The 70,939-nt window shown below is 48.9% G+C and overlaps 1 long non-coding RNA gene across 1 annotated transcript; it reads left to right on the top strand.

The window, feature by feature from the left end:
• Nucleotides 1-37,988: 37,988 nt before the first annotated feature.
• LOC141277734 (uncharacterized) lies at nucleotides 37,989-55,969 on the top strand. Its single transcript, XR_012329507.1, has 3 exons — nucleotides 37,989-38,072; nucleotides 49,460-49,570; nucleotides 55,888-55,969. It is a non-coding gene; the product is annotated as an uncharacterized lncRNA (long non-coding RNA).
• The last annotated feature ends 14,970 nt before the right edge of the window (nucleotides 55,970-70,939 follow it).

Raw genomic sequence — 70,939 nt, 5'->3', positions numbered from 1 at the left:
GGGCGCGGGTTAGTGTTAGCGTACGGGTTAGGATTAGGGGACGGGTGAGGGTCAGGCTTCGGGGAAGTGTTAGGGTTAGGGTTCGGGCTAGGGTTAGGGTTAGGGGACGGGGACGGTTTAGGGTCCAGGTGAGGGTACGACAACGCTTTAGGGGGAGCGTACGTGTGAGGGCGCGGGTTAGTGTTAGCGTACGGGTTAGGATTAGGGGACGGGTGAGGGTCAGGCTTCGGGGAAGGGTTAGGGTTAGGGTTCGGGCTAGGGTTAGGGTTAGGGGACGGGGACGGTTTAGGGTCCAGGTGAGGGTACGACAACGCTTTAGGGGGAGCGTACGTGTGAGGGCGCGGGTTAGTGTTAGCGTACGGGTTAGGATTAGGGGACGGGTGAGGGTCAGGCTTCGGGGAAGGGTTAGGGTTAGGGTTCGGGCTAGGGTTAGGGTTAGGGGACGGGGACGGTTTAGGGTCCAGGGGAGGGTACGACAACGCTTTAGGGGGAGCGTACGTGTGAGGGCGCGGGTTAGTGTTAGCGTACGGGTTAGGATTAGGGGACGGGTGAGGGTCAGGCTTCGGGGAAGGGTTAGGGTTAGGGTTCGGGCTAGGGTTAGGGTTAGGGGACGGGGACGGTTTAGGGTCCAGGTGAGGGTACGACAACGCTTTAGGGGGAGCGTACGTGTGAGGGCGCGGGTTAGTGTTAGCGTACGGGTTAGGATTAGGGGACGGGTGAGGGTCAGGCTTCGGGGAAGGGTTAGGGTTAGGGTTCGGGCTAGGGTTAGGGTTAGGGGACGGGGACGGTTTAGGGTCCAGGTGAGGGTACGACAACGCTTTAGGGGGAGCGTACGTGTGAGGGCGCGGGTTAGTGTTAGCGTACGGGTTAGGATTAGGGGACGGGTGAGGGTCAGGCTTCGGGGAAGGGTTAGGGTTAGGGTTCGGGCTAGGGTTAGGGTTAGGGGACGGGGACGGTTTAGGGTCCAGGTGAGGGTACGACAACGCTTTAGGGGGAGCGTACGTGTGAGGGCGCGGGTTAGTGTTAGCGTACGGGTTAGGATTAGGGGACGGGTGAGGGTCAGGCTTCGGGGAAGGGTTAGGGTTAGGGTTCGGGCTAGGGTTAGGGTTAGGGGACGGGGACGGTTTAGGGTCCAGGTGAGGGTACGACAACGCTTTAGGGGGAGCGTACGTGTGAGGGCGCGGGTTAGTGTTAGCGTACGGGTTAGGATTAGGGGACGGGTGAGGGTCAGGCTTCGGGGAAGGGTTAGGGTTAGGGTTCGGGCTAGGGTTAGGGTTAGGGGACGGGGACGGTTTAGGGTCCAGGTGAGGGTACGACAACGCTTTAGGGGGAGCGTACGTGTGAGGGCGCGGGTTAGTGTTAGCGTACGGGTTAGGATTAGGGGACGGGTGAGGGTCAGGCTTCGGGGAAGGGTTAGGGTTAGGGTTCGGGCTAGGGTTAGGGTTAGGGGACGGGGACGGTTTAGGGTCCAGGTGAGGGTACGACAACGCTTTAGGGGGAGCGTACGTGTGAGGGCGCGGGTTAGTGTTAGCGTACGGGTTAGGATTAGGGGACGGGTGAGGGTCAGGCTTCGGGGAAGGGTTAGGGTTAGGGTTCGGGCTAGGGTTAGGGTTAGGGGACGGGGACGGTTTAGGGTCCAGGTGAGGGTACGACAACGCTTTAGGGGGAGCGTACGTGTGAGGGCGCGGGTTAGTGTTAGCGTACGGGTTAGGATTAGGGGACGGGTGAGGGTCAGGCTTCGGGGAAGGGTTAGGGTTAGGGTTCGGGCTAGGGTTAGGGTTAGGGGACGGGGACGGTTTAGGGTCCAGGTGAGGGTACGACAACGCTTTAGGGGGAGCGTACGTGTGAGGGCGCGGGTTAGTGTTCGCGTACGGGTTAGGATTAGGGGACGGGTGAGGGTCAGGCTTCGGGGAAGGGTTAGGGTTAGGGTTCGGGCTAGGGTTAGGGTTAGGGGACGGGGACGGTTTAGGGTCCAGGTGAGGGTACGACAACGCTTTAGGGGGAGCGTAGGTGTGAGGGCGCGGGTTAGTGTTAGCGTACGGGTTAGGATTAGGGGACGGGTGAGGGTCAGGCTTCGGGGAAGGGTTAGGGTTAGGGTTCGGGCTAGGGTTAGGGTTAGGGGACGGGGACGGTTTAGGGTCCAGGTGAGGGTACGACAACGCTTTAGGGGGAGCGTACGTGTGAGGGCGCGGGTTAGTGTTAGCGTACGGGTTAGGATTAGGGGACGGGTGAGGGTCAGGCTTCGGGGAAGGGTTAGGGTTAGGGTTCGGGCTAGGGTTAGGGTTAGGGGACGGGGACGGTTTAGGGTCCAGGTGAGGGTACGACAACGCTTTAGGGGGAGCGTACGTGTGAGGGCGCGGGTTAGTGTTAGCGTACGGGTTAGGATTAGGGGACGGGTGAGGGTCAGGCTTCGGGGAAGGGTTAGGGTTAGGGTTCGGGCTAGGGTTAGGGTTAGGGGACGGGGACGGTTTAGGGTCCAGGTGAGGGTACGACAACGCTTTAGGGGGAGCGTACGTGTGAGGGCGCGGGTTAGTGTTAGCGTACGGGTTAGGATTAGGGGACGGGTGAGGGTCAGGCTTCGGGGAAGTGTTAGGGTTAGGGTTCGGGCTAGGGTTAGGGTTAGGGGACGGGGACGGTTTAGGGTCCAGGTGAGGGTACGACAACGCTTTAGGGGGAGCGTACGTGTGAGGGCGCGGGTTAGTGTTAGCGTACGGGTTAGGATTAGGGGACGGGTGAGGGTCAGGCTTCGGGGAAGGGTTAGGGTTAGGGTTCGGGCTAGGGTTAGGGTTAGGGGACGGGGACGGTTTAGGGTCCAGGTGAGGGTACGACAACGCTTTAGGGGGAGCGTACGTGTGAGGGCGCGGGTTAGTGTTAGCGTACGGGTTAGGATTAGGGGACGGGTGAGGGTCAGGCTTCGGGGAAGGGTTAGGGTTAGGGTTCGGGCTAGGGTTAGGGTTAGGGGACGGGGACGGTTTAGGGTCCAGGTGAGGGTACGACAACGCTTTAGGGGGAGCGTACGTGTGAGGGCGCGGGTTAGTGTTAGCGTACGGGTTAGGATTAGGGGACGGGTGAGGGTCAGGCTTCGGGGAAGGGTTAGGGTTAGGGTTCGGGCTAGGGTTAGGGTTAGGGGACGGGGACGGTTTAGGGTCCAGGTGAGGGTACGACAACGCTTTAGGGGGAGCGTACGTGTGAGGGCGCGGGTTAGTGTTAGCGTACGGGTTAGGATTAGGGGACGGGTGAGGGTCAGGCTTCGGGGAAGGGTTAGGGTTAGGGTTCGGGCTAGGGTTAGGGTTAGGGGACGGGGACGGTTTAGGGTCCAGGTGAGGGTACGACAACGCTTTAGGGGGAGCGTACGTGTGAGGGCGCGGGTTAGTGTTAGCGTACGGGTTAAGATTAGGGGACGGGTGAGGGTCAGGCTTCGGGGAAGGGTTAGGGTTAGGGTTCGGGCTAGGGTTAGGGTTAGGGGACGGGGACGGTTTAGGGTCCAGGTGAGGGTACGACAACGCTTTAGGGGGAGCGTACGTGTGAGGGCGCGGGTTAGTGTTAGCGTACGGGTTAGGATTAGGGGACGGGTGAGGGTCAGGCTTCGGGGAAGGGTTAGGGTTAGGGTTCGGGCTAGGGTTAGGGTTAGGGGACGGGGACGGTTTAGGGTCCAGGTGAGGGTACGACAACGCTTTAGGGGGAGCGTACGTGTGAGGGCGCGGGTTAGTGTTAGCGTACGGGTTAGGATTAGGGGACGGGTGAGGGTCAGGCTTCGGGGAAGGGTTAGGGTTAGGGTTCGGGCTAGGGTTAGGGTTAGGGGACGGGGACGGTTTAGGGTCCAGGTGAGGGTACGACAACGCTTTAGGGGGAGCGTACGTGTGAGGGCGCGGGTTAGTGTTAGCGTACGGGTTAGGATTAGGGGACGGGTGAGGGTCAGGCTTCGGGGAAGGGTTAGGGTTAGGGTTCGGGCTAGGGTTAGGGTTAGGGGACGGGGACGGTTTAGGGTCCAGGTGAGGGTACGACAACGCTTTAGGGGGAGCGTACGTGTGAGGGCGCGGGTTAGTGTTAGCGTACGGGTTAGGATTAGGGGACGGGTGAGGGTCAGGCTTCGGGGAAGGGTTAGGGTTAGGGTTCGGGCTAGGGTTAGGGTTAGGGGACGGGGACGGTTTAGGGTCCAGGTGAGGGTACGACAACGCTTTAGGGGGAGCGTACGTGTGAGGGCGCGGGTTAGTGTTAGCGTACGGGTTAGGATTAGGGGACGGGTGAGGGTCAGGCTTCGGGGAAGGGTTAGGGTTAGGGTTCGGGCTAGGGTTAGGGTTAGGGGACGGGGACGGTTTAGGGTCCAGGTGAGGGTACGACAACGCTTTAGGGGGAGCGTACGTGTGAGGGCGCGGGTTAGTGTTAGCGTACGGGTTAGGATTAGGGGACGGGTGAGGGTCAGGCTTCGGGGAAGGGTTAGGGTTAGGGTTCGGGCTAGGGTTAGGGTTAGGGGACGGGGACGGTTTAGGGTCCAGGTGAGGGTACGACAACGCTTTAGGGGGAGCGTACGTGTGAGGGCGCGGGTTAGTGTTAGCGTACGGGTTAGGATTAGGGGACGGGTGAGGGTCAGGCTTCGGGGAAGGGTTAGGGTTAGGGTTCGGGCTAGGGTTAGGGTTAGGGGACGGGGACGGTTTAGGGTCCAGGTGAGGGTACGACAACGCTTTAGGGGGAGCGTAGGTGTGAGGGCGCGGGTTAGTGTTAGCGTACGGGTTAGGATTAGGGGACGGGTGAGGGTCAGGCTTCGGGGAAGGGTTAGGGTTAGGGTTCGGGCTAGGGTTAGGGTTAGGGGACGGGGACGGTTTAGGGTCCAGGTGAGGGTACGACAACGCTTTAGGGGGAGCGTACGTGTGAGGGCGCGGGTTAGTGTTAGCGTACGGGTTAGGATTAGGGGACGGGTGAGGGTCAGGCTTCGGGGAAGGGTTAGGGTTAGGGTTCGGGCTAGGGTTAGGGTTAGGGGACGGGGACGGTTTAGGGTCCAGGTGAGGGTACGACAACGCTTTAGGGGGAGCGTACGTGTGAGGGCGCGGGTTAGTGTTAGCGTACGGGTTAGGATTAGGGGACGGGTGAGGGTCAGGCTTCGGGGAAGGGTTAGGGTTAGGGTTCGGGCTAGGGTTAGGGTTAGGGGACGGGGACGGTTTAGGGTCCAGGTGAGGGTACGACAACGCTTTAGGGGGAGCGTACGTGTGAGGGCGCGGGTTAGTGTTAGCGTACGGGTTAGGATTAGGGGACGGGTGAGGGTCAGGCTTCGGGGAAGGGTTAGGGTTAGGGTTCGGGCTAGGGTTAGGGTTAGGGGACGGGGACGGTTTAGGGTCCAGGTGAGGGTACGACAACGCTTTAGGGGGAGCGTACGTGTGAGGGCGCGGGTTAGTGTTAGCGTACGGGTTAGGATTAGGGGACGGGTGAGGGTCAGGCTTCGGGGAAGGGTTAGGGTTAGGGTTCGGGCTAGGGTTAGGGTTAGGGGACGGGGACGGTTTAGGGTCCAGGTGAGGGTACGACAACGCTTTAGGGGGAGCGTAGGTGTGAGGGCGCGGGTTAGTGTTAGCGTACGGGTTAGGATTAGGGGACGGGTGAGGGTCAGGCTTCGGGGAAGGGTTAGGGTTAGGGTTCGGGCTAGGGTTAGGGTTAGGGGACGGGGACGGTTTAGGGTCCAGGTGAGGGTACGACAACGCTTTAGGGGGAGCGTACGTGTGAGGGCGCGGGTTAGTGTTAGCGTACGGGTTAGGATTAGGGGACGGGTGAGGGTCAGGCTTCGGGGAAGGGTTAGGGTTAGGGTTCGGGCTAGGGTTAGGGTTAGGGGACGGGGACGGTTTAGGGTCCAGGGGAGGGTACGACAACGCTTTAGGGGGAGCGTACGTGTGAGGGCGCGGGTTAGTGTTAGCGTACGGGTTAGGATTAGGGGACGGGTGAGGGTCAGGCTTCGGGGAAGGGTTAGGGTTAGGGTTCGGGCTAGGGTTAGGGTTAGGGGACGGGGACGGTTTAGGGTCCAGGTGAGGGTACGACAACGCTTTAGGGGGAGCGTACGTGTGAGGGCGCGGGTTAGTGTTAGCGTACGGGTTAGGATTAGGGGACGGGTGAGGGTCAGGCTTCGGGGAAGGGTTAGGGTTAGGGTTCGGGCTAGGGTTAGGGTTAGGGGACGGGGACGGTTTAGGGTCCAGGTGAGGGTACGACAACGCTTTAGGGGGAGCGTACGTGTGAGGGCGCGGGTTAGTGTTAGCGTACGGGTTAGGATTAGGGGACGGGTGAGGGTCAGGCTTCGGGGAAGGGTTAGGGTTAGGGTTCGGGCTAGGGTTAGGGTTAGGGGACGGGGACGGTTTAGGGTCCAGGTGAGGGTACGACAACGCTTTAGGGGGAGCGTACGTGTGAGGGCGCGGGTTAGTGTTAGCGTACGGGTTAGGATTAGGGGACGGGTGAGGGTCAGGCTTCGGGGAAGGGTTAGGGTTAGGGTTCGGGCTAGGGTTAGGGTTAGGGGACGGGGACGGTTTAGGGTCCAGGTGAGGGTACGACAACGCTTTAGGGGGAGCGTACGTGTGAGGGCGCGGGTTAGTGTTAGCGTACGGGTTAGGATTAGGGGACGGGTGAGGGTCAGGCTTCGGGGAAGGGTTAGGGTTAGGGTTCGGGCTAGGGTTAGGGTTAGGGGACGGGGACGGTTTAGGGTCCAGGTGAGGGTACGACAACGCTTTAGGGGGAGCGTACGTGTGAGGGCGCGGGTTAGTGTTAGCGTACGGGTTAGGATTAGGGGACGGGTGAGGGTCAGGCTTCGGGGAAGGGTTAGGGTTAGGGTTCGGGCTAGGGTTAGGGTTAGGGGACGGGGACGGTTTAGGGTCCAGGTGAGGGTACGACAACGCTTTAGGGGGAGCGTACGTGTGAGGGCGCGGGTTAGTGTTAGCGTACGGGTTAGGATTAGGGGACGGGTGAGGGTCAGGCTTCGGGGACGTGTTAGGGTTAGGGTTCGGGCTAGGGTTAGGGTTAGGGGACGGGGACGGTTTAGGGTCCAGGTGAGGGTACGACAACGCTTTAGGGGGAGCGTACGTGTGAGGGCGCGGGTTAGTGTTAGCGTACGGGTTAGGATTAGGGGACGGGTGAGGGTCAGGCTTCGGGGAAGGGTTAGGGTTAGGGTTCGGGCTAGGGTTAGGGTTAGGGGACGGGGACGGTTTAGGGTCCAGGTGAGGGTACGACAACGCTTTAGGGGGAGCGTACGTGTGAGGGCGCGGGTTAGTGTTAGCGTACGGGTTAGGATTAGGGGACGGGTGAGGGTCAGGCTTCGGGGAAGGGTTAGGGTTAGGGTTCGGGCTAGGGTTAGGGTTAGGGGACGGGGACGGTTTAGGGTCCAGGTGAGGGTACGACAACGCTTTAGGGGGAGCGTACGTGTGAGGGCGCGGGTTAGTGTTAGCGTACGGGTTAGGATTAGGGGACGGGTGAGGGTCAGGCTTCGGGGAAGGGTTAGGGTTAGGGTTCGGGCTAGGGTTAGGGTTAGGGGACGGGGACGGTTTAGGGTCCAGGTGAGGGTACGACAACGCTTTAGGGGGAGCGTACGTGTGAGGGCGCGGGTTAGTGTTAGCGTACGGGTTAGGATTAGGGGACGGGTGAGGGTCAGGCTTCGGGGAAGGGTTAGGGTTAGGGTTCGGGCTAGGGTTAGGGTTAGGGGACGGGGACGGTTTAGGGTCCAGGTGAGGGTACGACAACGCTTTAGGGGGAGCGTACGTGTGAGGGCGCGGGTTAGTGTTAGCGTACGGGTTAGGATTAGGGGACGGGTGAGGGTCAGGCTTCGGGGAAGGGTTAGGGTTAGGGTTCGGGCTAGGGTTAGGGTTAGGGGACGGGGACGGTTTAGGGTCCAGGTGAGGGTACGACAACGCTTTAGGGGGAGCGTACGTGTGAGGGCGCGGGTTAGTGTTAGCGTACGGGTTAGGATTAGGGGACGGGTGAGGGTCAGGCTTCGGGGAAGGGTTAGGGTTAGGGTTCGGGCTAGGGTTAGGGTTAGGGGACGGGGACGGTTTAGGGTCCAGGTGAGGGTACGACAACGCTTTAGGGGGAGCGTACGTGTGAGGGCGCGGGTTAGTGTTAGCGTACGGGTTAGGATTAGGGGACGGGTGAGGGTCAGGCTTCGGGGAAGGGTTAGGGTTAGGGTTCGGGCTAGGGTTAGGGTTAGGGGACGGGGACGGTTTAGGGTCCAGGTGAGGGTACGAAGACGCTTTAGGGGGAGCGTACGTGTGAGGGCTTGGGTTAGTGTTAGAGTACGGGTTAGGATTAGGGGACGGGTGAGGGTCAGGCTTCGGGGAAGGGTTAGGGTTAGGGTTCGGGCTAGGGTTAGGGTTAGGGGACGGGGACGGTTTAGGGTCCAGGTGAGGGTACGACAACGCTTTAGGGGGAGCGTACGTGTGAGGGCGCGGGTTAGTGTTAGCGTACGGGTTAGGATTAGGGGACGGGTGAGGGTCAGGCTTCGGGGAAGGGTTAGGGTTAGGGTTCGGGCTAGGGTTAGGGTTAGGGGACGGGGACGGTTTAGGGTCCAGGTGAGGGTACGACAACGCTTTAGGGGGAGCGTACGTGTGAGGGCGCGGGTTAGTGTTAGCGTACGGGTTAGGATTAGGGGACGGGTGAGGGTCAGGCTTCGGGGAAGGGTTAGGGTTAGGGTTCGGGCTAGGGTTAGGGTTAGGGGACGGGGACGGTTTAGGGTCCAGGTGAGGGTACGACAACGCTTTAGGGGGAGCGTACGTGTGAGGGCGCGGGTTAGTGTTAGCGTACGGGTTAGGATTAGGGGACGGGTGAGGGTCAGGCTTCGGGGAAGGGTTAGGGTTAGGGTTCGGGCTAGGGTTAGGGTTAGGGACGGGGACGGTTTAGGGTCCAGGTGAGGGTACGACAACGCTTTAGGGGGAGCGTACGTGTGAGGGCGCGGGTTAGTGTTAGCGTACGGGTTAGGATTAGGGGACGGGTGAGGGTCAGGCTTCGGGGAAGGGTTAGGGTTAGGGTTCGGGCTAGGGTTAGGGTTAGGGGACGGGGACGGTTTAGGGTCCAGGTGAGGGTACGACAACGCTTTAGGGGGAGCGTACGTGTGAGGGCGCGGGTTAGTGTTAGCGTACGGGTTAGGATTAGGGGACGGGTGAGGGTCAGGCTTCGGGGAAGGGTTAGGGTTAGGGTTCGGGCTAGGGTTAGGGTTAGGGGACGGGGACGGTTTAGGGTCCAGGTGAGGGTACGACAACGCTTTAGGGGGAGCGTACGTGTGAGGGCGCGGGTTAGTGTTAGCGTACGGGTTAGGATTAGGGGACGGGTGAGGGTCAGGCTTCGGGGAAGGGTTAGGGTTAGGGTTCGGGCTAGGGTTAGGGTTAGGGGACGGGGACGGTTTAGGGTCCAGGTGAGGGTACGACAACGCTTTAGGGGGAGCGTACGTGTGAGGGCGCGGGTTAGTGTTAGCGTACGGGTTAGGATTAGGGGACGGGTGAGGGTCAGGCTTCGGGGAAGGGTTAGGGTTAGGGTTCGGGCTAGGGTTAGGGTTAGGGGACGGGGACGGTTTAGGGTCCAGGTGAGGGTACGACAACGCTTTAGGGGGAGCGTACGTGTGAGGGCGCGGGTTAGTGTTAGCGTACGGGTTAGGATTAGGGGACGGGTGAGGGTCAGGCTTCGGGGAAGGGTTAGGGTTAGGGTTCGGGCTAGGGTTAGGGTTAGGGGACGGGGACGGTTTAGGGTCCAGGTGAGGGTACGACAACGCTTTAGGGGGAGCGTACGTGTGAGGGCGCGGGTTAGTGTTAGCGTACGGGTTAGGATTAGGGGACGGGTGAGGGTCAGGCTTCGGGGAAGGGTTAGGGTTAGGGTTCGGGCTAGGGTTAGGGTTAGGGGACGGGGACGGTTTAGGGTCCAGGTGAGGGTACGACAACGCTTTAGGGGGAGCGTACGTGTGAGGGCGCGGGTTAGTGTTAGCGTACGGGTTAGGATTAGGGGACGGGTGAGGGTCAGGCTTCGGGGAAGGGTTAGGGTTAGGGTTCGGGCTAGGGTTAGGGTTAGGGGACGGGGACGGTTTAGGGTCCAGGTGAGGGTACGACAACGCTTTAGGGGGAGCGTACGTGTGAGGGCGCGGGTTAGTGTTAGCGTACGGGTTAGGATTAGGGGACGGGTGAGGGTCAGGCTTCGGGGAAGGGTTAGGGTTAGGGTTCGGGCTAGGGTTAGGGTTAGGGGACGGGGACGGTTTAGGGTCCAGGTGAGGGTACGACAACGCTTTAGGGGGAGCGTACGTGTGAGGGCGCGGGTTAGTGTTAGCGTACGGGTTAGGATTAGGGGACGGGTGAGGGTCAGGCTTCGGGGAAGGGTTAGGGTTAGGGTTCGGGCTAGGGTTAGGGTTAGGGGACGGGGACGGTTTAGGGTCCAGGTGAGGGTACGACAACGCTTTAGGGGGAGCGTAGGTGTGAGGGCGCGGGTTAGTGTTAGCGTACGGGTTAGGATTAGGGGACGGGTGAGGGTCAGGCTTCGGGGAAGGGTTAGGGTTAGGGTTCGGGCTAGGGTTAGGGTTAGGGGACGGGGACGGTTTAGGGTCCAGGTGAGGGTACGACAACGCTTTAGGGGGAGCGTACGTGTGAGGGCGCGGGTTAGTGTTAGCGTACGGGTTAGGATTAGGGGACGGGTGAGGGTCAGGCTTCGGGGAAGGGTTAGGGTTAGGGTTCGGGCTAGGGTTAGGGTTAGGGGACGGGGACGGTTTAGGGTCCAGGTGAGGGTACGACAACGCTTTAGGGGGAGCGTACGTGTGAGGGCGCGGGTTAGTGTTAGCGTACGGGTTAGGATTAGGGGACGGGTGAGGGTCAGGCTTCGGGGAAGGGTTAGGGTTAGGGTTCGGGCTAGGGTTAGGGTTAGGGGACGGGGACGGTTTAGGGTCCAGGTGAGGGTACGACAACGCTTTAGGGGGAGCGTACGTGTGAGGGCGCGGGTTAGTGTTAGCGTACGGGTTAGGATTAGGGGACGGGTGAGGGTCAGGCTTCGGGGAAGGGTTAGGGTTAGGGTTCGGGCTAGGGTTAGGGTTAGGGGACGGGGACGGTTTAGGGTCCAGGTGAGGGTACGACAACGCTTTAGGGGGAGCGTACGTGTGAGGGCGCGGGTTAGTGTTAGCGTACGGGTTAGGATTAGGGGACGGGTGAGGGTCAGGCTTCGGGGAAGGGTTAGGGTTAGGGTTCGGGCTAGGGTTAGGGTTAGGGGACGGGGACGGTTTAGGGTCCAGGTGAGGGTACGACAACGCTTTAGGGGGAGCGTACGTGTGAGGGCGCGGGTTAGTGTTAGCGTACGGGTTAGGATTAGGGGACGGGTGAGGGTCAGGCTTCGGGGAAGGGTTAGGGTTAGGGTTCGGGCTAGGGTTAGGGTTAGGGGACGGGGACGGTTTAGGGTCCAGGTGAGGGTACGACAACGCTTTAGGGGGAGCGTACGTGTGAGGGCGCGGGTTAGTGTTAGCGTACGGGTTAGGATTAGGGGACGGGTGAGGGTCAGGCTTCGGGGAAGGGTTAGGGTTAGGGTTCGGGCTAGGGTTAGGGTTAGGGGACGGGGACGGTTTAGGGTCCAGGTGAGGGTACGACAACGCTTTAGGGGGAGCGTACGTGTGAGGGCGCGGGTTAGTGTTAGCGTACGGGTTAGGATTAGGGGACGGGTGAGGGTCAGGCTTCGGGGAAGGGTTAGGGTTAGGGTTCGGGCTAGGGTTAGGGTTAGGGGACGGGGACGGTTTAGGGTCCAGGTGAGGGTACGACAACGCTTTAGGGGGAGCGTACGTGTGAGGGCGCGGGTTAGTGTTAGCGTACGGGTTAGGATTAGGGGACGGGTGAGGGTCAGGCTTCGGGGAAGGGTTAGGGTTAGGGTTCGGGCTAGGGTTAGGGTTAGGGGACGGGGACGGTTTAGGGTCCAGGGGAGGGTACGACAACGCTTTAGGGGGAGCGTACGTGTGAGGGCGCGGGTTAGTGTTAGCGTACGGGTTAGGATTAGGGGACGGGTGAGGGTCAGGCTTCGGGGAAGGGTTAGGGTTAGGGTTCGGGCTAGGGTTAGGGTTAGGGGACGGGGACGGTTTAGGGTCCAGGGGAGGGTACGACAACGCTTTAGGGGGAGCGTACGTGTGAGGGCGCGGGTTAGTGTTAGCGTACGGGTTAGGATTAGGGGACGGGTGAGGGTCAGGCTTCGGGGAAGGGTTAGGGTTAGGGTTCGGGCTAGGGTTAGGGTTAGGGGACGGGGACGGTTTAGGGTCCAGGGGAGGGTACGACAACGCTTTAGGGGGAGCGTACGTGTGAGGGCGCGGGTTAGTGTTAGCGTACGGGTTAGGATTAGGGGACGGGTGAGGGTCAGGCTTCGGGGAAGGGTTAGGGTTAGGGTTCGGGCTAGGGTTAGGGTTAGGGGACGGGGACGGTTTAGGGTCCAGGTGAGGGTACGACAACGCTTTAGGGGGAGCGTACGTGTGAGGGCGCGGGTTAGTGTTAGCGTACGGGTTAGGATTAGGGGACGGGTGAGGGGTCAGGCTTCGGGGAAGGGTTAGGGTTAGGGTTCGGGCTAGGGTTAGGGTTAGGGGACGGGGACGGTTTAGGGTCCAGGGGAGGGTACGGCAACACTTTGGGGGAACGTACGTGTGAGGGCGCGGGTTAGTGTTAGCGTACGGGTTAGGATTAGGGGACGGGTGAGGGTCAGGCTTCGGGGAAGGGTTACGGTTAGGGTTCGGGTTAGGGTTAGGGGACGGGAGGGTTTAGGGTCCAGGGGAGGGTACGACAACGCTTTAGGGGGAGCGTACGTGTGAGGGCGCGGGTTAGTGTTAGAGTACGGGTTAGGATTAGGGGACGGGTGAGGGTCAGGCTTCGGGGAAGGCTTAGGGTTAGGGTTCGGGCTGGGGTTAGGGTTAGGGGACGGGGACGGTTTAGGGTCCAGGGGAGGGTACGACAACGCTTTAGGGGGAGCGTACGTGTGAGGGCGCGGGTTAGTGTTAGCGTACTGGTTAGGATTAGGGGACGGTTGAGTGTCAGGCTTCGGGGAAGGCTTAGGGTTAGGGTTCGGGCTAGGGTTAGGGTTAGGGGACGGGGACGGTTTAGGGTCCAGGGGAGGGTACGACAACGCTTTAGAGGGAGTGTACGTGTGAGGGCGTGGGTTAGTGTTAGCGTACGGGTTAGGATTAGGGGACGGGTGAGGGTCAGGCTTGGGGAATGGTTAGGGTTAAGGATCGGGCTAGAGTTAGGGTTAGGCGACGGGTACGGTTTAGGGTCCAGGGGAGGGTACGGCAACGCTTTAGGGGGAGCGTATGTGTGAGGGCGCGGGTTAGTGCTAGCGTACGGGTTAGGATTAGGGGACAGGTGAGGGTCAGGCTTCGGGGAAGGGTTAGGGTTAGGGTTTGGGCTAAGGTTAGGGGACAGGGACGGGGACGGTTTAGGGTCCAGGTGAGGGTACAACAACGCTTCAGGGGGAGCGTACGTGTGAGGGCGCGGGTTAGTGTTAGCGTACGGGTTAGGATTAAGGGACGGGTGAGTGTCAGGCTTCAGGGAAGGGTTAGGGTTAGGGTTCGGGCTAGGGTTAGTGTTACGGGACGGGGACAGTTTAGGGTCCAGGGGAGGGTACGACAACGCTTTAGGGGGAGCGTACGTGTGAGGGCGCGGGTTAGTGTTAGCGTACGGGTTAGGATTAGGGAACGGGTGAGGGTCAGGCTTATGGGAAGGCTTAGGGTTAGGGTTCAGGCTAGGGTTAGGGGACAGGGACGGGGACGGTTTAGGGTCCAGGTGAGGGTACGACAACGCTTCAGGGGGAGCGTACGTGTGAGGGCGCGGGTTAGTGTTAGCGTACGGGTTATGATTAGGGGACGGGTGAGGGTCAGGCTTATGGGAAGGCTTAGGGTTAGGGTTCGGGCTAGGTTAGGGTTAGGGGACGGGGACGGTTTAGGGTCCAGGGGAGGGTACGGCAACGCTTTAGGGGGAGCGTACGTGTGAGGGCGCGGGTTAGTGTTAGCGTACGGGTTAGGATTAGGGGAACGGTGAGAGGCTCAGGCTTACGGGGAAGGGTTAGGGTTAGGGTTCGGGCTAGGGTTAGGGTTAGGGTACGGGGACGGTTTAGGGTCCAGGGGAGGGTACGACAACGCTTTAGGGGGAGCGTAGGTGTGAGGGCGCGGGTTAGTGTTAGCGTACGGGTTAGGATTAGGGGACGGGTGAGGGTCAGGCTTCGGGGAAGGGTTAGGGTTAGGGTTCGGGCTAGGGTTAGGGTTAGGGGACGGGGACGGTTTAGGGTCCAGGGGAGGGTACGGCAACGCTTTAGGGGAGCGTACGTGTGAGGGCGCGGGTTAGTGTTAGCGTACGGGTTAGGATTAGGGGACGGGTGAGGGTCAGGCTTCGGGGAAGGGTTAGGGTTAGGGTTCGGGCTAGGGTTAGGGTTAGGGGACGGGGACGGTTTAGGGTCCAGGGGAGGGTACGACAACGCTTTAGGGGGAGCGTACGTGTGAGGGCGCGGGTTAGTGTTAGCGTACGGGTTAGGATTAGGGGACGGGTGAGGGTCAGGCTTCGGGGAAGGGTTAGGGTTAGGGTTCGGGCTAGGGTTAGGGTTAGGGGACGGGGACGGTTTAGGGTCCAGGGGAGGGTACGACAACGCTTTAGGGGGAGCGTACGTGTGAGGGCGCGGGTTAGTGTTAGCGTACGGGTTAGGATTAGGGGACGGGTGAGGGTCAGGCTTCGGGGAAGGGTTAGGGTTAGGGTTCGGGCTAGGGTTAGGGTTAGGGGACGGGGACGGTTTAGGGTCCAGGGGAAGGTACGGCAACGCTTTAGGGGGAGCTTACGTGTGAGGGCGCGGGTTAGTGTTAGCGTACGGGTTAGGATTAGGGGACGGGTGAGTGTCAGGCTTCGGGGAAGGCTTAGGGTTAGGGTTCGGGCTAGGGTTAGGTTTAGGGGACGGGGACGGTTTAGGGTCCAGGGGAGGGTACGGCAACGCTTTAGGGGGAGCGTACGTGTGAGGGCGCGGGTTAGTGTTAGCGTACGGGTTAGGATTAGGGGACGGGTGAGGGTCAGGCTTCGGGAAGTGTTAGGGTTAGGGTTCGGGCTAGGGTTAGGGTTAGGGACGGGGACGGTTTAGGGTCCAGGTGAGGGTACGACAACGCTTTAGGGGGAGCGTATGTGTGAGGGCGCGGGTTAGTGTTAGCGTACGGGTTAGGATTAGGGGACGGGTGAGGGTCAGGCTTCGGGGAAGGGTTAGGGTTAGGGTTCGGGCTAGGGTTAGGGGACGGGGACGGTTTAGGGTCCAGGTGAGGGTACGACAACGCTTTAGGGGGAGCGTACGTGTGAGGGCGCGGGTTAGTGTTAGCGTACGGGTTAGGATTAGGGGACGGGTGAGGGTCAGGCTTCGGGGAAGGGTTAGGGTTAGGGTTCGGGCTAGGGTTAGTGTTAGGGGACGGGGACGGTTTAGGGTCCAGGGGAGGGTACGACAACGCTTTAGGGGGAGCGTACGTGTGAGGGCGCGGTTAGTGTTCGCGTACGGGTTAGGATTAGGGGACGGGTGAGGGTCAGGCTTCGGGGAAGGCTTAGGGTTAGGGTTCGGGCTAGGGTTAGGGTAGGGGACGGGGACGGTTTAGGGTCCAGGTGAGGGTACGACAACGCTTTAGGGGGAGCGTACGTGTGAGGGCGTGGGTTAGTGTTAGCGTACGGGTTAGGATTAGGGGACGGGTGAGGGTCAGGCTTCGGGGAAGGGTTAGGGTTAGGGTTCGGGCTAGGGTTAGGGTTAGGGGACGGGGACGGTTTAGGGTCCAGGGGAGGGTACGGCAACGCTTTAGGGGGAGCGTACGTGTGAGGGCGCGGGTTAGTGTTAGCGTACGGGTTAGGATTAGGGGACGGGTGAGGGTCAGGCTTCGGGGAAGGGTTAGGGTTAGGGTTCGGGCTAGGGTTAGGGTTAGGGGACGGGGACGGTTTAGGGTCCAGGGTGAGGGTACGGCAACGCTTTAGGGGGAGCGTACGTGTGAGGGCGCGGGTTAGTGTTAGCGTACGGGTTAGGATTAGGGGACGGGTGAGGGTCAGGCTTCGGGGAAGGGTTAGGGTTAGGGTTCGGGCTAGGGTTAGGGTTAGGGACGGGGACGGTTTAGGGTCCAGGGGAGGGTACGGACAACGCTTTAGGGGGAGCGTACGTGTGAGGGCGTGGGTTAGTGTTAGCGTACGGGTTAGGATTAGGGGACGGGTGAGGGTCAGGCTTCGGGGAAGGGTTAGGGTTAGGGTTCGGGCTAGGGTTAGGGTTAGGGGACGGGGATCGGTTTAGGGTCCAGGGGAGGGTTACGACAACGCTTTAGGGGGAGCGTACGTGTGAGGGCGCGGGTTAGTGTTAGCGTACGGGTTAGGATTAGGGGACGGGTGAGGGTCAGGCTTCGGGGAAGGTTTAGGGTTAGGGTTCGGCTAGGGTTAGGGTTAGGGGACGGGGACGGTTTAGGGTCCAGGGGAGGGTACGACAACGCTTTAGGGGGAGCGTACGTGTGAGGGCGCGGGTTAGTGTTAGCGTACGGGTTAGGATTAGGGGACGGGTGAGGGTCAGGCTTCGGGGAAGGGTTAGGGTTAGGGTTCGGGCTAGGGTTAGGGTTAGGGGACGGGGACGGGTTTAGGGTCCAGGGGAGGGTACGACAACGCTTTGGGGGAACGTACGTGTGAGGGCGCGGGTTAGTGTTAGCGTTCGAGTTAGGATTAGGGGACGGGTGAGGGTCAGGCTTCAGGGAAGGGTTAGGGTTAGGGTTCGGGCTAGGGTTACGGTTAAGGGACGGGGACGGTTTAGGGTCCAGGGGAGGGTACGACAACGCTTTAGGGGGAGCCTACGTGTGAGGGCGCGGCTTAGTGTTAGCGTACGGGTTAGGATTAGGGGACGGGTGAGGGTCAGGCTTCGGGGAAGGGTTAGGGTTAGGGTTCGGGCTAGGGTTAGGGTTAGGGGACGGGGACGGTTTAGGGTCCAGGGGAGGGTACTACAACGCTTTAGGGGGAGCGTACGTGTGAGGATGCGGGTTAGTGTTAGCGTACAGGTTAGGATTAGGGGACGGGTGAGGGTCAGGCTTCGGGGAAGTGTTAGGGTTAGCGTTCGGGCTAGGGTTAGGGTTAGGGGACGGGGACGGTTTAGGGTCCAGGGGAGGGTACGGCAACGCTTTAGGGGGAGCGTACAGTGTGAGGGCGCGGGTTAGTGTTAGCGTACGGGTTAGGATTAGGGGACGGGTGAGGGTCAGGCTTCGGGGAAGGGTTAGGGTTAGGGTTCGGGCTAGGGTTAGGTTTAGCAGACGGGGACGGTTTAGGGTCCAGGGGAGGGTACGACAACGCTTTAGGGGGAGCCTACGTGTGAGGGCGCGGCTTAGTGTTAGCGTACGGGTTAGGATTAGGGGACGGGTGAGGGTCAGGCTTCGGGGAAGGGTTAGGGTTAGGGTTCGGGCTAGGGTTAGGGTTAGGGGACGGGGACGGTTTTGGGTCCAGGGGAGGGTACTACAATGCTTTAGGGGGAGCGTACGTGTGAGGGTGCGGGTTAGTGTTAGCGTACAGGTTAGGATTAGGGGACGGGTGAGGGTCAGGCTTCGGGGAAGTGTTAGGGTTAGCGTTCGGGCTAGGGTTAGGGTTAGGGGACGGGGACGGTTTAGAGTCCAGGGGAGGGTACGACAACGCTTTAGGGGGAGCGTACATGTGAGGGCGCGGGTTAGTGTTAGCGTACGGGTTAGGATTAGGGGACAGGTGAGGGTCAGGCTTCGGGGAAGGGTTAGGTTTAGGGTTCGGGCTAGGGTTAGGTTTAGCAGACGGGGACGGTTTAGGGTCCAGGGGAGGGTACGACAACGCTTTAGGGGGAGCGTACGTGTGAGGGTGCGGGTTAGTGTTAGCGTACGGGTTAGGATTAGGGGACAGGTGAGGTTCAGGCTTCGGGGAAGGGCTAGGGTTAGGGTTCGGGCTACGGTTAGTGTTAGGGGACGGGGACGGTTTCGGGTCCAGGGGAGCGTACGACAACGCTTTAGGGGGAGCGTACGTGTGAGGGCGCGGGTTAGTGTTAGCGTACGGGTTAGGATTAGGGGACGGGTGAGGGTCAGGCTTCGGGGAAGGTTTAGGGTTAGGATTCGGGCTAGGGTTAGGGTTAGGGGACGGGGACGGTTTAGGGTCCAGGGGAGGGTACGACAACGCTTTAGGGGGAGGGTACGTGTGAGGGCGCGGGTTAGTGTTAGCGTACGGGTTAGGATTAGGGGACGGGTGAGGGTCAGGCTTCGGGGAAGGGTTAGGGTTAGGTTTCGGGCTAGGGTTAGTGTTAGGGTTTGAGTACGGTTTAGGGTCCAGGTGCAGGTACGAAAACGGTTTAGGGTGAACGTACGTGTGAGGGCATGGGTTAGTGTTAGCGTACGGTTTAGGACTTGGGAATGGGTTAGGGTAAGGCTTCGGGGAAGGGTTAGGGTGGATCATACTCTGGGTTCCACATGCATGTTTTAGCTGAAGGAAGAATCCCTTAAACCTGGAGAGTTGAGACCCGTGGAATGGGTACCATGCAATATGACTTCAAAGGGTCTTCATTTGCTCACCGAACCTCTCCAATCCTATCACTGCTGTGTTTATGCCCCTGTACACACGCTTGATTCTCTTTCGGAGACATAGCAATCCATAGGTTTTAAGATACTTACTAGTCAGGTACATTCTTAGGCATTTAATATGGGGTGTTGAGTCCATTTCGTGTAGCAAGGAGTAGCTCTTGTCTATTCCATATTTGGCTTAAGGAACTTTATCTGTGCTCATTTCAATCTCTGGTTTTATGCAGCACCCCAACTCACCTTTCCCCTTAAGCAAGCATAAGTTGGTTTTCTAAATTTGAGACCCTGTTCTGTTTTGGAATTCAGTTCCTGTGTAGCCAAGTTTACATTCCGTGTATTACTATTATCTTATGATGTGTTGAGGCCAGTTCATTGAGCAAGGTGTAGATCTTGTCTAATACCTATTTGGTTTATTGAATGGTATCTGTGCTAATTTCAAACTCTGGTTTTATGCATCACCCCACCTCTCCTTTCCCCTTAAGCTGACATAAGTGTGTTTTCTAAATGTGAGACACTGTTCTGTTTTGTAATTCATTTTTTGTGCAGCCATATTTACCCTCCCTCTATAAGTGATATCTTATGATATGTTTCTTTTTCTGTTTGACTTATTTCAAGTAGTATTATCGGACCTAAATCCACTCTTTATCCTTCTACTAGCCTTATTACATTGATTTCATGGTGAAGAGATATTCCATTGTACATAAGTACCACATCTTCTTTATCCATTGTTCTCTTTCCTGGGATATTTAAGGTGTACTGAAGTTGAGGTTCTTGTAAACAGAGTAGCCCTAAAGTGTGGTGTTCTTGTGTCTTGTTGATTTTTAGACTTCCCTAGATATACTCCCAATATTGGAAGTGTCCTATGCTCTGTAGCTCTGTTTTTTAGATGAGTTAGGAACCACCATACACTTCTCCAGAGTGGCTCTCGGCAGTTCACACACTGCCCATCAACGTATAAGGCTCCCTGTTCTCCATGGCCTGTCCTGCATTTCTGGTTTTTACAATTTTTTAGGATGGCCCTTTTCACCGGTGGGAAATGAGACTTCTTTGTTGTGCACATTTGCATTGCTTGCTTGCTTCGTTGCCCATAAAGTGCGTATGCGTTTTTTCCTGGATATAATCAGGAAAAAACGCATACGCCCTTTTGGGCCAACTGCATCATTGTCGAAATTCTGCCGCTTTTCATGTGCGTTAAAGACGAGTCCAATCTATCTCTTGAAATCTGTTTCTTGCAATTCTGTCTTGCATTCAGATCCTCTTCTTTGCCTTACCTCAACATATTTTTGGACGTTAGTTTTCATTTATAACTCTGCAGGTTTGTGAATTGCAGTGACCCTGAGCTCCATTTTTTAAGTTGCTCTTTTGTGAGCTGGCCTCAAACCCGCAGGATTGCTTCAGGCCCTATTTTGGCTCCGGCGAGGCGGGCTGAGCCTTTTTTCAATTCTTATTCTTAATGGGAAATTAGAGTGATATGTGCCCGTCCAAACCCCTTCAACTATTCTCTCATTGGTTCCCCCTCTTCCCGTTCATCCTCCTCACAATTTGCAAAATGTGTGAAACAGAAATTTAAATGTGCTGATTCTCCAAGTGGGGAGATTCTAAGTAACGTGGCTGGAATGGTGAACAGGAGCACCAGGAGAGGATAAATGAGGTGCATTTTAGACACATCTCCCGATCACATGGTGTACAGTCCTCTGGGTTTTCCATGCATGTTTTAGCTGTAGGAAGATCCCTTGAACCTGCAGACTTGGGACCCATTGGATGGGTACCAGGTAGTATTACTTTAAAGGGTGTGCATTTCCTCACCCAACCTCACATTTCTCTTAGTGCAAACAGTTTCCAGCCTTATGTCTCATCCTGCTGTGGGTCTAGATGTGTTCAATCCATGTTGCATCACCGTCCCTGAGGAAAAGTTGTAAGAGGTTTTCTCTGTCTCTCTGTCGTTTATTTTTTTCAATTTATTACTATATTGGTTACAGCTGATTTTCAAAGCTCTGTTTCTTGCTGCTGTACATCCACTTGATTCACGTACAGAGAGACATCAGTAAATTCTTTTTCAGATTCTTACCAGTCGTATATATTCTTTTCCAGTGACTTGAGTGTGCTGAGTGCAGTTCTTTTAGCTACCGTGTAGGCCTTGTTGATTATCAGTTTGGTATTTGGAATGGTATCTTTGCTAATTTCAACCTCCTGGATGATGCCTCACCCCTCCCCACCTTTCCCGTTTAGCAGCCTTATGCGTGTTTTCTACATATTTGACTATGTTTTTGTTTTGTAATTTATTTCATGTGTAGCCATTTTGGATTCCACCTTTAAGTGATATCTTATGATATGTGTCTTTTTCTTTTTGAATTATGTCACTTAGAAAGATCATACGTAACTCCTCCGGAGTTGTTACAACTGGCCATATTTCATTGATTTCCAGGCTGAATAATATTCCACTCTACCTAAGTACCACATCTCTATCCATTTTTTCCCTCCAGAGACATTTAAGTTATATCCTAGTCGAGGATCTTTTAAACAGAGAGGGGGTAAACATTGGGCTGCCTGTGTCCTCTCGATTTTTGTTTATCCCAAGATATACGCCCATGAGTGCAAGTGCCCTATGCTCTGTAGCTCATTTTTTAGATGCTTTAGTAAACACAATACACTTCTCCAGAATGGCCGTTGGCAATATACATTTCCACTATAAGTCTCACAGGGCTCCCTCTTCTCGTTGCCCTGTCCTGCATTTCTGTTGTTTACGCTTTATGAGGATGGCTCTTCTGACTGATGCGAAGTGATATCTTTTGTAGTATTGACTTCCAGTGCCCACCTGTTTGGTTGGCTAAAAAAGTGTATGCCCTTTTCTTGAATATATACAGAAAAAAACGCATACACCCTTTTTGGCCAACTGCAATGTTGGCAATGTTCAGCTCCTTTTCTTGTGCTTAATGGCGAGTCCTTTCTACCTCCTCAAATCCCTTTCCTGCCATTCTCCCTTGCTTACAAGTCCTTTTCTCTGACTTTCCTCAAGACATTTTTCAGTGATGGATATTTTCAACTCTGCAGTTTTGTGAATTTTACTGCCCCTGAGTTCCATTGTTCAACTTGTGTTTATGGGAACTGGCCACAAAGCAGCGGGATTTCCTCAAGCCCTATACTGTTTCCATGGGCAACCCTAGCCTTTGGTCAATTCGTCTTCCTGATTGGAAATTAGAGTGACATGTGCCTGTCTGAACACCTAGGACTTGTCTCTCATTGTTCCTCATCCTTCCGCTTCATCCTCTGGACAAATTCCAAACTGTACGCAACAGGATGTTGACAGTGCTGACATCTCCAAGTGGGGAGACTGTTAGTAAAGACGCTGGAGGGGTGAACCCGAGCACCAGGAGATGAGGAGATGAGATGCCTTTTTCCAAACTCTTCCCGATCAGACGGTATACCATCCTCTGGGTGTGACAGACATGTTTTAGCAGTAGGAAGAGTTCCATTCATGTAAGGAGAACACCAGGGCTTTTTCAAAATCAGTGTCTCCCCGAAACCCAAACTGGGGAAGTTTTTAAGCTACGGCTACACATATGTTCATTAAGGGCCTTGGGAAGTAGGCAGAGTCCAAACTTTAGATGATTGAAGTCTTCAGGGTCAGAAGCACTCACCACCAGCTTCCCTTAGGCTACACTTTAACTGTCATTGATAGATGATGTCAATAAAAATATCTATTCTTTTTCAGATTATTTCCCCTTATAGGTTATTGCAAAATGTTGAGTGTAGTTCCCTGTGCTATACAGTAGTTCCTTGTTGATGATCTATTTTATACATAGCAGTGTGTATGTGTTAATCCCAAACTGTTAATTTATCCCTCCTCCCACCTTTCCCCTTTGGTAATAATAAATTATAAGATTTTATACTTCTCAGAAATGGGGGAGCTGAAAGAGAGGTATCATTTTCAATGGAAAAGCATTTAAAACAAGATTGAAGGTTTAACCAAGATTATTAGATGTACATCCTTGGAAAGAAATCACTTCGTTTCTCTAATATTGACCTGACAAATAAGACAAACCCTTTCACTGAACTTGCTTATAATAAAGTGATGGAAATATCAAATGGAAGTGTTAGAAACATCTTATTTTACCCGAGCCTTATACACTGTTCTATGTTAACTACAGTTTGGCTCACACATCTGTTCATTGAGGTTACAATAGTCTCAATTTCTGTTACTGATCCTCCAGAGTGGACCCCAACAAGTGTCCCCCTGCCCAGTGTCATTGGGGCCAACAGATCGAGACTGAGTTTGGTTCACAAGCAAAGGAAACTTTATATTTTGATCAGAGAATGGAGAGGTGAGAGCATGCACTACCCCGTGGGCTGTGGGCTGGTCTGCTGTGTAGAGATCCTGTCAGAGTCAGTGAGAGGGAGGAGGCGGAGCTCTGGAGGGCCGGGTTGGCTGCAGCTGAGGCTCTATATCGCGGAGTCTGCACTACGCCCCAGGAGCTGAGGTGTCGTCCCAGCCATTCTGCACTAGGAAATCTGGTCTGAAGTGCCGGGTGTGGAATCTCTGCATGCGGGACCCTAGGAGCACATGAAATTAGACAAAGCACAAAGGATAAAAAAGGTTAGAATTGACTTTATTGCCCAGATTCTATTTTTATCTCCCAGGGATTTTTAATGGGCTTTGCTGGGGACAAACCCCTCCTCTGCCTTTTGTCCCGTTCCTCATTCTTGGAGTGCTGAGGGTGCAGACCCTTCTTCTGTAACTGCTGAGTGCTGAGTTGGGAGCCCTCATACCCGGGGGCGAGGGTCAGAGCTTCTCTCCAGCAGCCTCCAGGTGACATTGATTGTCCCCAGGCCCCCTGCCTCCCTGCTCGTCCACCTGAGCACCAGCATTGGAAGTGTTATAGATTCTAATGACCTTTAAGGGTCCAGGAAAGAGATGTGCAGAGACGCTGTGGGGGCCGGTTTCACCCCGCCCCACATTTGTTCGGCCACCTTAGGCTAACCGTTTCTGCCAGCCTAGATGCTCTGACCAGTAGTCTGCGCTTTCTTCAATTAGGCCCCTGAATTAATGTACAAACAGCACCAGGTGTCAGAGCCCTGCCCACTCAACTCCCAGACAGTCCAGGGTCAGTGGTGATCAAGGACCATGATGGCCACTGAGTCAACAGCCTTTTGAAGTAAACAGGAGTCCAGCCGGTCTTATTGGCCACCATCAGCACGGTGTCTGTAGGCTTTTCTATGTTGACAGTGTGGTATACTGTTCCCCCGCCAAGATTATTAGCTCCCCTCTGGGTGCAGTAAGTCCTGCAAGCAGTAGTCTACTCTTTTGGGACACACTCTTGTTGTTTTATGAGAGAAACTCCAGGTCAAGTGATGTTCACATGAGTCGTCATGGTGCCCTGTTGCCCCCGGTTATCTCTCTGGATGTTGGAGTTGGAGGGCCTCCTCACTCGAGGTTGGTGTGCCCACGGAGCAAACCCTGCAACTTCAGGGCATGGTTGGTGGTTAGGATCACCACGTGAGGTCCTTTTCCCTTAGGAGGGAGGTGGCCTTTTGGGCTGCTGATTTCCAGGTTTTTAGATACCGCCAGTATCTTGGCCAGATGTGGCAGTGGGCCAAGCCCCTTGGTGACCGTAGTTTATCCTACCTGGATGGCATTCTTGCATTGTTCCATTTCAAGTGGTCCCAGTTTTTGCACTAATTCTCCAATGGCGATTCACCTTTCACCGGGAATGTAAAGGTCAAAGGGTTTAGCTAAATTAGGGAGTTCCAGGGCAAGGGTCTGAATTGACTGCTCTTTCCATTCTTGAAAGGCCACTTCTGGATTCTATTCAAAAGGATCATCATCTTTTCCTTTCAGTGTTTCATATAGAGGCCCAGCTAGTAGACTGTAGTTAGGGATCCAGAAGCAGCAAACCCTGGCCTCCCCAGGAACCCCTAAGCTGTCTTCTAGTTTTAGAAAGGGGTAAGGCTGAAAATGGTTTCTTCCCTTTCCTGGGATGGGCTTCTCTGACCTTCTGTGAGAATGAAGCCCAGGCAGGTCACCGCAGTCTGTGATATTTGAGCTTTTTCTTGGACAACTTCTATCCTTTATTGGCTTGGTAGTTCAGAGGCCTCCTTAGTAGGGCTGGCGATCAGAATGTCATCTGCGTACTGAAGGAGGGTTTCCTTTTCCAGAGGTAGAACTTTTAGGTCTTTAGCTAAGCTTTCCCCAAAGATGGTGTGGGAATTTTTGCACCCTTGGGGCCAGACGGCCCGGAAGTATTGTTTTAGTTGTATGTTGAGTCCTGCCACTCACAAGCCAAAATTTCTTGTGACTCTGGGACTAATGGAATACAAAAGAAGGCATCATTGAAGACTAATACAGAATACCATGTCCTGGTGGTTGGTAGAATGACCAGCAGGGTGTAGGAATTAGGAGCAGCTGGAGGTATATCCTCGGTGGCTTCACTGACTGTCCTGACATCCTTTACCAGGTCCCCAGCAGCCCATGGGGCTCTCGTGGTCAGACCAATCCCAGAATATGGAGCTCACCTGGGCAGGTACCCCACCCCCACCCCAGCCCACGGGGCTCTCGTGGTCAGGCCCCTCCCAGGATACAGAGCTACCCTTGCAGGTACCGTGGCAGGGCTGGGCACACAGGAACCGTGCACATAGCCCTCATTGCAGAGCACCCCCAGCTCACCTGTCGCTCAGAGCTGACACAGAGCACCTCAGAGCAGGACTTGAACTAACAAACAGCAGCTGCGACAGGTCTGTGACCCTGGGCATCACTCTGTGCGGCCTCCCTCCACCTGGTCTTCCAGAGACTTCCACTGCACCCGGGGCACCAGGCCTCTGTCTCCAACCACCACCCACCCCTCCTCTCCCTGACTCCTGGGTTCCTCTCATTAGGAGAGGGTTTTCTTGAAGTTGTCTCCCACTCATGGGCCAGATAAAATGATTAGAAAGCAAGCCAAAGCTGCAGCCCCTTGTCTATCCTGACTCTCAGGAGCCCACACCTGTTCCTTGGACCTGGCCGGTTCAGCAAGTTCCATTTTCTGCAACTGTGAGCCCCTGAGGGGTGATGATTGGCTGACCTGGGCAGCCTTACCGTGCCGGCCAGCCCTCCCCAGGTGTGCCTGGGTTGAGATCAATATAAATACCACTCCAGGCAGCAAGAGCCCCTGCAGCCGTGCCTGACGCCATTTTCTCTGCCCTGTCAGCAGTCTCGGGGCTGGGCTGGTGGGAGGGAGTGAGAGGCCACGGCTTTGTGGGTGGCCCAGTGTGAGTGGGGCTCTGCTGGACTTTCTGCAGCAGTTGCCAGGCTGCCACCTGCTAAAGAAGAGGATGTGTCACCCATACCTGCTGCTGGAATTTCTCCCTGGGCAGAGGTGAGGAAGGAAAAAAGCAGTGGGGGCAGGGACAGGACGGGTATCTCAGGCAGGGAAATGGAAATCTTCCAGAAGAGCACCCAGGGCCAGGACCATCCTGGCTGGCCTGCAGGCACCAAGTCGGCCGGCATGCTGTCACTCGTGTGGCTCTATGGCCCTTCCTCTAGGCTTTCAAGTCCTTGTATATATTCAGGTGTTTTACCTGGGACGGGTGGGAATAGTTCAGCAGCAACTGGCCTGGGGCTCAGCTCACGTTTACTCACAGATGCCTCGGCACGGTGCCCCAGCTTTGCAATGAGGACGCTTGTTGCGTGGGGGCTGCTGGCTGAATGGGAGACGATTCCCCACCACTGACCAACTTCAGAATTGTTTACAACTGGAGCAAGTGCCCTGATACGGTTTTCCTCTGTGGAACTGGTGGGTTCTGTGTTTTTTTTCTCTTTTTCGTTTTTGGTTCAAGGTAGATTTTATTCCTCTTTTTTGTATTTACAGATATAAGCATGGAAATAATTTATTCATATAAATACATGGATGTGAAGGGAATAATTGTTTTTTCTGTTTTATTTTTTAAATTTTATTTCTTTTTAATTTTGAATTTTATTTTATATTTTTATACAGCAGGTTCTTATTGGTTATCTATTTTATACATATAAATGTATACATGCCAATCCCAGTCTCTCAACTCCTCCCATCACCACCCCCTCAACAGCTTTCCCCCCTTGTTGTCCATGCATTTGTTGTCTACATCTGTTGCTCTATTTATGCCTTGCAAAATGGTTAACCTGTACAGTTTTTCTAGGTTCCACATATATGCATGAATATACAAGATTTGTTTTTCTCTTTCTGACTTACTTCACTCTGTATGACAGTCTTTAGATCCATCGACATCTCTACAAATGACCCAATTTCATTCCTTTTCATGGCTTAGTAATATTCCGTTTTATATATGTACCACAGCTTTATGCATTCGTCTGTCTGTGGGCATTTAGTTTGCTTCCATTACCTCGATATTGTAAAGAGTGAGGCAATGAACATTGCGGTGAATGTCTCTTTTTGATTTATGGTTTTGTCTGGGTATATGTCCAGAACTGGGATTGCTGTATCATATGGTAATTCTACTGTTAGTTTCTTAAGAAACTCCATATTGTTCTCCATAATGACTGTATCAATTTATATTCCCAACAATAGTGGATGAGGGTTCCTTTTCTCAACACCCTTTCCAGCATTTTTTGTTTGTAGATTTTCTGATGATGCCCATTCAATCACATGTGAGGTGATACCTCATTGTTGAGTCCATTTTGTTGAGCAAGGGGTAGGTCTTGGCTATTACATATGTGGCTTATGGAACGGTATCTGTGCTAATTTCAAACTCTGGTTTTATGCAGCACCCCAACTCACCTTCCCCCTTAAGCAAGCATAAGTTGGTTTTCTAAACATGAGACCCTGTTCTGTTTTGTAATTCAGTTCATGTGTAGCCAAGTTCTCATTCCATGTATTAGTGATACCTTATGATGTTTCTTTTTCTGTGTAACTTTTTTCACTTAGAATCACCGTGCCTCAATCAACTCATTATGCTGGTACGGCCTGGTGACATAGTTTTCATTGCTGAGAGGTATTCTGTTGTACGTAAGTACCACAACTTCTTTATGCATTATTTGCTCTCTGGCATCTTTAACTTGTGCTGCAGAAGAGGTTCCTGTAAACAGAGCTGTCCCACATTTTGGGGTGGCTGTGTCTTTTTTTTTTTTTTTTTTTTTTTCGGTCCGCGGGCCTCTCCCGTTGCGGAGCACAGGCTCCGGACGCGCAGGCTCAGCGGCCGTGGCTCACGGGCCTAGCCACTCTGCGGCATGTGGGATCTTCCCAGACCGGGGCATGAACCCGTGTCCCCTGCATCGGCAGGCGGACTCTCAACCACTGCGCCACCAGGGAAGCCCTGGCTGTGTCTTTTTGATTTTAATTTCCCTAAGCTATAGGACCAGAAGTGGAAGTGCCCTAGGCTCTGTTGCTTTGTTTTTCAGATGTTTCAGGAAACACCATACACTTCTCCGGAGTGTCTGTTGGCAATTTACATCCCGCCCATCAGCATAACAAGACTCCCATTTCTCCATGGCCTGTCCTGCCTTTCTGGATTTTACACTTTTTTCAGATGGCCCTTTTGACCGGGGGGAAGTGAGACTTCATTGTAGTGCAGATTTCCTTTGCAAGCTTGCTTGGTTGGCCAAAAAGGGCGTATGCGTTTTTTCCTGAATATATTCAGGAAAAAACGCATACGCCCTTTTTGGCCAAGTGCATCATTGTGGACGTTCTGCCTCTTTTCCTATGCTTTCAATGCAATTCCAGTCTACCTCCTGAAATCGGTTTCCTGCAATTCTGCCCCACTTTCAAGTCCTCTTGGCAGCCTTACTTCAGTATATTTTTGGACGATAGCTGTCATTTATAACTCTGCAGGTTTGTGAATTACAGTGCCCCTGAGCTCCTTTCTTCAACTCGCTTTCTTGTGAGCTGGCCGCAACACCGCAGGATTGCTTCAGGCCCTAATCTGGTTCCGGCAGGGCACGCTGAGCCTTTGTTAATTCCTCTTCCTGGTGGGAAATGAAAGATAAATTTGCCCGTCCAGACAACTCCAGCTAGTCTCTCATTGGTTCTCCCTATTCCTGTTCATCTTCCGCAGAAATTGCAAACTGGGCCAAACAGGAGGTTAAAGGCACTGACTCTCCAAGTCAGGAGAGTGTTAGGAAAGCGTCTGGAATGTTGCACCCAAGTACCAGGGGACGAGAACTGAGACATATTGGAACACATCTCCCGATCACACGGTTGATCATACTCTGGGTTCCACATGCATGTTTTAGCTGAAGGAAGAATCCCTTAAACCTGGAGAGTTGAGACCCGAGGAATGGGTACCATGCAATGTGACTTCAAAGGGTCTTCATTTGCTCACCGAACCTCTCCAATCCTATCACTGCTGCGTTTATGCCCCTGTACACATGCTTGATTCTCTTTCGGAGACATAGCAATCCGTAGGTTTTCAGATACTTACTAGTCAGGTACATTCTTAGGCGTTTAGTATAGGGTGTTGAGTCTATTTCGTTGAGCAAGGAGTAGCTCAAGTCTATTCCATATTTGGCTTGAGGAACTTTATCTGTGCTCATTTCAATCTCTGGATTTATGCAGCACCCCAACTCACCTTTCCCCTTAAGCAAGCATAAGTTGGTTTTCTAAATTTGAGACCCTGTTCTGTTTTGTAATCCAGTTCCTGTGTAGCCAAGTTTACATTCCGTGTATTAGTGATATCTTATGATGTTTCTTTTTCTGTGTGACTTATTTCAGTTAGAATCATCATACCTGAATCCACTCATTATGCTGCTACGGGCCTGATGACATAGATTTCATTGCTGAGTGATATTGCATTGTACGTAAGTACCACAATTTCTTTATCCATTTTTCACTTTCTCTGATATTGAACTTGTACAATAAATGAGGTTCTTGTAAACAGAGGCGTCCCAAACTTTGGAGTGGCTGTGTCTTTTTGATTTTAATTTCCCTAAGCTATAGGACCATACGTGGAAGTGCCCTAGGCTCTGTTGCTTTGTTTTTTAGATGTTTCAGGAAACACCATACACTTCTCCGGAGTGTCTGTTGGCAATTTACATCCCGCCCATCAGCATAACAAGGCTCCCAGTTCTCCATGGCCTGTCCTGCCTTTCTGGATTTTACACTTTTTTCAGATGGCCCTTTTGACCGGGGGGAAGTGAGACTTCATTGTAGTGCAGATTTCCTTTGCAAGCTTGCTTGGTTGGCCAAAAAGGGCGTATGCGTTTTTTCCTGAATATATTCAGGAAGAAACGCATACGCCGGTTTTGGCCAAGTGCATCATTGTGGACGGTTTGCCTCTTTTTCATTGCTTTAAATGCAATTCCAGTCTACCTCCTGAAATCGGTTTCCTGCAATTCTGCCCCGCTTTCAAGTCCTCTTGGCAGCCTTACTTCAGTATATTTTTGGACGATAGCTGTCATTTATAACTCTGCAGGTTTGTGAATTACAGTGCCTCTGAGCTCCTTTCTTCAACTCGCTTTCTTGTGAGCTGGCCGCAACACCGCAGGATGGCTTCAGGCCCTAATCTGGTTCCAGCATGGCACGCTGAGCCTTTGGTTAATTCCTCTTCCTGGTGGGAAATGAGAGTTAAATTGGCCCGTCCAGACACCTCCAGCTAGTCTCTCATTGGTTCTCCCTATTCCTGTTCATCTTCCGCAGAAATTGCAAACTGGGCCAAACAGGAGGTTAAAGGGACTGACTCTCCAAGTCGGGAGAGTGTTAGTAAAGCGTCTGGAATGTTGCACCCGAGTACCAGGGGAGGAAAACTGAGACATATTGCAACACGTCTCCCGTTCACACGGTTGATCATACTCTGGGTTCCACATGCATGTTTTAGCTGAAGGAAGAATACCTTAAACCTGGAGAGTTGAGACCCGAGGAATGGGTACCATGCAATGTGACTTCAAAGAGTCTTCATTTGCTCACCGAACCTCTCCAATCCTATCACTGCTGCGTTTATGCCCCTGTACACACGCGTGATTCTCTTTTGGAGACATAGCAATCCATAGGTTTTAAGATACTTACTAGTCAGGTACATTCTTAGGCGTTTAATATGGGGTGTTGAGTCCATTTCGTTGAGCAAGGAGTAGCTCTTGTCTATTCCATATTTGGCTTAAGGAACTTTATCTGTGCTCATTTCAATCTCTGGTTTTATGCAGCACCCCAACTCACCTTTCCCCTTAAGCAAGCATAAGTTGGTTTTCTAAATTTGAGACCCTGCTCTGTTTTGGAATTCAGTTCCTGTGTAGCCAAGTTTACATTCCGTGTATTAGTGATATCTTATGATGTTTCTTTTTCTGTGTGACTTATTTCAGTTAGAATCATCGTACCTGAATCCACTCATTATGCTGCTACGGGCCTGATGACATAGATTTCATTGCTGAGTGATACTGCATTGTACGTAAGTACCACAAGTTCTTTATCCATTTTTCACTTTCTGCTGATATTGAACTTGTACGGTAAATGAGGTTCTTGTAAACAGAGGCGTCCCAAACTTTGGGGTGGCTGTGTCTTTTTGATTTTAATTTCCCTAAGCTATAGGACCATAAGTGGAAGTGCCCTAGGCTCTGTTGCTTTGTTTTTTAGATGTTTCAGGAAACACCATACACTTCTCCCGAGTGTCTGTTGGCAATTTACATCCCGCCCATCAGCATAACAAGGCTCCCAGTTCTCCATGGCCTGTCCTGCCTTTCTGGATTTTACACTTTTTTCAGATGGCCCTTTTGACCAGGGGGAAGTGAGACTTCATTGTAGTGCAGATTTCCTTTGCAAGCTTGCTTGGTTGGCCAAAAAGGGCGTATGCGTTTTTTCCTGAATATATTCAGGAAAAAACGCATACGCCCTTTTTGGCCAAGTGCATCATTGTGGACGTTCTGCCTCTTTTCCTATGCTTTCAATGCAATTCCAGTCTACCTCCTGAAATCGGTTTCCTGCAATTCTGCCCCGCTTTCAAGTCCTCTTGGCAGCCTTACTTCAGTATATTTTGGACGATAGCTGTCATTTATAACTCTGCAGGTTTGTGAATTACAGTGCCCCTGAGCTCCTTTCTTCAACTCGCTTTCTTGTGAGCTGGCCGCAACACCGCAGGATGGCTTCAGGCCCTAATCTGGTTCCGGCACGGCACACTGAGCCTTTGGTTATTTCCTCTTCCTGGTGGGAAATGAGAGTTAAATTTGCCCGTCCAGACACCTCCAGCTAGTCTCTCATTGGTTCTCGCTATTCCTGTTCATCTTCCGCAGAAATTGCAAACTGGGCCAAACAGGAGGTTAAAGGCGTTGACTCTCCAAGTGGGGAGAGTGTTAGTAAAGCGTCTGGAATGTTGCACCCGAGTACCAGGGGAGGAAAACTGAGACATATTTGAACACGTCTCCCGTTCACATGGTTGATCATACTCTGGGTTCCACATGCATGTTTTAGCTGAAGGAAGAATACCTTAAACCTGGGTAGTTGAAACCCGTGGAATGGGTACCATGCAATATGACTTCAAAGGGTCTTCATTTGCTCACCGAACCTCTCCAGTCCTATCACTGCTGCGTTTACGCCCCTGTACACATGCTTGATTCTCTTTCAGAGACATTGCAATCCATAGGTTTTAAGATTCTTACTAGTCAGGTATATTCCTAGGCGTTGAATATGGGGTGTTGAGTCCATTTCGTTGAGCAAGGAGTAGCTCTTGTCTATTCCATATTTGGCTTATAGGAACTTTATCTGTGCTCATTTCAATCTCTGGTTTTATGCAGCACCCCAACTCACCTTTCCCCTTAAGCAAGCATAAGTTGGTTTTCTAAATTTGAGACCCTGTTCTGTTTTGGAATTCAGTTCCTGTGTAGCCAAGTTTACATTCCGTGTATTAGTGATATCTTATGATGTTTCTTTTTCTGTGTGACTTATTTCAGTTAGATTCATCGTACTTAATCCACTCATTATGCTGCTACGGGCCTGATGACATAGATTTCATTGCTGAGTGATATTGCATTGTACGTAAGTACCACAACTTCTTTATCCATTTTTCACTTTCTGCGATATTGAACTTGTACCGTAAATGAGGTTCTTGTAAACAGAGCCATCCCAAACTTTGGGGTGGCTGTGTCTTTTTGATTTTAATTTCCCTAAACTATAGGACCATAAGTGGAAGTGCCCTAGGCTCTGTTGCTTTGTTTTTTAGATGTTTCAGGAAACACCATACACTTCTCCAGAGTGGCTGTTGGCAATTTACATCCCGCCCATCAGCATAAGAAGGCTCCCAGTTCTCCATGGCCTGTCGTGCCTTTATGGATTTTACACTTTTTTCAGATGGCCCTTTTGACCAGGGGAAAGTGAGACTTCATTGTAGTGCAGATTTCCTTTGCAAGCTTGCTTGGTTGGCCAAAAAGTGTGTATGCGTTTTTTCCTGACTATATTCAGGAAAAAACGCATACGCCCTTTTTGGCCAAGTGCATCATTGTCGAGGTTCTGACTCTCTTCATATGTTTTCAATGCAATTCCAGTCTACCTCCTGAAATCGGTTTCCTGCAATTCTGCCTTGCTTTCAATGCTTCTTCATAGCCTTACCTCAATATATTTTTTGAAAATAGTTGGCCTTTATAACTCTGCAGGTTTTTGAATTGCAGTGGCCCTTAGCTCCATTTTTCAGCTCTTATTTTTGTGATCTTGCCCCATAACCACAGGATTCCTTGAAGCTCTATTCTTCTTCTGGGGCACCTTGCTGTGCCTTTGGTTAATTCTTCTTACTGATGTGAAATTAGAGTGACATGTGCCCATTGAAACCGCTACAGCTAGTTTCTCACTGGTTCCCCCTATTCCCATTCATCCTCTGCACTAACTGCAGACTGTGCGATACCAGAACTTAAAGGCATTGACTCTCCATGTGGGGATGTTGTTAGTAAAGCGGCTGGAATGTCGATCCGGAGCCCCAGGAGAGGAAAAATGAGGTGTGTTTTAGAAACCTTTCCCGATCATATGGTATACCAGTCGCTGGGTTTCCCAAGCATGGTTTAGCTGTAGGAAGATTCCCTTCAACCTGGAGTGTTGGGACCCTTGGACTGAGTAGCATGAAGTATTGCATTAAACTTTCGGCAGTTGCTCACCAAAGCTCACCAATCCTCTCAGCCCCAAGTGTCCAGCCTTATGTCTTATCCAGCTGTGGGTTTATATGTGGTCAATCCAGGTTGCATCACAGCCCCTGAGCGAATTTTGTAAGAATTTTTCTCTCTTTCATTGTTTCAGCGTTTTGTTTTTAAAATTTATTTCTATAATGGGGTTTAGCTCATTTTCACTGCTGTGTTTGTGCCGCTCTGCACACACTTGATTCCCTTATGGAGATATATCAATACATGGGTTTTAAGATTCTTATTACTCAGATATATTTCTCTGCGGTGTATAGGGTGTGTTGAGGCCAGTTCATTGAGCAAGGTGTAGATCTTGTCTAATACCTATTTGGTTTATTGAACAGTATCTGTGCTAATTTCAAACTCTGGTTTTATGCATCACCCCACCTCTCCTTTCCCCTTAAGCTGACATAAGTGTGTTTTCTAAATGTGAGACACTGTTCTGTTCTGTAATTCATTTCTTGTGCAGCCATATTTACCCTCCCTCTATAAGTGATATCTTATGATATGTTTCTTTTTCTGTTTGACTTATTTCAAGTAGTATTATCGGACCTAAATCCACTCTTTACCCTTCTACTAGCCTTATTACATTGATTTCATGGTGAAGAGATATTCCATTGTACATAAGTACCACATCTTCTTTATCCATTGTTCTCTTTCCTGGGATATTTAAGGTGTACTGAAGTTGAAGTTCTTGTAAACAGAGTAGCCCTAAACTGTGGTGTGCTTGTGTCTTGTTGATTTTTAGACTTCCCTAGATATACTCCCATGATTGGAAGTGTCCTATGCTCTGTAGCTCTGTTTTTTAGATGATTTAGGAACCACCATACACTTCTCCAGAGTGGCTCTCGGCAGTTCACACACTGCCCATCAGCGTATAAAGGCTCCCTGTTCTCCATGGCCTGTCCTGCATTTCTGGTTTTTACAATTTTTTAGGATGGCCCTTTTGACCGGTGGGAAATGAGACTTCTTTGTTGTGCACATTTGCATTGCTTGCTTGCTTCGTTGCCCATAAAGTGCGTATGCGTTTTTTCCTGGATATAATCAGGAAAAAACGCATACGCCCTTTTGGGCCAACTGCATCATTGTCGAAATTCTGCCGCTTTTCATGTGCGTTAAAGATGAGTCCAATCTATCTCTTGAAATCTGTTTCTTGCAATTCTGTCTTGCATTCAGATCCTCTTCTTTGCCTTACCTCAACATATTTTTGGACGTTAGTTTTCATTTATAACTCTGCAGGTTTGTGAATTGCAGTGACCCTGAGCTCCATTTTTTAAGTTGTTCTTTTGTGAGCTGGCCTCAAACCCGCAGGATTGCTTCAGGCCCTATTTTGGCTCCGGCGAGGCAGGCTGAGCCTTTCTTTAATTCTTATTCTTAATGGGAAATTAGAGTGATATGTGCCCGTCCAAACCCCTACAACTATTCTCTCATTGGTTCCCCCTCTTCCCGTTCATCCTCCTCACAATTTGCAAAATGTGTGAAACAGAAGTTTAAATGTGCTGATTCTCCAAGTGGGGAGATTCTAAGTAGCGTGGCTGGAATGGTGAACAGGAGCACCAGGAGAGGATAAATGAGGTGCATTTTAGACACATCTCCCGATCACATGGTGTACAGTCCTCTGGGTTTTCCATGCATGTTTTAGCTATAGGAAGATCCCTTGAACCTGCAGATTTGGGACCCATTGAATGGGTACCAGGTAGTATTACTTTAAAGGGTGTGCATTTCCTCACCCAACCTCACATTTCTCTTAGTGCAAACAGTTTCCAGCCTTATGTCTCATCCTGCTGTGGGTCTAGATGTGTTCAATCCATGTTGCATCACCGTCCCTGAGGAAAAGTTGTAAGAGGTTTTCTCTGTCTCTCTGTCGTTTATTTTTTTCAATTTATTACTATATTGGTTACAGCTGATTTTCAAAGCTCTGTTTCTTGCTGCTGTACATCCACTTGATTCACGTACAGAGAGACATCAATAAATTCTTTTTCAGATTCTTACCAGTCGTATATATTCTTTTCCGGTGACTTGAGTGTGCTGAGTGCAGTTCTTTTAGCTACCGTGTAGGCCTTGTTGATTATCAGTTTGGTATTTGGAATGGTATCTTTGCTAATTTCAACCTCCTGGATGATGCCTCACCCCTCCCCACCTTTCCCGTTTAGCAGCCTTATGCGTGTTTTCTACATATTTGACTATGTTTTTGTTTTGTAATTTATTTCATGTGTAGCCATTTTGGATTCCACCTTTAAGTGATATCTTATGATATGTGTCTTTTTCTTTTTGAATTCTGTCACTTAGAATGATCATACGTAACTCCTCCGGAGTTGTTACAACTGGCCATATTTCATTGATTTCCAGGCTGAATAATATTCCACTCTACCTAAGTACCACATCTCTATCCATTTTTTCCCTCCAGAGACATTGAAGTTATATCCTAGTCGAGGATCTTTTAAACAGAGAGGGGGTAAACATTGGGGTGCCTGTGTCCTCTCGATTTTTGTTTTTCCCAAGATATACGCCCATGAGTGCAAGTGCCCTATGCTCTGTAGCTCATTTTTTAGATGCTTTAGTAAACACAATACACTTCTCCAGAATGGCCGTTGGCAATATACATTTCCACTATAAGTCTCACAGGGCTCCCTCTTCTCGTTGCCCTGTCCTGCATTTCTGTTGTTTACGCTTTATGAGGATGGCTCTTCTGACTGATGCGAAGTGATATCTTTTGTAGTATTGACTTCCAGTGCCCACCTGTTTGGTTGGCTAAAAAAGTGTATGCCCTTTTCTTGAATATATACAGAAAAAAACGCATACACCCTTTTTGGCCAACTGCAATGTTGGCAATGTTCAGCTCCTTTTCTTGTGCTTAATGGCGAGTCCTTTCTACCTCCTCAAATCCCTTTCCTGCCATTCTCCCTTGCTTACAAGTCCTTTTCTCTGACTTTCCTCAAGACATTTTTCAGTGATGGATATTTTCAACTCTGCAGTTTTGTGAATTTTACTGCCCCTGAGTTCCATTGTTCAACTTGTGTTTATGGGAACTGGCCACAAAGCAGCAGGATTTCCTCAAGCCCTATACTGTTTCCATGGGCAACCCTAGCCTTTGGTCAATTCGTCTTCCTGATTGGAAATTAGAGTGACATGTGCCTGTCTGAACACCTAGGACTTGTCTCTCATTGTTCCTCATCCTTCCGCTTCATCCTCTGGACAAATTCCAAACTGTACGCAACAGGATGTTGACAGTGCTGACATCTCCAAGTGGGGAGACTGTTAGTAAAGACGCTGGAGGGGTGAACCCAAGCACCAGGAGATGAGGAGATGAGATGCCTTTTCCAAACTCTTCCCGATCAGACGGTATACCATCCTCTGGGTGTGACAGACATGTTTTAGCAGTAGGAAGAGTTCCATTCATGTAAGGAGAACACCAGGGCTTTTTCAAAATCAGTGTCTCCCCGAAACCCAAACTGGGGAAGTTTTTAAGCTACGGCTACACATATGTTCATTAAGGGCCTTGGGAAGTAGGCAGAGTCCAAACTTTAGATGATTGAAGTCTTCAGGGTCAGAAGCACTCACCACCAGCTTCCCTTAGGCTACACTTTAACTATCATTGATAGATGATGTCAATAAAAATATCTATTCTTTTTCAGATTATATCCCCTTATAGGTTATTGCACAATGTTGAGTGTAGTTCCCTGTGCTATACAGTAGTTCCTTGTTGATGATCTATTTTATACATAGCAGTGTGTATGTGTTAATCCCAAACTGTTAATTTATCCCTCCTCCCACCTTTCCCCTTTGGTAATAATAAATTATAAGATTTTATACTTCTCAGAAATGGGGGAGCTGAAAGAGAGGTATCATTTTCAATGGAAAAGCATTTAAAACAAGATTGAAGGTTTAACCAAGATTATTAGATGTACATCCTTGGAAAGAAATCACTTCGTTTCTCTAATGTTGACCTGACAAATAAGACAAACCTTTTCACTGAACTTGCTTATAATAAAGTGATGGAAATATCAAATGGAAGTGTTAGAAACATCTTATTTTACCCGAGCCTTATACACTGTTCTATGTTAACTACAGTTTGGCTCACACATCTGTTCATTGAGGTTACAATAGTCTCAATTTCTGTTACTGATCCTCCAGAGTGGACCCCAACAAGTGTCCCCCTGCCCAGTGTCATTGGGGCCAACAGATCGAGACTGAGTTTGGTTCACAAGCAAAGGAAACTTTATATTTTGATCAGAGAATGGAGAGGTGAGAGCATGCACTACCCCGTGGGCTGTGGGCTGGGCTGCTGTGTAGAGATCCTGTCAGAGTCAGTGGGAGGGAGGGAGGCGGCGGAGCTCTCGAGGGCCGGGTTGGCTGTAGCTCAGGCTCTATATCGTGGAGTCTGCACTGGGCCCCAGGAGCTGAGGTGTCGACCCAGCCATTCTGCACTAGGAAATCTGGTCTGAAGTGCCGGGTGTGGAACCTCTGCCTGCGGGACCCTAGGAGCACGTGAAATTAGACAAAGCACAAAGGATAAAAAAGGTTAGACTTGACTTTATTGCCCAGATTCTATTTTTATCTCCCAGGGATTTTTAATGGGCTTTGCTGGGGACAAACCCCTCCTCTGCCTTTTGTCCCGTTCCTCATTCTTGGAGTGCTGAGGGTGCAGACCCTTCTTCTGTAACTGCTGAGTGCTGAGTTGGGAGCCCTCATACCCTGGGGCGAGGGTCAGAGCTTCTCCCCAGCAGCCTCCCGGTGACGTTGATTGTCCCCAGGACCCCTGCCTCCCTGCTCGTCCACCTGAGCACCAGCATTGGAAGTGTTATAGATTCTAATGACCTTTAAGGGTCCAGGAAAGAGATGTGCAGAGACGCTGTGGGGGCCGGTTTCACCCCGCCCCACATTTGTTCGGCCACCTTAGGCTGACCGTTTCTGCCAGCCTAGATGCTCTGACCAGTAGTCTGCGCTTTCTTCAATTAGGCCCCTGAATTAACGTACAAACAGCACCAGGTGTCAGAGCCCTGCCCGCTCAACTCCCAGACAGTCCAGGGTCAGTGGTGATCAAGGACCATGATGGCTACTGAGTCAACAGCCTTTTGAAGTAAACAGGAGTCCAGCCGGTCTTATTGGCCACCATCATCACGGTGTCTGTAGGCTTTTCTATGGTGACAGTGTGGTATACTGTTCCCCCGCCAAGATTATTAGCTCCCCTCTGGGTGCAGTAAGTCCTGCAAGCAGTAGTCTACTCTTTTGGGACACACTCTTGTTGTTTTATGAGAGAAACTCCAGGTCAAGTGATGTTCACACGAGTCGTCATGGTGCCCTGTTGCCCCCGGTTATCTCTCTGGATGTTGGAGTTGGAGGGCCTCCTCACTCGAGGTCGGTGTGCCCACGGAGCGAACCCTGCAACTTCAGGGCATGGTTGGTGGTTAGGATCACCACGTGGGGTCCTTTTCCCTTAGGAGGGAGGTGGCCTTTTGGGCTGCTGATTTCCAGGTTTTTAGATACCGCCAGTATCTTGGCCAGATGTGGCAGTGGGCCAAGCCCCTTGGTGACCGTAGTTTATCCTACCTGGATGGCATTCTTGCATTGTTCCATTTCAAGTGGTCCCAGTTTTTGCACTAATTCTCCAATGGCGATTCACCTTTCACCGGGAATGTAAAGGTCAAAGGGTTTAGCTAAATTAGGGAGTTCCAGGGCAAGGGTCTGAATTGACTGCTCTTTCCATTCTTGAAAGGCCACTTCTGGATTCTATTCAAAAGGATCATCATCTTTTCCTTTCAGTGTTTCATATAGAGGCCCAGCTAGTAGACTGTAGTTAGGGATCCAGAAGCAGCAAACCCTGGCCTCCCCAGGAACCCCTAAGCTGTCTTCTAGTTTTAGAAAGGGGTAAGGCTGAAAATGGTTTCTTCCCTTTCCTGGGATGGGCTTCTCTGACCTTCTGTGAGAATGAAGCCCAGGCAGGTCACCGCAGTCTGTGATATTTGAGCTTTTTCTTGGACAACTTCTATCCTTTATTGGCTTGGTAGTTCAGAGGCCTCCTTAGTAGGGCTGGCGATCAGAATGTCGTCTGCATATTGAAGGAGGGTTTCCTTTTCCAGAGGTAGAACTTTTAGGTCTTTAGCTAAGCTTTCCCCAAAGATGGTGTGGGAATTTTTGCACCCTTGGGGCCAGACGGCCCGGAAGTATTGTTTTAGTTGTATGTTGAGTCCTGCCACTCACAAGCCAAAATTTCTTGTGACTCTGGGACTAATGGAATACAAAAGAAGGCATCATTGAAGACTAATACAGAATACCATGTCCTGGTGGTTGGTAGAATGACCAGCAGGGTGTAGGAATTAGGAGCAACTGGAGGTATATCCTCGGTGGCTTCACTGACTGTCCTGACATCCTTTACCAGGTCCCCAGCAGCCCATGGGGCTCTCGTGGTCAGACCAATCCCAGAATATGGAGCTCACCTGGGCAGGTACCCCACCCCCACCCCAGCCCACGGGGCTCTCGTGGTCAGGCCCCTCCCAGGATACAGAGCTACCCTTGCGGGTACCGTGGCAGGGCTGGGCACACAGGAACCGTGCACATAGCCCTCATTGCAGAGCACCCCCAGCTCACCTGTCGCTCAGAGCTGACACAGAGCACCTCAGAGCAGGACTTGAACTAACAAACAGCAGCTGCGACAGGTCTGTGACCCTGGGCATCACTCCGTGAGGCCTCCCTCCACCTGGTCTTCCAGAGACTTCCACTGCACCCGGGGCACCAGGCCTCTGTCTCCAACCACCACCCACCCCTCCTCTCCCTGACTCCTGGGTTCCTCTCATTAGGAGAGGGTTTTCTTGAAGTTGTCTCCCACTCATGGGCCAGATAAAATGATTAGAAAACAAGCCAAAGCTGCAGCCCCTTGTCTATCCTGACTCTCAGGAGCCCACACCTGTTCCTTGGACCTGGCCGGTTCAGCAAGTTCCATTTTCTGCAACTGTGAGCCCCTGAGGGGTGATGATTGGCTGACCTGGGCAGCCTTACCGTGCCGGCCAGCCCTCCCCAGGTGTGCCTGGGTTGAGATCAATATAAATACCACTCCAGGCAGCAAGAGCCCCTGCAGCCGTGCCTGACGCCATTTTCTCTGCCCTGTCAGCAGTCTCGGGGCTGGGCTGGTGGGAGGGAGTGAGAGGCCACGGCTTTGTGGGTGGCCCAGTGTGAGTGGGGCTCTGCTGGACTTTCTGCAGCAGTTGCCAGGCTGCCACCTGCTAAAGAAGAGGATGTGTCACCCATACCTGCTGCTGGAATTTCTCCCTGGGCAGAGGTGAGGAAGGAAAAAAGCAGTGGGGGCAGGGACAGGACGGGTATCTCAGGCAGGGCAATGGAAATCTTCCAGAAGAGCACCCAGGGCCAGGACCATCCTGGCTGGCCTGCAGGCACCAAGTCGGCCGGCATGCTGTCACTCGTGTGGCTCTATGGCCCTTCCTCTAGGCTTTCAAGTCCTTGTATATATTCAGGTGTTTTACCTGGGATGGGTGGGAATAGTTCAGCAGCAACTGGCCTGGGGCTCAGCTCACGTTTACTCACAGATGCCTCAGCACGGTGCCCCAGCTTTGCAATGAGGACGCTTGTTGCGTGGGGGCTGCTGGCTGAATGGGAGACGATTCCCCACCACTGACCAACTTCAGAATTGTTTACAACTGGAGCAAGTGCCCTGATACGGTTTTCCTCTGTGTAACTGGTGGGTTCTGTGTTTTTTTCTCTTTTTCGTTTTTGGTTCAAGGTAGATTTTATTCCTCTTTTTTGTATTTACAGATATAAGCATGGAAATAATTTATTCATATAAATACATGTATGTGCAGGGAATAATTGTTTTTTCTGTTTTATTTTTTAAATTTTATTTCTTTTTAATTTTGAATTTTATTTTATATTTTTATACAGCAGGTTCTTATTGGTTATCTATTTTATACATATAAATGTATACATGCCAATCCCAGTCTCTCAACTCCTCCCCCCACCACCCCCCCAACAGCTTTCCCCCCTTGTTGTCCATACGTTTGTTGTCTACATCTGTTGCTCTATTTATGCCTTGCAAAATGGTTAATCTGTACAGTTTTTCTAGGTTCCACATATATGCATGAATATACAAGATTTGTTTTTCTCTTTCTGACTTACTTCACTCTGTATGACAGTCTCTAGATCCATCGACGTCTCTACAAATGACCCAATTTCATTCCTTTTCATGGCTTAGTAATATTCCATTTTATATATGTACCACGGCTTTATGCATTCGTCTGTCTGTGGGCATTTAGGTTGCTTCCATTACCTCGATATTGTAAATAGTGATGCAATGAACATTGCGGTGAATGACTCTTTTTGATTTATGGTTTTGTCTGGGTATATGTCCAGTACTGGGATTGCTGTATCATATGGTAATTCTATTGTTAGTTTCTTAAGAAATTCCATATTGTTCTCCATAATGACTGTATCAATTTATATTCCCAACAATAGTGGAAGAGGGTTCCTTTTCTCCACACCCTTTCCAGCATTTTCTGTTTGTAGATTTTCTATGATGCCTATTCTACCAGGTGTGAGGTGATACCTCATTGTTGAATCCATTTCGTTGAGCAAGGGGTAGGTCTTGTCTATTACATATTTGGCTTATGGAACGGTATCTGTGCTAATTTCAAACTCTGCTTTTATGCAGCACCCCAACTCACCTTCCCCCTTAAGCAAGCATAAGTTGGTTTTCTAAATTTGAGACCCTGTTCTGTTTTGTAATTCAGTTCATGTGTAGCCAAGTTCACATTCCGTGTATTAGTGATACCTTATGATGTTTCTTTTTCTGTGTGACTTATTTCACTTAGAATCATCGTGCCTCAATCCACTCATTATGCTGGTACGGGCCTGGTGACATAGATTTCATTGCTGAGTGGTATTCTGTTGTACATAAGTACCGCAACTTCTTTATCCATTATTTGCTCTCTGGGATATTTAACTTGTGCCGCAGAAGAGATTCCTGTAAAAAGAGCCGTCCCAAATTTTGGGGTGGCTGTGTCTTTTTGATTTTAATTTCCCTAAGCTATAGGACCATAAGTGGAAGTGCCCTAGGCTCTGTTGCTTTGTTTTTTAGATGTTTCAGGAAACACCATACACTTCTCCCGAGTGTCTGTTGGCAATTTACATCCCGCCCATCAGCATAACAAGGCTCCCAGTTCTCCATGGCCTGTCCTGCCTTTCTGGATTTTACACTTTTTTCAGATGGCCCTTTTGACCGGGGGGAAGTGAGACTTCATTGTAGTGCAGATTTCCTTTGCAAGCTTGCTTGGTTGGCCAAAAAGGGCGTATGCGTTTTTTCCTGAATATATTCAGGAAAAAACGCATACGCCCTTTTTGGCCAAGTGCATCATTGTCGACGTTCTGCCTCTTTTCCTGTGTTTTAAATGCAATCCAATTCCGATTCCTCCTGAAATCGGTTTCCTGCAATTCTGCCCCGCATTCAAGTCCTCTTGGCAGCCCTACTTCAGTATATTTTCGGACAATAGCTGTCATTTATAAATCTGCAGGTTTGTGAATTACAGTGCCCCTGAGCTCCTTTCTTCAACTCGCTTTCTTGTGAGCTGGCCACAACACCGCAGGATTGCTTCAGGCCCTAATCTGGTTCCGGCACGGCATGCTGAGCCTTTGGTTTATTCCTCTTCCCTGTGGGAAATGAGAGTTAAATTTGCCCGTCCAGACACCTCCAGCTAGTCTCTCATTGGTTCTCCCTATTCCTGTTCATCTTCCGCAGAAATTGCAAACTGGGCCAAACAGGAGGTTAAAGGCGCTGACTCTCCAAGTCGGGAGAGTGTTAGTAAAGCGTCTGGAATGTTGCACCCGAGTACCAGGGTACGAAAAGTGAGACACATTTGAACACGTTTCTCGATCACACGGTGGATCATACTCTGGGTTCCACATGCATGTTTTAGCTGAAGGAAGAATCCCTTAAACCTGGAGAGTTGAGACCCATGGAATGGGTACCATGCAATATGACTTCAAAGGGTCTGCATTTGCTCACCGAACCTCACCAATCTTATGAGCCCCAAGTGTCCAGCCTTATGTGTCACCCAGCTCTGGGTGTAGATATGGTAAATGCAGGTTGCATGAGAAGCCTTGAATGAATTACTTAAGTATTGCTCTCTATTTCACTGTCATTGTGTTTTGTTTAAGAAATTTATTTTTAATATGGGATTTAGCTGATTTTCACTGCTTTAATGCCGCTGTACACACTCTTGATTCTCTTACAGAGATATATAAATCCATAGCTTTTATGATTCTTACTAGGCTGGTATATTCCTAGGCGTTGAATATGGGGTGTTGAGTCCATTTCGTTGAGCAAGGAGTAGCTCTTGTCTATTCCATATTTGGCTTATAGAACTTTATCTGTGCTCATTTCAATCTCTGGTTTTATGCAGCACCCCAACTCACCTTTCCCCTTAAGCAAGCATAAGTTGGTTTTCTAAATTTGAGACCCTGTTCTGTTTTGGAATTCAGTTCCTGTGTAGCCAAGTTTACATTCCGTGTATTAGTGATATCTTATGATGTTTCTTTTTCTGTGTGACTTATTTCAGTTAGATTCATCGTACTTAATCCACTCATTATGCTGCTACGGGCCTGATGACATAGATTTCATTGCTGAGTGATATTGCATTGTACGTAAGTACCACAACTTCTTTATCCATTTTTCACTTTCTGCGATATTGAACTTGTACCGTATATGAGGTTCTTGTAAACAGAGCCATCCCAAACTTTGGGGTGGCTGTGTCTTTTTGATTTTAATTTCCCTAAACTATAGGACCATAAGTGGAAGTGCCCTAGGCTCTGTTGCTTTGTTTTTTAGATGTTTCAGGAAACACCATACACTTCTCCAGAGTGGCTGTTGGCAATTTACATCCCGCCCATCAGCATTAGAAGGCTCCCAGTTCTCCATGGCCTGTCATGCCTTTAAGGATTTTACACATTTTTCAGATGGCCCTTTTGACCAGGGGAAAGTGAGACTTCATTGTAGTGCAGATTTCCTTTGCAAGCTTGCTTGGTTGGCCAAAAAGTGTGTATGCGTTTTTTCCTGACTATATTCAGGAAAAAACACATACGCCCTTTTTGGCCAAGTGCATCATTGTCGAGGTTCTGACTCTCTTCATATGTTTTCAATGCAATTCCAGTGTACCTCCTGAAATCGGTTTCCTGCAATTCTGCCTTGCTTTCAATGCCTCTTCTTAGCCTTACCTCAATATATTTTTTGAAAATAGTTGGCCTTTATAACTCTGCAGGTTTTTGAATTGCAGTGGCCCTTAGCTCCATTTTTCAGCTCTTATTTTTGTGATCTTGCCCCATAACCACAGGATTCCTTGAAGCTGTATTCTTCTTCTGGGGCACCTTGCTGTGCCTTTGGTTAATTCTTCTTACTGACGTGAAATTAGAGTGACATGTGCCCATTGAAACCGCTACAGCTAGTTTCTCACTGGTTCCCCCTATTCCCATTCATCCTCCGCACTAACTGCAGACTGTGCGATACCAGAACTTAAAGGCATTGACTCTCCATGTGGGGATGTTGTTAGTAAAGCGGCTGGAATGTCGATCCGGAGCCCCAGGAGAGGAAAAATGAGGTGTGTTTTAGAAACCTTTCCCGATCATATGGTATACCAGTCGCTGGGTTTCCCAAGCATGGTTTAGCTGTAGGAAGATTCCCTTCAACCTGGAGTGTTGGGACCCTTGGACTGAGTAGCATGAAGTATTGCATTAAACTTTCGGCAGTTGCTCACCAAAGCTCACCAATCCTCTCAGCCCCAAGTGTCCAGCCTTATGTCTTATCCAGCTGTGGGTTTATATGTGGTCAATCCAGGTTGCATCACAGCCCCTGAGCGAATTTTGTAAGAATTTTTCTCTCTTTCATTGTTTCAGCGTTTTGTTTTTAAAATTTATTTCTATAATGGGGTTTAGCTCATTTTCACTGCTGTGTTTGTGCCGCTCTGCACACACTTGATTCCCTTATGGAGATATATCAATACATGGGTTTTAAGATTCTTATTACTCAGATATATTTCTCTGCGGTGTATAGGGTGTGTTGAGGCCAGTTCATTGAGCAAGGTGTAGATCTTGTCTAATACCTATTTGGTTTATTGAACGGTATCTGTGCTAATTTCAAACTCTGGTTTTATGCATCACCCCACCTCTCCTTTCCCCTTAAGCTGACATAAGTGTGTTTTCTAAATGTGAGACACTGTTCTGTTCTGTAATTCATTTCTTGTGCAGCCATATTTACCCTCCTTCTATAAGTGATATATTATGATATGTTTCTTTTTCTGTTTGACTTATTTCAAGTAGTATTATCGGACCTAAATCCACTCTTTATCCTTCTACGAGCCTTATTACATTGATTTCATGGTGAAGAGATATTCCATTGTACATAAGTACCACATCTTCTTTATCCATTGTTCTCTTTCCTGGGATATTTAAGGTGTACTGAAGTTGAGGTTCTTGTAAACAGAGTAGCCCTAAACTGTGGTGTGCTTGTGTCTTGTTGATTTTTAGACTTCCCTAGATATACTCCCATGATTGGAAGTGTCCTATGCTCTGTAGCTCTGTTTTTTAGATGATTTAGGAACCACCATACACTTCTCCAGAGTGGCTCTCGGCAGTTCACACACTGCCCATCAGCGTATAAAGGCTCCCTGTTCTCCATGGCCTGTCCTGCATTTCTGGTTTTTACAATTTTTTAGGATGGCCCTTTTGACCGGTGGGAAATGAGACTTCTTTGTTGTGCACATTTGCATTGCTTGCTTGCTTCGTTGCCCATAAAGTGCGTATGCGTTTTTTCCTGGATATAATCAGGAAAAAACGCATACGCCCTTTTGGGCCAACTGCATCATTGTCGAAATTCTGCCGCTTTTCATGTGCGTTAAAGACGAGTCCAATCTATCTCTTGAAATCTGTTTCTTGCAATTCTGTCTTGCATTCAGATCCTCTTCTTTGTCTTACCTCAACATATTTTTGGACGTTAGTTTTCATTTATAACTCTGCAGGTTTGTGAATTGCAGTGACCCTGAGCTCCATTTTTTAAGTTGTTCTTTTGTGAGCTGGCCTCAAACCCACAGGATTGCTTCAGGCCCTATTTTGGCTCCGGCGAGGCAGGCTGAGCCTTTCTTTAATTCTTATTCTTAATGGGAAATTAGAGTGATATGTGCCCGTCCAAACCCCTACAACTATTTTCTCATTGGTTCCCCCTCTTCCCGTTCATCCTCCTCACAATTTGCAAAATGTGTGAAACAGAAGTTTAAATGTGCTGATTCTCCAAGTGGGGAGATTCTAAGTAGCGTGGCTGGAATGGTGAACAGGAGCACCAGGAGAGGATAAATGAGGTGCATTTTAGACACATCTCCCGATCACATGGTGTACAGTCCTCTGGGTTTTCCATGCATGTTTTAGCTATAGGAAGATCCCTTGAACCTGCAGATTTGGGACCCATTGAATGGGTACCAGGTAGTATTACTTTAAAGGGTGTGCATTTCCTCACCCAACCTCACATTTCTCTTAGCGCAAACAGTTTCCAGCCTTATGTCTCATCCTGCTGTGGGTCCTGATGTGTTCAATCCATGTTGCATCACCATCCCTGAGGAAAAGTTGTAAGAGGTTTTCTCTGTCTCTCTGTCGTTTATTTTTTTCAATTTATTACTATATTGGTTACAGCTGATTTTCAAAGCTCTGTTTCTTGCTGCTGTACATCCACTTGATTCACGTACAGAGAGACATCAATAAATTCTTTTTCAGATTCTTACCAGTCGTATATATTCTTTTCCGGTGACTTGAGTGTGCTGAGTGCAGTTCTTTTAGCTACCGTGTAGGCCTTGTTGATTCTCAGTTTGGTATTTGGAATGGTATCTTTGCTGATTTCAACCTCCTGGATGATGCCTCACCCCTCCCCACCTTTCCCGTTTAGCAGCCTTATGCGTGTTTTCTACATATTTGACTATGTTTTTGTTTTGTAATTTAGTTCATGTGTAGCCATTTTGGATTCCACCTTTAAGTGATATCTTATGATATGTGTCTTTTTCTTTTTGAATTCTGTCACTTAGAATGATCATACGTAACTCCTCCGGAGTTGTTACAACTGGCCATATTTCATTGATTTCCAGGCTGAATAATATTCCACTCTACCTAAGTACCACATCTCTATCCATTTTTTCCCTCCAGAGACATTTAAGTTATATCCTAGTCGAGGATCTTTTAAACAGAGAGGGGGTAAACATTGGGGTGCCTGTGTCCTCTCGATTTTTGTTTTTCCCAAGATATACGCCCATGAGTGCAAGTGCCCTATGCTCTGTAGCTCATTTTTTAGATGCTTTAGTAAACACAATACACTTCTCCAGAATGGCCGTTGGCAATATACATTTCCACTATAAGTCTCACAGGGCTCCCTCTTCTCGTTGCCCTGTCCTGCATTTCTGTTGTTTATGCTTTATGAGGATGGCTCTTCTGACTGATGCGAAGTGATATCTTTTGTAGTATTGACTTCCAGTGCCCACCTGTTTGGTTGGCTAAAAAAGTGTATGCCCTTTTCTTGAATATATACAGAAAAAAACACATACACCCTTTTTGGCCAACTGCAATGTTGGCAATGTTCAGCTCCTTTTCTTGTGCTTAATGGCGAGTCCTTTCTACCTCCTCAAATCCCTTTCCTGCCATTCTCCCTTGCTTACAAGTCCTTTTCTCTGACTTTCCTCAAGACATTTTTCAGTGATGGATATTTTCAACTCTGCAGTTTTGTGAATTTTACTGCCCCTGAGTTCCATTGTTCAACTTGTGTTTATGGGAACTGGCCACAAAGCAGCAGGATTTCCTCAAACCCTATACTGTTTCCATGGGCAACCCTAGCCTTTGGTCAATTCGTCTTCCTGATTGGAAATTAGAGTGACATGTGCCTGTCTGAACACCTAGGACTTGTCTCTCATTGTTCCTCATCCTTCCGCTTCATCCTCTGGACAAATTCCAAACTGTACGCAACAGGATGTTGACAGTGCTGACATCTCCAAGTGGGGAGACTGTTAGTAAAGACGCTGGAGGGGTGAACCCGAGCACCAGGAGATGTGGAGATGAGATGCCTTTTCCAAACTCTTCCCGATCAGATGGTATACCATCCTCTGGGTGTGACAGACATGTTTTAGCAGTAGGAAGAGTTCCATTCATGTAAGGAGAACACCAGGGCTTTTTCAAAATCAGTGTCTCCCCGAAACCCAAACTGGGGAAGTTTTTAAGCTACGGCTACACATATGTTCATTAAGGGCCTTGGGAAGTAGGCAGAGTCCAAACTTTAGATGATTGAAGTCTTCAGGGTCAGAAGCACTCACCACCAGCTTCCCTTAGGCTACACTTTAACTATCATTGATAGATGATGTCAATAAAAATATCTATTCTTTTTCAGATTATTTCCCCTTATAGGTTATTGCACAATGTTGAGTGTAGTTCCCTGTGCTATACAGTAGTTCCTTGTTGATGATCTATTTTATACATAGCAGTGTGTATGTGTTAATCCCAAACTGTTAATTTATCCCTCCTCCCACCTTTCCCCTTTGGTAATAATAAATTATAAGATTTTATACTTCTCAGAAATGGGGGAGCTGAAAGAGAGGTATCATTTTCAATGGAAAAGCATTTAAAACAAGATTGAAGGTTTAACCAAGATTATTAGATGTACATCCTTGGAAAGAAATCACTTCATTTCTCTAATATTGACCTGACAAATAAGACAAACCTTTTCACTGAACTTGCTTATAATAAAGTGATGGAAATATCAAATGGAAGTGTTAGAAACATCTTATTTTACCCGAGCCTTATACACTGTTCTATGTTAACTACAGTTTGGCTCACACATCTGTTCATTGAGGTTACAATAGTCTCAATTTCTGTTACTGATCCTCCAGAGTGGACCCCAACAAGTGTCCCCCTGCCCAGTGTCATTGGGGCCAACAGATCGAGACTGAGTTTGGTTCACAAGCAAAGGAAACTTTATATTTTGATCAGAGAATGGAGAGGTGAGAGCATGCACTACCCCGTGGGCTGTGGGCTGGGCTGCTGTGTAGAGATCCTGTCAGAGTCAGTGGGAGGGAGGGAGGCGGCGGAGCTCTCGAGGGCCGGGTTGGCTGTAGCTCAGGCTCTATATCGTGGAGTCTGCACTGGGCCCCAGGAGCTGAGGTGTCGACCCAGCCATTCTGCACTAGGAAATCTGGTCTGAAGTGCCGGGTGTGGAACCTCTGCATGCGGGACCCTAGGAGCACGTGAAATTAGACAAAGCACAAAGGATAAAAAAGGTTAGACTTGACTTTATTGCCCAGATTCTATTTTTATCTCCCAGGGATTTTTAATGGGCTTTGCTGGGGACAAACCCCTCCTCTGTCTTTTGTCCCGTTCCTCATTCTTGGAGTGCTGAGGGTGCAGACCCTTCTTCTGTAACTGCTGAGTGCTGAGTTGGGAGCCCTCATACCCTGGGGCGAGGGTCAGAGCTTCTCCCCAGCAGCCTCCCGGTGACGTTGATTGTCCCCAGGACCCCTGCCTCCCTGCTCGTCCACCTGAGCACCAGCATTGGAAGTGTTATAGATTCTAATGACCTTTAAGGGTCCAGGAAAGAGATGTGCAGAGACGCTGTGGGGGCCGGTTTCACCCCGCCCCACATTTGTTCGGCCACCTTAGGCTGACCGTTTCTGCCAGCCTAGATGCTCTGACCAGTAGTCTGCGCTTTCTTCAATTAGGCCCCTGAATTAACGTACAAACAGCACCAGGTGTCAGAGCCCTGCCCGCTCAACTCCCAGACAGTCCAGGGTCAGTGGTGATCAAGGACCATGATGGCTACTGAGTCAACAGCCTTTTGAAGTAAACAGGAGTCCAGCCGGTCTTATTGGCCACCATCATCACGGTGTCTGTAGGCTTTTCTATGGTGACAGTGTGATATACGGTTCCCCCGCCAAGATTATTAGCTCCCCTCTGGGTGCAGTAAGTCCTGCAAGCAGTAGTCTACTCTTTTGGGACACACTCTTGTTGTTTTATGAGAGAAACTCCAGGTCAAGTGATGTTCACACGAGTCGTCATGGTGCCCTGTTGCCCCCGGTTATCTCTCTGGATGTTGGAGTTGGAGGGCCTCCTCACGCGAGGTCGGTGTGCCCACGGAGCGAACCCTGCAACTTCAGGGCATGGTTGGTGGTTAGGATCACCACGTGGGGTCCTTTTCCCTTAGGAGGGAGGTGGCCTTTTGGGCTGCTGATTTCCAGGTTTTTAGATACCGCCAGTATCTTGGCCAGATGTGGCAGTGGGCCAAGCCCCTTGGTGACCGTAGTTTATCCTACCTGGATGGCATTCTTGCATTGTTCCATTTCAAGTGGTCCCAGTTTTTGCACTAATTCTCCAATGGCGATTCACCTTTCACCGGGAATGTAAAGGTCAAAGGGTTTAGCTAAATTAGGGAGTTCCAGGGCAAGGGTCTGAATTGACTGCTCTTTCCATTCTTGAAAGGCCACTTCTGGATTCTATTCAAAAGGATCATCATCTTTTCCTTTCAGTGTTTCATATAGAGGCCCAGCTAGTAGACTGTAGTTAGGGATCCAGAAGCAGCAAACCCTGGCCTCCCCAGGAACCCCTAAGCTGTCTTCTAGTTTTAGAAAGGGGTAAGGCTGAAAATGGTTTCTTCCCTTTCCTGGGATGGGCTTCTCCGACCTTCTGTGAGAATGAAGCCCAGGCAGGTCACTGCAGTCTGTGATATTTGAGCTTTTTCTTGGACAACTTCTATCCTTTATTGGCTTGGTAGTTCAGAGGCCTCCTTAGTAGGGCTGGCGATCAGAATGTCATCTGCATATTGAAGGAGGGTTTCCTTTTCCAGAGGTAGAACTTTTAGGTCTTTAGCTAAGCTTTCCCCAAAGACGGTGTGGGAATTTTTGCACCCTTGGGGCCAGACGGCCCGGAAGTATTGTTTTAGTTGTATGTTGAGTCCTGCCACTCACAAGCCAAAATTTCTTGTGACTCTGGGACTAATGGAATACAAAAGAAGGCATCATTGAAGACTAATACAGAATACCATGTCCTGGTGGTTGGTAGAATGACCAGCAGGGTGTAGGAATTAGGAGCAACTGGAGGTATATCCTCGGTGGCTTCACTGACTGTCCTGACATCCTTTACCAGGTCCCCAGCAGCCCATGGGGCTCTCGTGGTCAGACCAATCCCAGAATATGGAGCTCACCTGGGCAGGTACCCCACCCCCACCCCAGCCCACGGGGCTCTCGTGGTCAGGCCCCTCCCAGGATACAGAGCTACCCTTGCAGGTACCGTGGCAGGGCTGGGCACACAGGAACCGTGCACATAGCCCTCATTGCAGAGCACCCCCAGCTCACCTGTCGCTCAGAGCTGACACAGAGCACCTCAGAGCAGGACTTGAACTAACAAACAGCAGCTGCGACAGGTCTGTGACCCTGGGCATCACTCCGTGAGGCCTCCCTCCACCTGGTCTTCCAGAGACTTCCACTGCACCCGGGGCACCAGGCCTCTGTCTCCAACCACCACCCACCCCTCCTCTCCCTGACTCCTGGGTTCCTCTCATTAGGAGAGGGTTTTCTTGAAGTTGTCTCCCACTCATGGGCCAGATAAAATGATTAGAAAACAAGCCAAAGCTGCAGCCCCTTGTCTATCCTGACTCTCAGGAGCCCACACCTGTTCCTTGGACCTGGCCGGTTCAGCAAGTTCCATTTTCTGCAACTGTGAGCCCCTGAGGGGTGATGATTGGCTGACCTGGGCAGCCTTACCGTGCCGGCCAGCCCTCCCCAGGTGTGCCTGGGTTGAGATCAATATAAATACCACTCCAGGCAGCAAGAGCCCCTGCAGCCGTGCCTGACGCCATTTTCTCTGCCCTGTCAGCAGTCTCGGGGCTGGGCTGGTGGGAGGGAGTGAGAGGCCACGGCTTTGTGGGTGGCCCAGTGTGAGTGGGGCTCTGCTGGACTTTCTGCAGCAGTTGCCAGGCTGCCACCTGCTAAAGAAGAGGATGTGTCACCCATACCTGCTGCTGGAATTTCTCCCTGGGCAGAGGTGAGGAAGGAAAAAAGCAGTGGGGGCAGGGACAGGACGGGTATCTCAGGCAGGGAAATGGAAATCTTCCAGAAGAGCACCCAGGGCCAGGACCATCCTGGCTGGCCTGCAGGCACCAAGTCGGCCGGCATGCTGTCACTCGTGTGGCTCTATGGCCCTTCCTCTAGGCTTTCAAGTCCTTGTATATATTCAGGTGTTTTACCTGGGACGGGTGGGAATAGTTCAGCAGCAACTGGCCTGGGGCTCAGCTCACGTTTACTCACAGATGCCTCGGCACGGTGCCCCAGCTTTGCAATGAGGACGCTTGTTGCGTGGGGGCTGCTGGCTGAATGGGAGACGATTCCCCACCACTGACCAACTTCAGAATTGTTTACAACTGGAGCAAGTGCCCTGATACGGTTTTCCTCTGTGTAACTGGTGGGTTCTGTGTTTTTTTCTCTTTTTCGTTTTTGGTTCAAGGTAGATTTTATTCCTCTTTTTTGTATTTACAGATATAAGCATGGAAATAATTTATTCATATAAATACATGTATGTGCAGGGAATAATTGTTTTTTCTGTTTTATTTTTTAAATTTTATTTCTTTTTAATTTTGAATTTTATTTTATATTTTTATACAGCAGGTTCTTATTGGTTATCTATTTTATACATATAAATGTATACATGCCAATCCCAGTCTCTCAACTCCTCCCACCACCACCCCCCCAACAGCTTTCCCCCCTTGTTGTCCATACGTTTGTTGTCTACATCTGTTGCTCTATTTATGCCTTGCAAAATGGTTAATCTGTACAGTTTTTCTAGGTTCCACATATATGCATGAATATACAAGATTTGTTTTTCTCTTTCTGACTTACTTCACTCTGTATGACAGTCTCTAGATCCATCGACGTCTCTACAAATGACCCAATTTCATTCCTTTTCATGGCTTAGTAATATTCCATTTTATATATGTACCACAGCTTTATGCATTCGTCTGTCTGTGGGCATTTAGGTTGCTTCCATTACCTCGATATTGTAAATAGTGATGCAATGAACATTGCGGTGAATGACTCTTTTTGATTTATGGTTTTGTCTGGGTATATGTCCAGTACTGGGATTGCTGTATCATATGGTAATTCTATTGTTAGTTTCTTAAGAAATTCCATATTGTTCTCCATAATGACTGTATCAATTTATATTCCCAACAATAGTGGAAGAGGGTTCCTTTTCTCCACACCCTTTCCAGCATTTTTTGTTTGTAGATTTTCTATGATGCCTATTCTACCAGGTGTGAGGTGATACCTCATTGTTGAATCCATTTCGTTGAGCAAGGGGTAGGTCTTGTCTATTACATATTTGGCTTATGGAACGGTATCTGTGCTAATTTCAAACTCTGCTTTTATGCAGCACCCCAACTCACCTTCCCCCTTAAGCAAGCATAAGTTGGTTTTCTAAATTTGAGACCCTGTTCTGTTTTGTAATTCAGTTCATGTGTAGCCAAGTTCACATTCCGTGTATTAGTGATACCTTATGATGTTTCTTTTTCTGTGTGACTTATTTCACTTAGAATCATCGTGCCTCAATCCACTCATTATGCTGGTACGGGCCTGGTGACATAGATTTCATTGCTGAGTGGTATTCTGTTGTACATAAGTACCGCAACTTCTTTATCCATTATTTGCTCTCTGGGATATTTAACTTGTGCCGCAGAAGAGATTCCTGTAAAAAGAGCCGTCCCAAATTTTGGGGTGGCTGTGTCTTTTTGATTTTAATTTCCCTAAGCTATAGGACCATAAGTGGAAGTGCCCTAGGCTCTGTTGCTTTGTTTTTTAGATGTTTCAGGAAACACCATACACTTCTCCAGAGTGTCTGTTGGCAATTTACATCCCGCCCATCAGCATAACAAGGCTCCCAGTTCTCCATGGCCTGTCCTGCCTTTCTGGATTTTACACTTTTTTCAGATGGCCCTTTTGACCGGGGGGAAGTGAGACTTCATTGTAGTGCAGATTTCCTTTGCAAGCTTGCTTGGTTGGCCAAAAAGGGCGTATGCGTTTTTTCCTGAATATATTCAGGAAAAAACGCATACGCCCTTTTTGGCCAAGTGCATCATTGTCGACGTTCTGCCTCTTTTCCTGTGTTTTAAATGCAATCCAATTCCGATTCCTCCTGAAATCGGTTTCCTGCAATTCTGCCCCGCATTCAAGTCCTCTTGGCAGCCCTACTTCAGTATATTTTCGGACAATAGCTGTCATTTATAAATCTGCAGGTTTGTGAATTACAGTGCCCCTGAGCTCCTTTCTTCAACTCGCTTTCTTGTGAGCTGGCCACAACACCGCAGGATTGCTTCAGGCCCTAATCTGGTTCCGGCACGGCATGCTGAGCCTTTGGTTTATTCCTCTTCCCTGTGGGAAATGAGAGTTAAATTTGCCCGTCCAGACACCTCCAGCTAGTCTCTCATTGGTTCTCCCTATTCCTGTTCATCTTCCGCAGAAATTGCAAACTGGGCCAAACAGGAGGTTAAAGGCACTCACTCTCCAAGTGAGGAGAGTGTTAGTAAAGCGTCTGGAATGTTGCACCCGAGTACCAGGGAACGAAAAGTGAGACACATTTGAACACGTTTCTCGATCACACGGTGGATCATACTCTGGGTTCCACATGCATGTTTTAGCTGAAGGAAGAATCCCTTAAACCTGGAGAGTTGAGACCCATGGAATGGGTACCATGCAATATGACTTCAAAGGGTCTGCATTTGCTCACCGAACCTCACCAATCTTATGAGCCCCAAGTGTCCAGCCTTATGTGTCACCCAGCTCTGGGTGTAGATATGGTAAATGCAGGTTGCATCAGAAGCCTTGAATGAATTACTTAAGTATTGCTCTCTATTTCACTGTCATTGTGTTTTGTTTAAGAAATTTATTTTTAATATGGGATTTAGCTGATTTTCACTGCTTTAATGCCGCTGTACACACTCTTGATTCTCTTACAGAGATATATAAATCCATAGCTTTTATGATTCTTACTAGTCAGGTATATTCCTAGGCGTTGAATATGGGGTGTTGAGTCCATTTCGTTGAGCAAGGAGTAGCTCTTGTCTATTCCATATTTGGCTTATAGAACTTTATCTGTGCTCATTTCAATCTCTGGTTTTATGCAGCACCCCAACTCACCTTTCCCCTTAAGCAAGCATAAGTTGGTTTTCTAAATTTGAGACCCTGTTCTGTTTTGGAATTCAGTTCCTGTGTAGCCAAGTTTACATTCCGTGTATTAGTGATATCTTATGATGTTTCTTTTTCTGTGTGACTTATTTCAGTTAGATTCATCGTACTTAATCCACTCATTATGCTGCTACGGGCCTGATGACATAGATTTCATTGCTGAGTGATATTGCATTGTACGTAAGTACCACAACTTCTTTATCCATTTTTCACTTTCTGCGATATTGAACTTGTACCGTATATGAGGTTCTTGTAAACAGAGCCATCCCAAACTTTGGGGTGGCTGTGTCTTTTTGATTTTAATTTCCCTAAACTATAGGACCATAAGTGGAAGTGCCCTAGGCTCTGTTGCTTTGTTTTTTAGATGTTTCAGGAAACACCATACACTTCTCCAGAGTGGCTGTTGGCAATTTACATCCCGCCCATCAGCATAAGAAGGCTCCCAGTTCTCCATGGCCTGTCGTGCCTTTATGGATTTTACACTTTTTTCAGATGGCCCTTTTGACCAGGGGAAAGTGAGACTTCATTGTAGTGCAGATTTCCTTTGCAAGCTTGCTTGGTTGGCCAAAAAGTGTGTATGCGTTTTTTCCTGACTATATTCAGGAAAAAACACATACGCCCTTTTTGGCCAAGTGCATCATTGTCGAGGTTCTGACTCTCTTCATATGTTTTCAATGCAATTCCAGTGTACCTCCTGAAATCGGTTTCCTGCAATTCTGCCTTGCTTTCAATGCTTCTTCATAGCCTTACCTCAATATATTTTTTGAAAATAGTTGGCCTTTATAACTCTGCAGGTTTTTGAATTGCAGTGGCCCTTAGCTCCATTTTTCAGCTCTTATTTTTGTGATCTTGCCCCATAACCACAGGATTCCTTGAAGCTGTATTCTTCTTCTGGGGCACCTTGCTGTGCCTTTGGTTAATTCTTCTTACTGATGTGAAATTAGAGTGACATGTGCCCATTGAAACCGCTACAGCTAGTTTCTCACTGGTTCCCCCTATTCCCATTCATCCTCTGCACTAACTGCAGACTGTGCGATACCAGAACTTAAAGGCATTGACTCTCCATGTGGGGATGTTGTTAGTAAAGCGGCTGGAATGTCGATCCGGAGCCCCAGGAGAGGAAAAATGAGGTGTGTTTTAGAAACCTTTCCCGATCATATGGTATACCAGTCGCTGGGTTTCCCAAGCATGGTTTAGCTGTAGGAAGATTCCCTTCAACCTGGAGTGTTGGGACCCTTGGAATGAGTAGCATGAAGTATTGCATTAAACTTTCGGCAGTTGCTCACCAAAGCTCACCAATCCTCTCAGCCCCAAGTGTCCAGCCTTATGTCTTATCCAGCTGTGGGTTTATATGTGGTCAATCCAGGTTGCATCACAGCCCCTGAGCGAATTTTGTAAGAATTTTTCTCTCTTTCATTGTTTCAGCGTTTTGTTTTTAAAATTTATTTCTATAATGGGGTTTAGCTCATTTTCACTGCTGTGTTTGTGCCGCTCTGCACACACTTGATTCCCTTATGGAGATATATCAATACATGGGTTTTAAGATTCTTATTACTCAGATATATTTCTCTGCGGTGTATAGGGTGTGTTGAGGCCAGTTCATTGAGCAAGGTGTAGATCTTGTCTAATACCTATTTGGTTTATTGAACGGTATCTGTGCTAATTTCAAACTCTGGTTTTATGCATCACCCCACCTCTCCTTTCCCCTTAAGCTGACATAAGTGTGTTTTCTAAATGTGAGACACTGTTCTGTTCTGTAATTCATTTCTTGTGCAGCCATATTTACCCTCCCTCTATAAGTGATATCTTATGATATGTTTCTTTTTCTGTTTGACTTATTTCAAGTAGTATTATCGGACCTAAATCCACTCTTTATCCTTCTACTAGCCTTATTACATTGATTTCATGGTGAAGAGATATTCCATTGTACATAAGTACCACATCTTCTTTATCCATTGTTCTCTTTCCTGGGATATTTAAGGTGTACTGAAGTTGAGGTTCTTGTAAACAGAGTAGCCCTAAACTGTGGTGTGCTTGTGTCTTGTTGATTTTTAGACTTCCCTAGATATACTCCCATGATTGGAAGTGTCCTATGCTCTGTAGCTCTGTTTTTTAGATGATTTAGGAACCACCATACACTTCTCCAGAGTGGCTCTCGGCAGTTCACACACTGCCCATCAGCGTATAAAGGCTCCCTGTTCTCCATGGCCTGTCCTGCATTTCTGGTTTTTACAATTTTTTAGGATGGCCCTTTTGACCGGTGGGAAATGAGACTTCTTTGTTGTGCACATTTGCATTGCTTGCTTGCTTCGTTGCCCATAAAGTGCGTATGCGTTTTTTCCTGGATATAATCAGGAAAAAACGCATACGCCCTTTTGGGCCAACTGCATCATTGTCGAAATTCTGCCGCTTTTCATGTGCGTTAAAGACGAGTCCAATCTATCTCTTGAAATCTGTTTCTTGCAATTCTGTCTTGCATTCAGATCCTCTTCTTTGCCTTACCTCAACATATTTTTGGACGTTAGTTTTCATTTATAACTCTGCAGGTTTGTGAATTGCAGTGACCCTGAGCTCCATTTTTTAAGTTGTTCTTTTGTGAGCTGGCCTCAAACCAGCAGGATTGCTTCAGGCCCTATTTTGGCTCCGGCGAGGCAGGCTGAGCCTTTCTTTAATTCTTATTCTTAATGGGAAATTAGAGTGATATGTGCCCGTCCAAACCCCTACAACTATTCTCTCATTGGTTCCCCCTCTTCCCGTTCATCCTCCTCACAATTTGCAAAATGTGTGAAACAGAAGTTTAAATGTGCTGATTCTCCAAGTGGGGAGATTCTAAGTAGCGTGGCTGGAATGGTGAACAGGAGCACCAGGAGAGGATAAATGAGGTGCATTTTAGACACATCTCCCGATCACATGGTGTACAGTCCTCTGGGTTTTCCATGCATGTTTTAGCTATAGGAAGATCCCTTGAACCTGCAGATTTGGGACCCATTGAATGGGTACCAGGTAGTATTACTTTAAAGGGTGTGCATTTCCTCACCCAACCTCACATTTCTCTTAGCGCAAACAGTTTCCAGCCTTATGTCTCATCCTGCTGTGGGTCTAGATGTGTTCAATCCATGTTGCATCACCGTCCCTGAGGAAAAGTTGTAAGAGGTTTTCTCTGTCTCTCTGTCGTTTATTTTTTTCAATTTATTACTATATTGGTTACAGCTGATTTTCAAAGCTCTGTTTCTTGCTGCTGTACATCCACTTGATTCACGTACAGAGAGACATCAATAAATTCTTTTTCAGATTCTTACCAGTCGTATATATTCTTTTCCGGTGACTTGAGTGTGCTGAGTGCAGTTCTTTTAGCTACCGTGTAGGCCTTGTTGATTATCAGTTTGGTATTTGGAATGGTATCTTTGCTAATTTCAACCTCCTGGATGATGCCTCACCCCTCCCCACCTTTCCCGTTTAGCAGCCTTATGCGTGTTTTCTACATATTTGACTATGTTTTTGTTTTGTAATTTATTTCATGTGTAGCCATTTTGGATTCCACCTTTAAGTGATATCTTATGATATGTGTCTTTTTCTTTTTGAATTCTGTCACTTAGAATGATCATACGTAACTCCTCCGGAGTTGTTACAACTGGCCATATTTCATTGATTTCCAGGCTGAATAATATTCCACTCTACCTAAGTACCACATCTCTATCCATTTTTTCCCTCCAGAGACATTGAAGTTATATCCTAGTCGAGGATCTTTTAAACAGAGAGGGGGTAAACATTGGGGTGCCTGTGTCCTCTCGATTTTTGTTTTTCCCAAGATATACGCCCATGAGTGCAAGTGCCCTATGCTCTGTAGCTCATTTTTTAGATGCTTTAGTAAACACAATACACTTCTCCAGAATGGCCGTTGGCAATATACATTTCCACTATAAGTCTCACAGGGCTCCCTCTTCTCGTTGCCCTGTCCTGCATTTCTGTTGTTTACGCTTTATGAGGATGGCTCTTCTGACTGATGCGAAGTGATATCTTTTGTAGTATTGACTTCCAGTGCCCACCTGTTTGGTTGGCTAAAAAAGTGTATGCCCTTTTCTTGAATATATACAGAAAAAAACGCATACACCCTTTTTGGCCAACTGCAATGTTGGCAATGTTCAGCTCCTTTTCTTGTGCTTAATGGCGAGTCCTTTCTACCTCCTCAAATCCCTTTCCTGCCATTCTCCCTTGCTTACAAGTCCTTTTCTCTGACTTTCCTCAAGACATTTTTCAGTGATGGATATTTTCAACTCTGCAGTTTTGTGAATTTTACTGCCCCTGAGTTCCATTGTTCAACTTGTGTTTATGGGAACTGGCCACAAAGCAGCGGGATTTCCTCAAGCCCTATATTGTTTCCATGGGCAACCCTAGCCTTTGGTCAATTCGTCTTCCTGATTGGAAATTAGAGTGACATGTGCCTGTCTGAACACCTAGGACTTGTCTCTCATTGTTCCTCATCCTTCCGCTTCATCCTCTGGACAAATTCCAAACTGTACGCAACAGGATGTTGACAGTGCTGACATCTCCAAGTGGGGAGACTGTTAGTAAAGACGCTGGAGGGGTGAACCCGAGCACCAGGAGATGAGGAGATGAGATGCCTTTTCCAAACTCTTCCCGATCAGACGGTATACCATCCTCTGGGTGTGACAGACATGTTTTAGCAGTAGGAAGAGTCCCATTCATGTAAGGAGAACACCAGGGCTTTTTCAAAATCAGTGTCTCCCCGAAACCCAAACTGGGGAAGTTTTTAAGCTACGGCTACACATATGTTCATTAAGGGCCTTGGGAAGTAGGCAGAGTCCAAACTTTAGATGATTGAAGTCTTCAGGGTCAGAAGCACTCACCACCAGCTTCCCTTAGGCTACACTTTAACTGTCATTGATAGATGATGTCAATAAAAATATCTATTCTTTTTCAGATTATTTCCCCTTATAGGTTATTGCACAATGTTGAGTGTAGTTCCCTGTGCTATACAGTAGTTCCTTGTTGATGATCTATTTTATACATAGCAGTGTGTATGTGTTAATCCCAAACTGTTAATTTATCCCTCCTCCCACCTTTCCCCTTTGGTAATAATAAATTATAAGATTTTATACTTCTCAGAAATGGGGGAGCTGAAAGAGAGGTATCATTTTCAATGGAAAAGCATTTAAAACAAGATTGAAGGTTTAACCAAGATTATTAGATGTACATCCTTGGAAAGAAATCACTTCATTTCTCTAATATTGACCTGACAAATAAGACAAACCTTTTCACTGAACTTGCTTATAATAAAGTGATGGAAATATCAAATGGAAGTGTTAGAAACATCTTATTTTACCCGAGCCTTATACACTGTTCTATGTTAACTACAGTTTGGCTCACACATCTGTTCATTGAGGTTACAATAGTCTCAATTTCTGTTACTGATCCTCCAGAGTGGACCCCAACAAGTGTCCCCCTGCCCAGTGTCATTGGGGCCAACAGATCGAGACTGAGTTTGGTTCACAAGCAAAGGAAACTTTATATTTTGATCAGAGAATGGAGAGGTGAGAGCATGCACTACCCCGTGGGCTGTGGGCTGGGCTGCTGTGTAGAGATCCTGTCAGAGTCAGTGGGAGGGAGGGAGGCGGCGGAGCTCTCGAGGGCCGGGTTGGCTGTAGCTCAGGCTCTATATCGTGGAGTCTGCACTGGGCCCCAGGAGCTGAGGTGTCGACCCAGCCATTCTGCACTAGGAAATCTGGTCTGAAGTGCCGGGTGTGGAACCTCTGCATGCGGGACCCTAGGAGCACGTGAAATTAGACAAAGCACAAAGGATAAAAAAGGTTAGACTTGACTTTATTGCCCAGATTCTATTTTTATCTCCCAGGGATTTTTAATGGGCTTTGCTGGGGACAAACCCCTCCTCTGCCTTTTGTCCCGTTCCTCATTCTTGGAGTGCTGAGGGTGCAGACCCTTCTTCTGTAACTGCTGAGTGCTGAGTTGGGAGCCCTCATACCCTGGGGCGAGGGTCAGAGCTTCTCCCCAGCAGCCTCCCGGTGACGTTGATTGTCCCCAGGACCCCTGCCTCCCTGCTCGTCCACCTGAGCACCAGCATTGGAAGTGTTATAGATTCTAATGACCTTTAAGGGTCCAGGAAAGAGATGTGCAGAGACGCTGTGGGGGCCGGTTTCACCCCGCCCCACATTTGTTCGGCCACCTTAGGCTGACCGTTTCTGCCAGCCTAGATGCTCTGACCAGTAGTCTGCGCTTTCTTCAATTAGGCCCCTGAATTAACGTACAAACAGCACCAGGTGTCAGAGCCCTGCCCGCTCAACTCCCAGACAGTCCAGGGTCAGTGGTGATCAAGGACCATGATGGCTACTGAGTCAACAGCCTTTTGAAGTAAACAGGAGTCCAGCCGGTCTTATTGGCCACCATCATCACGGTGTCTGTAGGCTTTTCTATGGTGACAGTGTGATATACGGTTCCCCCGCCAAGATTATTAGCTCCCCTCTGGGTGCAGTAAGTCCTGCAAGCAGTAGTCTACTCTTTTGGGACACACTCTTGTTGTTTTATGAGAGAAACTCCAGGTCAAGTGATGTTCACACGAGTCGTCATGGTGCCCTGTTGCCCCCGGTTATCTCTCTGGATGTTGGAGTTGGAGGGCCTCCTCACTCGAGGTCGGTGTGCCCACGGAGCGAACCCTGCAACTTCAGGGCATGGTTGGTGGTTAGGATCACCACGTGGGGTCCTTTTCCCTTAGGAGGGAGGTGGCCTTTTGGGCTGCTGATTTCCAGGTTTTTAGATACCGCCAGTATCTTGGCCAGATGTGGCAGTGGGCCAAGCCCCTTGGTGACCGTAGTTTATCCTACCTGGATGGCATTCTTGCATTGTTCCATTTCAAGTGGTCCCAGTTTTTGCACTAATTCTCCAATGGCGATTCACCTTTCACCGGGAATGTAAAGGTCAAAGGGTTTAGCTAAATTAGGGAGTTCCAGGGCAAGGGTCTGAATTGACTGCTCTTTCCATTCTTGAAAGGCCACTTCTGGATTCTATTCAAAAGGATCATCATCTTTTCCTTTCAGTGTTTCATATAGAGGCCCAGCTAGTAGACTGTAGTTAGGGATCCAGAAGCAGCAAACCCTGGCCTCCCCAGGAACCCCTAAGCTGTCTTCTAGTTTTAGAAAGGGGTAAGGCTGAAAATGGTTTCTTCCCTTTCCTGGGATGGGCTTCTCCGACCTTCTGTGAGAATGAAGCCCAGGCAGGTCACCGCAGTCTGTGATATTTGAGCTTTTTCTTGGACAACTTCTATCCTTTATTGGCTTGGTAGTTCAGAGGCCTCCTTAGTAGGGCTGGCGATCAGAATGTCGTCTGCATATTGAAGGAGGGTTTCCTTTTCCAGAGGTAGAACTTTTAGGTCTTTAGCTAAGCTTTCCCCAAAGATGGTGTGGGAATTTTTGCACCCTTGGGGCCAGACGGCCCGGAAGTATTGTTTTAGTTATATGTTGAGTCCTGCCACTCACAAGCCAAAATTTCTTGTGACTCTGGGACTAATGGAATACAAAAGAAGGCATCATTGAAGACTAGTACAGAATACCATGTCCTGGTGGTTGGTAGAATGACCAGCAGGGTGTAGGAATTAGGAGCAACTGGAGGTATATCCTCGGTGGCTTCACTGACTGTCCTGACATCCTTTACCAGGTCCCCAGCAGCCCATGGGGCTCTCGTGGTCAGACCAATCCCAGAATATGGAGCTCACCTGGGCAGGTGCCCCACCCCCACCCCAGCCCACGGGGCTCTCGTGGTCAGGCCCCTCCCAGGATACAGAGCTACCCTTGCAGGTACCGTGGCAGGGCTGGGCACACAGGAACCGTGCACATAGCCCTCATTGCAGAGCACCCCCAGCTCACCTGTCGCTCAGAGCTGACACAGAGCACCTCAGAGCAGGACTTGAACTAACAAACAGCAGCTGCGACAGGTCTGTGACCCTGGGCATCACTCTGTGAGGCCTCCCTCCACCTGGTCTTCCAGAGACTTCCACTGCACCCGGGGCACCAGGCCTCTGTCTCCAACCACCACCCACCCCTCCTCTCCCTGACTCCTGGGTTCCTCTCATTAGGAGAGGGTTTTCTTGAAGTTGTCTCCCACTCATGGGCCAGATAAAATGATTAGAAAACAAGCCAAAGCTGCAGCCCCTTGTCTATCCTGACTCTCAGGAGCCCACACCTGTTCCTTGGACCTGGCCGGTTCAGCAAGTTCCATTTTCTGCAACTGTGAGCCCCTGAGGGGTGATGATTGGCTGACCTGGGCAGCCTTACCGTGCCGGCCAGCCCTCCCCAGGTGTGCCTGGGTTGAGATCAATATAAATACCACTCCAGGCAGCAAGAGCCCCTGCAGCCGTGCCTGACGCCATTTTCTCTGCCCTGTCAGCAGTCTCGGGGCTGGGCTGGTGGGAGGGAGTGAGAGGCCACGGCTTTGTGGGCGGCCCAGTGTGAGTGGGGCTCTGCTGGACTTTCTGCAGCAGTTGCCAGGCTGCCACCTGCTAAAGAAGAGGATGTGTCACCCATACCTGCTGCTGGAATTTCTCCCTGGGCAGAGGTGAGGAAGGAAAAAAGCAGTGGGGGCAGGGACAGGACGGGTATCTCAGGCAGGGAAATGGAAATCTTCCAGAAGAGCACCCAGGGCCAGGACCATCCTGGCTGGCCTGCAGGCACCAAGTCGGCCGGCATGCTGTCACTCGTGTGGCTCTATGGCCCTTCCTCTAGGCTTTCAAGTCCTTGTATATATTCAGGTGTTTTACCTGGGACGGGTGGGAATAGTTCAGCAGCAACTGGCCTGGGGCTCAGCTCACGTTTACTCACAGATGCCTCGGCACGGTGCCCCAGCTTTGCAATGAGGACGCTTGTTGCGTGGGGGCTGCTGGCTGAATGGGAGACGATTCCCCACCACTGACCAACTTCAGAATTGTTTACAACTGGAGCAAGTGCCCTGATACGGTTTTCCTCTGTGTAACTGGTGGGTTCTGTGTTTTTTTCTCTTTTTCGTTTTTGGTTCAAGGTAGATTTTATTCCTCTTTTTTGTATTTACAGATATAAGCATGGAAATAATTTATTCATATAAATACATGTATGTGCAGGGAATAATTGTTTTTTCTGTTTTATTTTTTAAATTTTATTTCTTTTTAATTTTGAATTTTATTTTATATTTTTATACAGCAGGTTCTTATTGGTTATCTATTTTATACATATAAATGTATACATGCCAATCCCAGTCTCTCAACTCCTCCCACCACCACCCCCCCAACAGCTTTCCCCCCTTGTTGTCCATACGTTTGTTGTCTACATCTGTTGCTCTATTTATGCCTTGCAAAATGGTTAATCTGTACAGTTTTTCTAGGTTCCACATATATGCATGAATATACAAGATTTGTTTTTCTCTTTCTGACTTACTTCACTCTGTATGACAGTCTCTAGATCCATCGACGTCTCTACAAATGACCCAATTTCATTCCTTTTCATGGCTTAGTAATATTCCATTTTATATATGTACCACAGCTTTATGCATTCGTCTGTCTGTGGGCATTTAGGTTGCTTCCATTACCTCGATATTGTAAATAGTGATGCAATGAACATTGCGGTGAATGACTCTTTTTGATTTATGGTTTTGTCTGGGTATATGTCCAGTACTGGGATTGCTGTATCATATGGTAATTCTATTGTTAGTTTCTTAAGAAATTCCATATTGTTCTCCATAATGACTGTATCAATTTATATTCCCAACAATAGTGGAAGAGGGTTCCTTTTCTCCACACCCTTTCCAGCATTTTCTGTTTGTAGATTTTCTATGATGCCTATTCTACCAGGTGTGAGGTGATACCTCATTGTTGAATCCATTTCGTTGAGCAAGGGGTAGGTCTTGTCTATTACATATTTGGCTTATGGAACGGTATCTGTGCTAATTTCAAACTCTGCTTTTATGCAGCACCCCAACTCACCTTCCCCCTTAAGCAGGCATAAGTTGGTTTTCTAAACTTGAGACCCTGTTCTGTTTTGTAATTCAGTTCATGTGTAGCCAAGTTCACATTCCGTGTATTAGTGATACCTTATGATGTTTCTTTTTCTGTGTGACTTATTTCACTTAGAATCATCGTGCCTCAATCCACTCATTATGCTGGTACGGGCCTGGTGACATAGATTTCATTGCTGAGTGGTATTCTGTTGTACATAAGTACCGCAACTTCTTTATCCATTATTTGCTCTCTGGGATATTTAACTTGTGCCGTAGAAGAGATTCCTGTAAAAAGAGCCGTCCCAAATTTTGGGGTGGCTGTGTCTTTTTGATTTTAATTTCCCTAAGCTATAGGACCATAAGTGGAAGTGCCCTAGGCTCTGTTGCTTTGTTTTTTAGATGTTTCAGGAAACACCATACACTTCTCCAGAGTGGCTGTTGGCAATTTACATCCCGCCCATCAGCATAACAAGGCTCCCAGTTCTCCATGGCCTGTTCTGCCTTTCTGGATTTTACACTTTTTTCAGATGGCCCTTTTGACCGGGGGGAAGTGAGACTTCATTGTAGTGCAGATTTCCTTTGCAAGCTTGCTTGGTTGGCCAAAAAGGGCGTATGCGTTTTTTCCTGAATATATTCAGGAAAAAACGCATACGCCCTTTTTGGCCAAGTGCATCATTGTGGACGTTCTGCCTCTTTTCCTATGCTTTCAATGCAATTCCAGTCTACCTCCTGAAATCGGTTTCCTGCAATTCTGCCCCGCTTTCAAGTCCTCTTGGCAGCCTTACTTCAGTATATTTTTGGACGATAGCTGTCATTTATAACTCTGCAGGTTTGTGAATTACAGTGCCCCTGAGCTCCTTTCTTCAACTCGCTTTCTTGTGAGCTGGCCGCAACACCGCAGGATGGCTTCAGGCCCTAATCTGGTTCCGGCACGGCACGCTGAGCCTTTGGTTAATTCCTCTTCCTGGTGGGAAATGAGAGTTAAATTTGCCCGTCCAGACACCTCCAGCTAGTCTCTCATTGGTTCTCCCTATTCCTGTTCATCTTCCGCAGAAATTGCAAACTGGGCCAAACAGGAGGTTAAAGGCACTGACTCTCCAAGTGGGGAGAGTGTTAGTAAAGCGTCTGGAATGTTGCACCCGAGTACCAGGGGACGAAAACTGAGACATATTTGAACACGTCTCCCGATCACACGGTTGATCATACTCTGGGTTCCACATGCATGTTTTAGCTGAAGGAAGAATACCTTAAACCTGGAGAGTTGAGACCCGTGGAATGGGTACCATGCAATATGACTTCAAAGGGTCTTCATTTGCTCACCGAACCTCTCCAATCCTATCACTGCTGCGTTTATGCCCCTGTACACACGCTTGATTCTCTTTTGGAGACATAGCAATCCATAGGTTTTAAGATACTTACTAGTCAGGTACATTCTTAGGCGTTTAATATGGGGTGTTGAGTCCATTTCGTTGAGCAAGGAGTAGCTCTTGTCTATTCCATATTTGGCTTAAGGAACTTTATCTGTGCTCATTTCAATCTCTGGTTTTATGCAGCACCCCAACTCACCTTTCCCCTTAAGCAAGCATAAGTTGGTTTTCTAAATTTGAGACCCTGTTCTGTTTTGTAATTCAGTTCCTGTGTAGCCAAGTTTACATTCCGTGTATTAGTGATATCTTATGATGTTTCTTTTTCTGTGTGACTTATTTCAGTTAGAATCATCATACCTGAATCCACTCATTATGCTGCTACGGGCCTGATGACATAGATTTCATTGCTGAGTGATACTGCATTGTACGTAAGTACCACAAGTTCTTTATCCATTTTTCACTTTCTGTGATATTGAACTTGTACGGTAAACGAGGTTCTTGTAAACAGAGGCGTCCCAAACTTTGGGGTGGCTGTGTCTTTTTGATTTTAATTTCCCTAAGCTATAGGACCATAAGTGGAAGTGCCCTAGGCTCTGTTGCTTTGTTTTTTAGATGTTTCAGGAAACACCATACACTTCTCCCGAGTGTCTGTTGGCAATTTACATCCCGCCCATCAGCATAACAAGGCTCCCAGTTCTCCATGGCCTGTCCTGCCTTTCTGGATTTTACACTTTTTTCAGATGGCCCTTTTGACCGGGGGGAAGTGAGACTTCATTGTAGTGCAGATTTCCTTTGCAAGCTTGCTTGGTTGGCCAAAAAGGGCGTATGCGTTTTTTCCTGAATATATTCAGGAAAAAACGCATACGCCCTTTTTGGCCAAGTGCATCATTGTGGACGTTCTGCCTCTTTTCCTATGCTTTCAATGCAATTCCAGTCTACCTCCTGAAATCGGTTTCCTGCAATTCTGCCCCGCTTTCAAGTCCTCTTGGCAGCCTTACTTCAGTATATTTTTGGACGATAGCTGTCATTTATAACTCTGCAGGTTTGTGAATTACAGTGCCCCTGAGCTCCTTTCTTCAACTCGCTTTCTTGTGACCTGGCCGCAACACCGCAGGATGGCTTCAGGCCCTAATCTGGTTCCGGCACGGCACGCTGAGCCTTTGGTTAATTCCTCTTCCTGGTGGGAAATGAGAGTTAAATTTGCCCGTCCAGACACCTCCAGCTAGTCTCTCATTGGTTCTCGCTATTCCTGTTCATCTTCCGCAGAAATTGCAAACTGGGCCAAACAGGAGGTTAAAGGCGCTGACTCTCCAAGTCGGGAGAGTGTTAGTAAAGCGTCTGGAATGTTGCACCCGAGTACCAGGGTACGAAAACTGAGACATATTTGAACACGTCTCCCGATCACATGGTTGATCATACTCTAGGTTCCACATGCATGTTTTAGCTGAAGGAAGAATACCTTAAACCTGGAGAGTTGAGACCCGTGGAATGGGTACCATGCAATATGACTTCAAAGGGTCTTCATTTGCTCACCGAACCTCTCCAATCCTATCACTGCTGCGTTTATGCCCCTGTACACATGCTTGATTCTCTTTCGGAGACATAGCAATCCATAGGTTTTAAGATACTTACTAGTCAGGTACATTCTTAGGCGTTTAATATGCGGTGTTGAGTCCATTTCGTTGAGCAAGGAGTAGCTCTTGTCTATTCCATATTTGGCTTAAGGAACTTTATCTGTGCTCATTTCAATCTCTGGTTTTATGCAGCACCCCAACTCACCTTTCCCCTTAAGCAAGCATAAGTTGGTTTTCTAAATTTGAGACCCTGTTCTGTTCTGTAATTCAGTTCCTGTGTAGCCAAGTTTACATTCCGTGTATTAGTGATATCTTATGATGTTTCTTTTTCTGTGTGACTTATTTCAGTTAGAATCATCATACCTGAATCCACTCATTGTGCTGCTAAGGGCCTGATGACATAGATTTCATTGCTGAGTGATATTGCTTTGTAAGTAAGTACCACAACTTCTTTATCCATTTTTCACTTTCTGCGATGTTGAACTTGTACTGTAAACGAGGTTCTTGTAAACAGAGGCGTCCCAAACTTTGGGGTGGCTGTGTCTTTTTGATTTTAATTTCCCTAAGCTATAGGACCATAAGTGGAAGTGCCCTAGGCTCTGTTGCTTTGTTTTTTAGATGTTTCAGGAAACACCATACACTTCTCCCGAGTGTCTGTTGGCAATTTACATCCCGCCCATCAGCATAACAAGGCTCCCAGTTCTCCATGGCCTGTCCTGCCTTTCTGGATTTTACACTTTTTTCAGATGGCCCTTTTGACCGGGGGGAAGTGAGACTTCATTGTAGTGCAGATTTCCTTTGCAAGCTTGCTTGGTTGGCCAAAAAGGGCGTATGCGTTTTTTCCTGAATATATTCAGGAAAAAACGCATACGCCCTTTTTGGCCAAGTGCATCATTGTGGACGTTCTGCCTCTTTTCCTATGCTTTCAATGCAATTCCAGTCTACCTCCTGAAATCGGTTTCCTGCAATTCTGCCCCGCTTTCAAGTCCTCTTGGCAGCCTTACTTCAGTATATTTTTGGACGATAGCTGTCATTTATAACTCTGCAGGTTTGTGAATTACAGTGCCCCTGAGCTCCTTTCTTCAACTCGCTTTCTTGTGAGCTGGCCGCAACACCGCAGGATGGCTTCAGGCCCTAATCTGGTTCCGGCACGGCACGCTGAGCCTTTGGTTAATTCCTCTTCCTGGTGGGAAATGAGAGTTAAATTTGCCCGTCCAGACACCTCCAGCTAGTCTCTCATTGGTTCTCGCTATTCCTGTTCATCTTCCGCAGAAATTGCAAACTGGGCCAAACAGGAGGTTAAAGGGACTGACTCTCCAAGTCGGGAGAGTGTTAGTAAAGCGTCTGGAATGTTGCACCCGAGTACCAGGGTACGAAAACTGAGACATATTTGAACACGTCTCCCGATCACATGGTTGATCATACTCTAGGTTCCACATGCATGTTTTAGCTGAAGGAAGAATACCTTAAACCTGGGTAGTTGAAACCCGTGGAATGGGTACCATGCAATATGACTTCAAAGGGTCTTCATTTGCTCACCGAACCTCTCCAATCCTATCACTGCTGCGTTTATGCCCCTGTACACATGCTTGATTCTCTTTCGGAGACATAGCAATCCATAGGTTTTAAGATACTTACTAGTCAGGTACATTCTTAGGCGTTTAATATGCGGTGTTGAGTCCATTTCGTTGAGCAAGGAGTAGCTCTTGTCTATTCCATATTTGGCTTAAGGAACTTTATCTGTGCTCATTTCAATCTCTGGTTTTATGCAGCACCCCAACTCACCTTTCCCCTTAAGCAAGCATAAGTTGGTTTTCTAAATTTGAGACCCTGTTCTGTTCTGTAATTCAGTTCCTGTGTAGCCAAGTTTACATTCCGTGTATTACTGATATCTTATGATGTTTCTTTTTCTGTGTGACTTATTTCAGTTAGAATCATCATACCTGAATCCACTCATTGTGCTGCTAAGGGCCTGATGACATAGATTTCATTGCTGAGTGATACTGCATTGTACGTAAGTACCACAAGTTCTTTATCCATTTTTCACTTTCTGTGATAGTGAACTTGTACGGTAAACGAGGTTCTTGTAAACAGAGGCGTCCCAAACTTTGGGGTGGCTGTGTCTTTTTGATTTTAATTTCCCTAAGCTATAGGACCATAAGTGGAAGTGCCCTAGGCTCTGTTGCTTTGTTTTTTAGATGTTTCAGGAAACA

The sequence above is a fragment of the Tursiops truncatus genome, unplaced genomic scaffold (assembly GCF_011762595.2).
Source record: "Tursiops truncatus isolate mTurTru1 unplaced genomic scaffold, mTurTru1.mat.Y mat_scaffold_238_arrow_ctg1, whole genome shotgun sequence".
In the NCBI taxonomy this organism is placed as follows: domain Eukaryota; kingdom Metazoa; phylum Chordata; class Mammalia; order Artiodactyla; family Delphinidae; genus Tursiops; species Tursiops truncatus.
This window is presented reverse-complemented; position numbering and strand designations above follow the sequence as displayed.